Source organism: Cervus canadensis, chromosome 11 (assembly GCF_019320065.1).
Source record: "Cervus canadensis isolate Bull #8, Minnesota chromosome 11, ASM1932006v1, whole genome shotgun sequence".
Taxonomy (NCBI): Eukaryota; Metazoa; Chordata; class Mammalia; order Artiodactyla; family Cervidae; genus Cervus; species Cervus canadensis.
The window spans coordinates 29,473,050-29,545,138 of NC_057396.1; the positions used below are offsets into that span (position 1 = coordinate 29,473,050).

Here is a 72,089-nt window from a genome sequence, read left to right on the forward strand (position 1 = left end):
TGACGCCTGCCCCGCTCAGGTCAGACTTAATTTGCTCCAGTGAAAGTCACTTAGTTGTGTCTGACTCTTTGCGACCCCATGGACTCTACAGTCCATGGAATTCTCCAGGTCACAATACTGGAGTGGGTAGCCTTCCTTGGTGGCTCAGCTAGTAAAGAATCCGCTTGCAATGCAGAAGACCTGGGTTCAATCCCTGGGTTGGGAAGATCCCCTGGAGAAGGGAACAGCTACCCACTCCAGTATTCTGGCCTGGAGAATTCCATGTACTGTATAGTCCATGGGGTCGCAAAGAGTCGGACACGACGGAACGACTTTCACTTCCTGTGGTGCTAGTGGTAAAGAACCTGCCTGTTATACAGGAGACACAAGAAATGCAGGTTCGATTCCTTGGTCAGGAAGATCCACTGGAGGACAGCACAGCAAACCACAGAGGAGCCTGGTGGGCTACAGTCCAAGGGTCACACAGAGTCAGACACAACTGAAGTGACTTAGCACACAAGCACGTTAGTCCATGGACCAAAATCATTTGCTTGGTTCTCAAAAACAACATTCAGTTAGGGATTCTTAACTTGGCATCTGCAAATGGGTTTGAGGAGTCTTTGAACCTAGTAAAATTATGTTCAAAATATCATGTTTCTGTGCTCTTTTCTGGAGGCGATGACCTAAGAGCTTTCTTCATATTCTCTTGGGGGTTTGTGATTATAAAATACTGCGGTCGGCCAAAAATGTTGTTCAGGTTTTTCCATAAGATGTTCCCGAATGAACCTTTTGGCCAACCCAAAATAAAGAACTATCACATTTAAGGCAAACCCTTCAATCACCCCTCCACCCACAGATCTTCCTGTCCTGTCTCTAGGTCTCTCGGCAATGACTTGCTGAGGGAGGCCCCTCCTCTCGATGCTAGAATGTGAGTAGGAGCGGCGCACTGCACAAGTCAGACAAGCCGAAGGGATTTGTCATCAGATGCAGCAGAGTGGGGAGGCCATCCGGATGACTGTGAGGGTCTCTTTCAATTCTAAGATTCTAGGACTCAGTGAACTGTGACCCAGAAACAAGTATCTGTGGCCACACAACAGGCATTTTAGCCCATGGTGGCTCAGACAGCAAAGAATCTGCCTGCAATGTGGGAGACCCAGGTTCAATATCCCTGGGTCAGGAACATCTCCTGGAGAAGGGAATGGTGACCCACTCCAGTATTCTTGCCTGGAGAATTCCTTGGACAGGGGAGCCTGGCAGGCTACAGTCCATGGGGTTGCAGAGTCAGACACATCTGAGCTACTAACACTTACTCATTTAACAGGCAAGTAATACTTACTTACTTACACCGCTTTTCCTTTAAGGGAAACTGTCACCCTCATCGTCTGCTTGCTCTTCAGAGGACTGATTCTGACAAGTAGAATCGGAGATGAAGTGTGCTGGCTACAGGGACAGGCTCAGGGGGAATCTCAGCACCAAGGAATACAAAAAGTGATAGATGACGTACTCAGGGGGCCAAGCAGATGGTCTTAAAAAAGGTGGGTGCTGCTGGTGTGAGGTCTCTGAGCAAGAATATGCCTGGGATCTAACTGGAAAGGGTCTGTGTGAGACCAGAACCACTTTGAAAGAGTTGATAGCCCTGTTGCCTTTCGTCTTCTTTCTCTTAAATAGAACTAAGAATTTGGCTCCAGCCCTGCACCTGCCACTTCTGGTCCCACTCAGCTTTGGTAGGAACAGATGTTCCAGAGCAGTATAAATACCAATAAAGCATCATGGTGTGGTTACTCCATCTGCATCCAAACCTTCCTCACCTTCTGGGCTCTGACCATGGAGGGGGCAGGGCATCCAAGCAGTGACTTAGTCAGTAGCCACAGCCCAGCAACACAAGAAGAGGAGATCAATGGAAAGTTACAACAAATCCCTGATGCTCAGCGGAAGGAACAACAAAAGCCTAGCATGAGAGAAACAGAAGGAGGAGTAGCTTAATTATTAATTTGTTCAAAAAATGTTAATGTTCTTACCATGTAAACAGATCTGTAGCACCGCATGAGCCACTGTGGGAGAATCTGTCCTTGAGGAACTTGCAGGCCCCTTTCATAGAACATAATGCTTTGAAAGCTGAAGTGCAAAGAGCCCAATTAACTACCTGGATCCAGCCAGTAACAGAGAAGGGAAAGATCCCTCTTTGGGGGATGGTCAAGAAAGGCTTTATGGAGGTGGTAAGGGTATAAGTGATGTTAGAAGATGGATAAGATTTGGAGAAGGTAGGTAAGAGGGAAAATGCCAGGATAGGAGGGAAAAGATGAGCATGGTGTAGAGTATGAAAATATCAGGTGTTATTGATCTATAGTGAGTTAGCATGAAGCAGAATGGCAACCCATTCCAGTATTCTTGCCTAGAGAATTCCATGGACAGAGGAGCCTGGCAGGCTACAGTCCATGGGGTCGCAATGAGTTGGACATGACTGAGCAACTCATACACACACATATAATTCTGAAAGACCTTAAATGTCATGCAGAAGGATTTAGATTTGATCTCATAGGCAAGAGCTTCCAAAAGTTTTTAGTGTAAGTAACACTTAACAAGGATTTCTTTTTCGTCCTCCCTTTCCCCCCATTCCTTCCCTTCCTTCTCTTTTATTTTTCTAAACTTAATTTTTAAATTTTACAACGATGACTATGTACATTTCATTTATGGCTGAACCATGTAGTATACTGGGATTACAACATTTCCACCCTGGAATTAACAACTGTACTATTTTATTCTATTTTAAAACTTATTTTCATTATGCTTGAAAACTTACCCTCAGGCTTTACTTAAGGGCTAAGTCTTTTCTCAGAACTTTGTTAAAACATACCAGGAACTCGTTGTTTCATGTTTTTCTGGGACACATTTCTGTAGCCGTCTGGGTCTCTGTGCCAGTCAGGACCTGATGCTTCCTAGATGCTGCTCTCTGACATTTCCCCCTAATCATCTGGGTACACCTTCCAGTCCCCCAATTTCTTGACTGGTTTGAGGAATGGGTACATGGGTCAAAACTTATCTGTTAATATTTATGAGCCTAGTAGGAAAAGGTGCCCAGATATCTCACTGTTCCATGTGTAGGTCTTTATTACATCCCCTCTTTTTACTCACACATTACATAATCAACTTGCCTGCTCTTTTCTGTCCACAGTCATCCTGGTTCATCCTCTCCAAGAGGAGATCTACCTTTAGTAGATCTAATCTTCTACCTTTAGTCTACTTCTTATGTAGACTTTTCATTCTTTTTAATTGTTCAACCCCACCTTCTTCCTCAATTTCAGAAGCATTTGGAATTTCCAATTCCTAAGCCCTAATCAAGTTTTTTGGTGCAAAGCAGCTTCAACACTGCAAATCCCGAGTCAGTTGTTGCTCTCTGTTGGCTATCTATCCAAAATTTTGAGGTTTTACCTCTTTTCAGTCCAGTCTTACAAGAATGTGTGTCCTCAGATGTACAGAACAGACTTTTGGACTCTGTGGGATAAGGCGAGGGTGGGATGTTCTGAGAGAATAGCACTGAAACAAGTATACTATCAAGGGTGAAACAGATCACCAGCCCAGGTTGGGTGCATGAGACAAGTGCTCAGGGCTGGTGCACTGGGAAGACCCAGAGGGATGGGATGGGGAGGGAGGCGGGTGGGGGGATCGGGTTGGGGAACACACATTAATCCACGGCTGATTCATGTCAATGTATGGCAAAAACTACTACAATATTGTAAAGTAATTAGCCTCCAACTAATAGAAATAAATGAAAAAAAAAAAAAAAGAATGTGTGTCCTTTCTAGCCTTCTGCTATTGTTTTTGTGGGACTACAAGAGGGAGCACAATTAAACATGATGTTTTAATCCATCACTATGATACCATGAAATTAAAAGATGCTTCCTCTTTGGAAGAAAAGCTATGACAAACATAGCATATTAAAAAGCAGAAGACATTACTTTGCCAACAAAGGTCCATACAGTCGAAGATATGGTTTTGCCAGTAGTCAAGTACGGATGTGAGAGTTGAGAAAGCTGAGTGCTGAAGAATTGATGCTTTTGAACTGTGGTGCTGGAGGAGACTCTTGAGAATCCCTTGGACTGCAAGGAGATCAAACCAGTCAATCCTAAAGAAAATCAGTCCTGAGTATTCATTGGAAGGACTGATGCTGAAGCTCCAATACTTTGGCCACCTGATGCCACTCATTGGAAAAGACCCTGATGCTGGGAAAGATTGAAGGCAGGAAGAGATGGGGGTGACAGAGAATGAGATGATTGGATGGCATCACTGACCTCAATGGACATGAGTTTGAACAAGCTCCAAGAGATGGTGAAGGACAGGGAAGCCTGGCAAAAAGTTGGACATGACCGAGTGACTGAACAGAACAATAACCCCGACCTCAGGACAATTTCTATAGACAATAGACACTGCACATTTGGAAGACAGTAACACATACACATGCCAGACATATTCTTCTTTCAGTCCAGAGATAAAGTGAAATACGTATATGGGTATGTATCTCTGTGCCATTTTCACAGAAACACAAGCTAAGACAATATCATCACACTGCCATAGGCAACTGAGAGCTACTGGAACCTTTGAAAATGAGACATGCAGGATTTTAAGATAGTTCTTCAGAAAGTAGGGTAAAGGATAAATTGAATGTAGGAAGGGCTAAACAGAAAGGCAAGATTAGAGCTGGGCATGAGATAACAAGGTCTACATGGAGGGGTGGGGGTGGGGCGGGGGGATAAGGGCCATCCATTCAATCAGCTGGTTGTATTTAGAGAGAAAACATTAAGTGCCAGGCATTTTGCCAAGCCCCGGGTTTATAACTGTGGTAGACTGTATTTTCTAAAGATGGCCATATGAATGGACATATCTCATCCTATGTGCTCTTTTTATATTGTGATTTGATCCTCCTCTGTGGGGTTGAGAGATGGATTCTATTCCCTTTCCTCTGCATATGGGTGGTCTAGGACTGTGGCAAAAGTGGCACAGTGAGACGAGGCTAGCTGATAAAAGGTAATAACAGCTTTTGCCTAGATCACTGTCTCTTGGAACAATCCTCTGGGAGTCCTGAGTAGCCAGGTAAGGTGTGTGACTACTCCAAAGCTTCCATGAAGGATCGACCATGAGGATAGACTGGAGAGAGATGGAGACCTGCCCAAAGGGCCCCAGCTGTTGGAGTTTTTCAGCCTTGGCATCAGCCCTGTGTATAACAAAGCCTTGGAGACAATCCCAATCCCAGCCCTGAGTACTACGGATGTCCCTACTCTGATAGTGGTTGTGGAGAGACCCAGTGGCAATGACATAGCTGGGCCCAGTGAAACCCCAGAACTGTGTGAGCGAGAACGATAATAAAAAATTGTTGTTTCAAGCCATTGAGTTTTGAGGTGGCTTGTTACACCACCATTGAGGAAAGTAAATACATAATTACAGCACAATGTGATAAATCTCCTGATAGCTGATCTGATGCAGTGTGGCTGAAACAGTGGGGAGGAAGTGCCTGAGTCTGCTGACACAGGGTGGGAGGGGAGGTGGGAAGGGCAGGGGCGTGTGTGCAAGAGAGGTGATACAGGAGCTGTAACTGTAAGAATGAGGAGGTGAGTGTCACCTACAGTCTGGAAGTGGAGAAAGAGAGAGGCAGGAGAAAACAGGAAACAATGGATAGCCCTTTGAGATCGCCTGGGTGTGAGGCAGGGGATGAGGAAGAGAGGTTATAAATGGCTATAACGGGACTTCCTTGGCTGTCCAGTGCTTGAGACTCTGTGCTTTCAAGGCAGGCGGTGCCGGTTTGGGGAACTAAGATCCCACATGCCACATGGTGTGACCAAAAAATAAAAATAAGAAAATAAGAAAAATGGCTACGAGATCTTACTCTCTTTCTCTTATTCATTTAAAGATGTTCTAGTACCACTGGCCACTGCAGACACAGCCTCTTTGGCCTTACTGAAATTAACTTTACCTGAATTGGATCAAAATGTACAGTGTTCAAAAAAAGAGTCTTTATTGGTAGAAACAAGGCAAGACCTGGAATCCAGAGGTGCCATAAGTGCTACCACTAATAACTAGCGTGTGACCTCCTCTCTCTCTCTGCAAGATTAAAGGATTCGCTGCACTTATCACAAAGCTTGGCTTGAACCTGTCTGTGATTCATGCTCTGAGCACTGTCTCTGCACCTGCCTGGGGTTGGGACCATGTCCTTCCCGGCACACACACCTGCATCAGTGTTGAGATAAAAGGGGCTCTCTCCCTAGTCCCTTGGCTTATTTACCTCCAGGCACTAGCCCATTACTAAGGGAGATGTTGCCAGAGGTGAGGGGTGGAGAAAGGGAGGGAGGTGGCTGTGGAGGAGATGGGAACAGAAATAAGCATTTTCCTAGAAAAGGACTTCTTGGAATTTCTGTCTGATCGGGTATGCGGAAGACAGCTTAATTAAGAGGCAGTGCTTAATGACAAGGAAGGAAAATGTTCCTTATCTGGTAGATTCCTTTGCTAATGGAATCTTCCAGCTCACCCTGGCTAAGTCTAGCATTGACCGTGCTAGAAAGATTTATGACCATGAAAGCTCTAACATCAAGTTGCAGGGCAGCAGATTTGGGCACAGACTGTAGCCATCCCATCATTTTGGATGCTCCTCTAATGTAGAAGCCCACCTTCAAGTATGCATCCAGGGCTTTCCCAGAAGATGGAGGTGTTTCTCACGGTCCCACTTCCTGGCCATACACGTCTCCTCCACCCCATGCAGCCGTCATGTCTATTCTCAAAGCACAGCATCCTCTTTTCATGTCTTTTGTGCTCCTGAATTTCTCTTTCTTCCCTTCCTCACCTAACAAATTCACCCTCATCCTCAGAAGCAGACTTCAAGGGTACTTTCTCTGTAAAAGTGGTGGAATTGATCATTCATACTTGATGCTGCGCATTGGTATTGGGGCCAGACAGACATGATTCCAGAGGTGAATCTTGATTCTGATTCATGATTCTGAATCAGAATCAAATCTAATTCTGGAGGTGACTAATTCTGTGATTTTGGGTACGGCAGTCATACTAGGTTTCTAGGCTTGCTGTAACAGAGGACCATAAACTAGGATGGCCAAAAACCACTGAAATTTATTGTCTCACAGGTCTGGAGGCTTGAAGTCCAAAATCAAGGTGTCAGCAAGGCCAGGCTCCCTCAGAAGAATCTGGGAGGAGACTCCTTCTTGTCTCTCCTAGCTCCGGGTATTTGTAACCCTTGGTATTTCTTGACTTGTAGGGGTACCAGTCCAATCTCTGCCTGCATTGTCACAAGGCCATCTTCTCCCTGTCTCCACATTGTCTCCTTTCTGTGCATGTCTGTCTCTGTGTTTGAATTTATTGTTGTTCAGTCACTAAGTCGTGTCTGGCTCTTTGTGACCCCATGGACTGCAGCACACCAGGCCTCCCTGTCCTTCACCATCTCCTGGAGTTTGCTCAACTCACATCCATTGAGTCGGTGATGCCATCCAACCATCTCATCCCTTGTCGCCCCCTTCACCTGCCTTCAATCTTTCCCAGCATTAGGATCTTTTCTAATAAGTTGGCTCTTCGCATCAGGTGGCCAAAGCATTGGAGCTTCAGCATCAGTCCTTTCAATGAGTATTCAGGGTTGATTTCTTTTAGGATTGACTTGTGTGATCTTAGATTAGGGCCCACCTTAACGACCTCATCTGAACTTGGCTACATCTCCAAAGACCCTAATTCCAAATAAGGTCAGGTACACAGGTATTGTAGGTTAAGACTTCACCATATCTTCTGGGGAGGACACAATCCATCCTATAAGGACAGTTAATCTTGCGAAGCTATAGTTTTCTTAGCTGTAAAGTGAAGGATTAAAGTAGTATCCAAGTCAAAGAGGGACTGTTGGTGGGGTGCGGGGGAGGAGTACAGAACATGAGGCTTCACAGACAGCCTTCAACAAGACATGGTCCTCATTCAGGAATGTATCCACTTGCTGAGGAGCAGGCCAGCTTTGCATTCTCCACCCCGTCATCCAAAGGGTATCTTTACCTTGAGATTTTTCACTAAACCCACTGTGACAGCTATAGTACAGAAATCCATCTGAGGCCTGGGTGATGAGGGCAGTGATAATTAGTAAAAGATAACCAAAGCCTAGGTGTCTTCAAAGAAGAGAAGTTGAAACATGGTCTGACCTTTTCTTTCATCTCAAACTATGGCTGATACAAGTTTGAGCTTATGAATGGAGCTGGCAGTCTCTTTATACTAAAAACACGTATCATCTAAAGGAGAAGCCATTGACTTAACTTTACTTCTTCCTCATATGATTCATGAAAAATGAAAGTGAAAGTCGCTCAGCTGTGTCCAAATCCTTGCAACTCCATGGACTATACAGTCTGTGGAATTCTCTAGGCCATAATACTGGAGTGGGTAGCCTTTCCCTTCTCCAGGGGATCTTCCCAACCCAGGGATCAAACTCAGGTCTCCCACATTGCAGGTGGATTCTTTACCAGCTGAGCCACAAGGGAAGCCCAAGAATACTGGAGTGGGTAGCCTACCCTTCTCCAGGGGATCTTCCCAACCCAGGAATTGAACCAGGGTCTCCTGCATTGCAGGAGGATTCTCTACCAACTGAGCTATCAGGGAAGCCCATGGGAGAGACTATTTTGGAGGCTTTCCAGGAAGCACCTTGATTCTCACCCTGGAGATCCCCGGGATTTCAGCACCTGAAGCCCTAACAGAGGGCTGGCTGGGCTAAGACTTCCCTTTGTGTCTACTGCTTGGGCCCAGACTCAGTGAAATGGCCTGGCTCATGGGAAGACGTGCTGAAGGTGAAGAGAGTCACGACCAGCATGCTTATGCCCAGCCTTCCCAGCCCTAAGGAAATATCTTAGGGTCCTGATGATTCCTTCACAGCAGTGCTCAAATGCAAACCATCAGCAAAAATTTATTTCATCTGAGGATCCCTTCTAGTCAAGTCTCAGCTTACCTTTGCTATACAATCATTCTTTGGCCTTTGAAATCAGTAATGGTCAAAGCAATAAAGGCTAATTTTATGCTCTAGAACTTGACAGTGAAAAATATTTTACGTGATGGTCTGTGACTGGTTGATTTAGGAAACCAGCAAACCTGACAGATGAACGTAACGCAACACTGCAGGAGTGATGGGACGATCATATGCTCTGTTTTACACCATGCAAGGCAACTGAAATGCAATTCAGCAGATCCAGTGTAGCTCTGGTTGCTGTTTGCTTTTTTTCTTTTAGGAAATAAACATTTCAAAATATTTCCAGGTTATCCACTTATATAGGTCAAATTTTTAAAATAATGTAGTTGATTTTTGCACATTTAAGAATACAGGCTTTTGATAACAAATGCCTGAGTTCAGGGGCATACTCAGCTGTTTGCTAACTACACGACTTTGGACAGGTCAGTTATATGGATACCTCAGTTTCTTCAGCTGTAAAATGAAGATAATCATAATCGTCTCATAGTGTTAATGTAAAGATTAATTCAAAAAAGATACTCTGCAGAGCACCTGGCCCAGAATAAATGCTCAAGTGTTAGCACTGTTATTCCTCCCTCCCTCTCCTTCTCTGTATATTGATAACATAGATACAAGGCAGGGAGTAAAAAAGATGAATTTCTGCCACTGAGGCATTAATGGTGTAATATGGGAAGGCAAGCTTTTTAATAAGAGCCATATACATAGAGACCCTGAGACAGAAGTATGTACAATCACCGTGGGGGCACAGAGGAAAGCCTCGTGGCAAACTATGTAGAGGTCACACAGCTTGTCATTCTGATTGAAGGTGTGGGATGAAGTTCTCTATCAGGCAGTTGCTTACTCTGTGGGTATGGAAACCAGGCTGGGACAGCAAGATACCAATATAACTTCCCCATCAACTACTCAGTTCCTTCCTCTCTTCATAGCTATGCTTCCAGAAATGGGCTAATTCTGTCTTCCTACCACCAGATTTCCCCTCACTCTCAAATCTACTGTGTGCTCAGTTGCTTTAGTCACATCTGACTCTTTGTGACCCCGTGGACTGTAGCCCACTAGGCTCCTCTGTCCATGAGATTCTCCAGGCAAGGATACTGGAGTGGGTTGTCAGGCCCTCCTTCAGGGGATGTTACTGACCCAGGGGTCAAATACGCACCTCCTGTATCTCCTGCATTGGCAGGTGCATTCCTTACTGTTGACCCAGTGGGAGAGCCCCAAACCTATTGCAGTTCCATTTCTATTTCCACTCCTCCACCATAACTTCTCTTCTGGAGCCCAACTTCAATGCTTTCTGTTAAATTCTCTTACTCTGTTGTTTTTGATTGACTTTCTGATTTCTTTTTATTGACTCTCTCCTGTGTGACAACTGAAACTCTATTTTTTTTCTGTTTTTCCTCCTTTCTTTCTGCTTTCTCTTCTTTTCCACCTGCCCCATAGTTGTGCATTTCTCCATGGTTCCTTTTTTTAAGATGTGTGTTTTTTCTTGGCCAATGCACACTCCCAGACTGATCTCAGCAATGACATCGATTGTACCTTCAGCTCAGTTCCCTCTCCTAGATGGTAGAGCCACACCTCCTGAATGTTTTCACTTGGATAGACTATAGCACCTCAGACTCAATGTGTGTTCTTGGTTTTAATTCATTACATTACTGTCCTCAGTAATTCAGGCTAGAGACCTGGGATCTCGAGGTTTCCCATTCAGGTCTTCTCAACTCTGTGAACAAAATGTCTCTCAAACTCATCATCCTTTGTTGCCCTGCATAAGCCGTGTTTTCACCCTAACCTTCATTCCCCTACCTCACCTCAATACAACAGCCTTCTGACTGACCTATTAATATCTCCAAATTTTTCCTTTGTCTGGACTATTGACCTTTATTGTCAGTCATCTTAGATGCACATCTGATCGAGGCACACCCTTGCTGAAAACTCTTTTGAATTATTAGTTCAGAAAAATGTCCAAATTCCTTACTTCAAAGTTCTTCACACTTTGACTTCTACTTGCCTTTCTATACTAGTTCCTCCAAAACTCTGAAATATAACAGCCCTTTATGGGATAATTTTGTCTCCCCTGCAAATTCATGTTGAAATCCTAACTCCCAGAATGTGACAATATTTGAAGATCAGGTCCTTAAGAGAAGTAATTAAGTTAAAAATAGAGCCATTAGGGCCTTAACCTAATAGACTGGTGTCTTTATAAAAAGAAGCAGTTATGTATACTAACAACTGACTGTGCAAAAGAAAAATTAAGGAAACAATTCTATTTACAATAGCATCAAAAATAATAGAATACTTAGGAATAAAGTTGACCAAGAAGGTGAAAGAGCCATACACTGAAAATTATAAGACAATGATGAAAGAAATCGAAAAAGATACAAATAGAAAGATAGCCTGTGCTCACGGACTGAAATAATATTATTAAAATGTCTATACTACCTAAAGTGATCTACAGATTCAGTGCAATCCCTATCAAAAATACCATGGCACTTTTCATAGATATAGAAAAAAATAACCCTAAGATTCCCGTGGAACCACATACAAACTGAACAGCCTAAGCAATATTGAGAAAGCTGAACAAAGTTGGAAGCATCACATTTCTTGATTTCAATCTATATTATAAAACAGTAATAATCAAAGCAGTCTGGTACTGGCATAAGAACAGACACATAGACCAATGGAACAGAACAGGGAGTTCAGAAATAAACCCACACATGTATGGTCAACTTATTTTTAATGAGAGTATCAAGAATATATTATGGGGAAAGAAAAGCCTCTTCAATAAAAGGTGTTGGGAAAACTGGACAGCCACATGTAAAACAGTGAAATTGGATCCTACTTTATACCACAAAATTAACTCAAAATGGATTAAGGACTTAAATGGAAGACCTGAAACCATAAGCCTCACAGAACAAAAGATAGGGTAACCTTAACATTAGTCTTGGCAATGATTTTTTAGCTATAACACTAAAAGCACAAGCAACAATAAATAAATGAATGGGACTACATTATACTAAAAAAGATTCTTTTACAGCAAACATTCACCAGAATGAAAAGGCAGTCTATGAAATGGGATAAAATATTTTCAAACCATATACCTGATAAGCGGTTAATATCCAAAATATATAATGAACTCATACAACTCGATAACAAACTAAAATAAAATAAGCTGATGAAAAGTTTGGCAAAGGATTGAATAGACATCTTCCCAAGAAGACATACAAATGGCCAACAGTAATAAGAAAAGGTGTTCAACATGATTAATTATCAGAGAAATGCAAATCAAAACCAAAGTGAGATATCAGTTCACATCTGTTAGGATAGCTATTAGCAAAAAGACAAGAAATAACAAAGGTTGGCAAAGATGTGGAGGAAAGCGAACACTTGTACATTGTTGGTAGAGATGTAAGTTGTTACAACCACTATGGAAAACAGTATGGAGATTTCTCAAAAAATAAAAAACAGAAGTACAGTATGTTTCATCAATCTCACTTCTGGGTATATATCCAAAGAAGATGAAATCAGTATTTCAAAAAGGTATCTACATTCCTACAGTCACTGCAGCATTATTCACAATAGCCAAGATACAGAAACAACCTGTCAATGGATTCATCAACAAGAAAATGTGCTATATACATTTGGTGGAATATTATTCAGCCATAAATAGGAAGGAATAATGTCATTTGCAACAACATGGATAAACCTGGAGGACATCATGCTCAGTGAAATAATCCAGACACAGATAAACAAATATTGCAACATCTCACTTACATGTTGAATCTTAAAAAGTCACATCCATAGAATCAGAGAGTAGAATAGTGGTTTCCAGGGGCTAGGGGTGGGGGGATGTTAGTCAAAGAGTACAAATTTCCAACATGGTGACTGTAGTTCATAACACTCTATTATATACTTAAAACTGCTATGAGGATTGATCTTAAGTGTTCTTATCACACACACAAAGGTAATCATGTGAGCTGATGGATATGTTAATTAACTTGATTGTGGAAATAATTTTACAATGTATATGCATATTAAATCAAGTTGTATACCCTAAAAAGTAAAGAAATGGGCCGTATTCCCCAAGATGGAAAAATAAATTGGCTTCATTGCTTACAAAAAAAAAATAAATAAATAAGGAAGTCATGTGTGTGTCACATATACTTACAGAGAAAGACCATGTGAAGAAATAGAGACAAGACAGCCATCTACAAGCCAAAGAGAAAGGCCTCATAGGAAACCAATACACCTTGATCTTGGACTTTTAGCTACCAGAATTGTAAGAAAATAAACTTCTATTGTTTAAGCCACCCAGTCCCTGTGGTGCTTTGTTATGGTAGTCCTAGAAAACTAACACACAGCCTATAAGACTATTCAGTCTAGACTACTCTGATTTTGGAAAACACCCATACTTTTACTGATGCAATTTCTTTCACCAAGTGTCGTTTTCTAGCCAGTATTTATCTTTGAAAATATTTTATCTCTATCTCAAAGTATTTCTCAAAAGCCTATGCCCATCAAAGCTAGAAGGAATTTTTCCCTCCTCTATGTTCCTTTTGTACTCTGCTCTTACTTCTAATAAAGCAACCATCACATTATCATCCTGTTTTTCCTGAAAATTGTGCCAATGCTAGAAGATAAGAGCAGAAAGACAATGACAGTCAAATTATGCCTGATGGTTGCTTGGAGTGATGTAATGACTGTGTTGGTGGAACTGTGGGGAAGGCGATAGAACAGATGGATCTTAATAGTTAATTAATTTTAGGAAGTCAAGGTCAAAGTCCAGATGAATGATGAAGTCTGGATTTCTGACTTGGACAGCCTGGTGGATGGTGATTCGGTAGCTTTATGTAGGGAGTTCTCAAGGAGAAGGGGCCTTGGGAGACAAGGTAGTTCAGTGTTGCTTGTGAGTAACTATGGACATCTAGGAGGATGGGTCCTATATGCAGATGAATGTGCAAGTCTGCATTTCTGGAGAGAAATGCATCGAAAAGCTGGCCTTGTAATATTTTTTAACTCTTATTTTGATGAGCTCTGGATCCTTAGGCACAGTTTCTGTCAAAAAAACTATCCCGCAGAAACTTGAGGACCAAGATCATGCTAAGGATGTGGAAGAAGGGACAAAAATATCAGAGTAAACCCTACAAATAACCAAGAAGCTCGGGGAAGACTGCCATCCAAAATGTGTTCTCTTGTTTAGTGACCACAAAACTTAAAATTCTACTATCAGTGACATTATTTATTAATTCTTATTGAAGGTGTTTCTGAGTTAAGATGAGAAGCAAGGGACATTAAGAGGAGGTAAAATTCTTGACTCCCAAGTTCTGCTGTTCTCTGAAGCTGGGGAAGGGTTCTGTGATCATGGAGCCCCATCAGAAATTGAAGGACAGGAGTGCTGAAAGGTAAAGGAGACCCAGAATAACACCCTACCTGGAATAACCAGCTGCCCACCACGGCAGCAGGCCTAGGTCAGATAATGAGAAATCAGAAGGCCCCTGCTGCCAACCAAATCTCCCTTTCAACTATTTGTGCAGATAATCTGGCCAGGAATAGAGGGAACTGCCCCAACAGACTGTGATGGAGAGCTGACAGATTAAGGGGAGAACAGCATGCCACCAATATGACAGCATGGAAGCAAAACGTGTTGGCTCTCTAATGAGAATCTGACTTGCCACCACTGCTCTTGCATTTACGTTCCCCAGAGCAGCTCAGCCTCACTTGCCAAAAGTGGCGGGGGGTGGGAAGGCTGTTGGCCTCATGCCCACCTGGGTACCTGCTGGGAGAATTTTGCACATGCTGCTAAGTGCCCAGTGGCACTGAGGGCTTCCATTTACATTCTTAATTACCCTGAAATTCAGCCACATGGTCCTTCTGCCTGTCTGGACCAGTGCTTGATGGCAGCTGGTGCTAGAAACTTACTGTGCTCCAACAACCCTCGAGTTCTATCCTTCCTCTGTCAGGGAGGGACCTCCCAAGTCAATGAGAAGAATGCACATGTATGTGTGCACGTCTGTGGGTGCACATGTGTGCCTGGGCTTATGTGTGTAATTTCTGGTTCCAGATACTTGCATGTATACATATCTGTAGGGGAGGTAGTGGGGTTCATGCTCATTACAGGGAGTTTCCCTTGACTACTGACAACAATGGGGAAGTGTTTTAAGCTTTCTCCAGGAACCAGAAATTTTCCAATCTTAATTTGAGGAAGTGCAGAAATATTTTGTTACATATTCATAATAACTGGTTGCATTTATCTTTCCTGAAAGAGGCAAAGTTTTTGGTATGTTGTTTCTGGACTTTAAAGTAGAGTGGAAGGAAGTGAGGTTGCAGGTGTTTGGGGACATTTTTGATCCTCCCTGCACAAAATTTCTCCACATTCCCCTTCTTTTGATTTTGTCTGGGGAGAAAGGTTTTGAAATGGGTATTTGTGGGGTGTGCAATTCCATATACACATACTCCTAGGCCCATGTATATACACACATGCATTAACATGCTCACTCAATACATAACAATGTGCAAAATGTCTTGCTAGAAACTTTGGTGAATGAAAAAGTAGTTTTCCATTCATCCTCAAAGATCCTCAAACTCTGTTAAACTGGAAAAATATGGTAGAAAGCAGTAAGTGTTAGAAGCCAAGCTTCTAGTAAGGTCATTGTGTGGGTAAGAAGTTCAGAGATGGAGGGAGTTACTCTCAAGCCAGTGGTCAGGGAAGACTGGGGAGGGAGGAGCTGCAGCATGAACCTGTTCAGGTATGCAGAGACCATCCTCTGATGAGTGTTGCTGAAAGCTGCCACTGGGGGAAATAATGGAAGAGGGTAAACTGATAATAGATGCGGGCACTTACAAAGTTCCCAGTCCTCACAATGTCCTACAGCCATTATCGGTACTTCGAAGAGCAACCCCTCTACTAATTCTCTAGGTGAACACCCTCCTGGAGTTCCGCTCTCCTTTCTGAGTTCATGAGGAGGTCCCTTTCTGACTTCACAAAGAAGGTCCCTGCAGACTTTTTCTCTTGGCAACACTAAAACTAAAGAGCCAATCAGAGGAGATGAACAAATAGATAATAGTTACTGTCCATTCAAAATGCTTGCTTATTTGAGTATTCCTTTTATCATGCATGCCTGTTCAGTCACTCAGTTTTGTCCGACTCTTTGTGACCCCTTGGACTGTAGCCCACTAGGCTCCTCTGTCCATGGAATTTTCTAAGCAAGAATATTGAAGTGTGTTGCGGTTTCCTACTCCAGGGGATATTCCCAACCCAGGGGCTGAACTCACACCTCTTCTGTCTCCTGCATTAGCAGGCAGATTCTTTACCACTGTGCCACACTTGGGATGCCCATTTTATTACCTTAAATCATTTAAGAAAACCTTCATCAACCATCTATAAATTCTCAGGCACTGAGCTAGGCACTACCCACAAAATGCCTAGCTGAGAAACAGTCATAGAAAACCAGCAGGACACATGGTGGGATAATTATGTGTATAGAATGCTCTGGGAAGTCCTGAGGGGACTTTCAAGAAAGCTGGAAATTAAGGGTGGCTTTATGGAGAAGGAGAAATTTAGCTGAGTTTATTTTTTTCTGAGTTTTGAAGGAAAGTTGGTTAACTTGATGAAAGGGGAATTGTGTCAAATGTGGTAAAATTGAACTGTATTGGTAAATATGATGCCAATGGAATAGCCACTGCTGCTTTCAATTAGAATCTCTGTAGGACATGGCTTCAAACTTGTTTGCTGGACAGACTAATTCAGTGCTACCAATCTGATGGTTTATCTCACAGCACCAAATAGCACTGAGACAAAGGTTATAAAGAACTACTAATTTTTAAAATACGATGGGATCAAGAATAGTTCAAGTAATACAGTTGTTTACATTTTTAGATAGCAGAACACAGGGATTGATGATATAACTTGTAATATATTTGGTTATAAAATCCAGGGCAGAAATCAAGAATATTGAAAATATTCCTGAAAAATATTTTAAAAGTTCAGGTCATTTTAACAAAGCTGTATGTGTGCTTAGGGAGAAGATGGTTTACAAAAGCAAGTTAAATCATCCTTGAATGAGTATTTCAAGGAAGAAATAAAAATTAAAATTGCAATCCAATAAAACCTGTTTACCAAAACTTATGGGATATGGCCAAAGTTCTAATTAGAAGTAATTCATTGCCTAAAGTGATTTAGTTGTGAAAAATACATGATCATTTTTTCATGTAGCTAGAAAACTGAAATCAATCTAAGGAAAGCAGAAGGAAGAAAACAGTAAAGATAACAGCAGAAATAAGTAAATTAGAAATCAGAAAAATTCAGCAGAGGAAATTTTCACCAGGAAGTAAAGAAAAAAATGCAACACATTTAAAATAAATGAACGAAAAAATATCTAATGCTGCATATATATATATATCTGTCATATTAACATAATTTTAATGAAAATGATGTATGTGAAACTTCACAGTGTTTTGAAAAACACAACACAATGGTAAATATCTAGGGAGCTTACAAATTATCAAAGTCGATTCAAAGAGAATGGAAATTTTGGATAGATGAAATAATATGGCAAACATTTCAAAGAATTATTAAGGAATTATTCTATCAAATAAAAGTTTCAGGGACAGAGATTCCTACTGATGAGTTCTCTAAAATGCTAAAAGTAATGTGAACTGTAAATTCAAGAACAGAGAAAATACTGAACATATTTAATTAATTTACTAAATAAATAAATTAAATAATAACCTAAATAAATTTAATAAATGAACATTTCTAATTTATTTACTATAAGCTGATATCAAAAAATCTTATCTATATTGCATATAATAATACTATGGAATTCCACATTATGTATGTGGATATAAAAAGTGCAAACTAAAACACTGATAATTAAGTACACAGTGGAATATTACTCAGCCATGAAAAAGAACACATTTGAATCAGTTCTAATGAGGTGAATAAGTTAGAAAGAGAAACGCCAGTGCAGCATATTAATGCATATATATGGAATTTAGAAAGACAGTAATGACCATCCTATATGCAAGGTAGCAAAAGAGACACAGATGCAAAGAACAGACTTATGGACTATGTGGGAGAAGGCGAGGGTGGGATGATATGCGAGGATAACACTGAAACATATATATTACCATATGCAAAATAGATGACCAGTGCAGGTTCCATGCATGAAGCAGGGCACTCAAAGCCAGTGCCTGGGTGGGGAGGGAGGGGGATGGGGCTTCAGGATGGGAGGACACATGTGCACCTGTGGCTGATTTATGTCCACGTATGGCAAAACCCACAATATTGTAATTATCCTTCAATTAAAATAAACTAATTAATTAAAAAACAAGTCATAAACAAAATAGACCAATAAATGAAGTTAAATAGTATGGCTAAAAAAAAAAAAACTTTTTTTGACATGTAAGAGTAAATTCCTGAATCAAAGAATCCAAGTCTGTTTAAATACTATGTCTCTCAAAATCAAACCATGAAAGGCTACGTGACCATATCAATCATATCTGATAAAATTTAGTATCCAATATTGAAAAAGAAAACTATAGTGAAGTAGAACAAACAGTATGCTTTCTTAATATGAAAAAGTCTGTATCTTAAACCAATGACAAATATCTAGCTCATTAAAACTGACAGGAGTTTGTAAGAGGGAAGATGCTTATATATGAAACAGAAATAAGTAAAATTATTCAAAAGGAAGAAACTTGATATATCTTCCAAAATATTTTAGAATTAGAATAATGTATAATAATTTAGCACTGGGTCAAGTGGTGGATCTCAAAGTACATATATTATATTCAACTACTTTGTATTATAAATATTTAGAAAATATAAAGAATAAAAGAACTTGCTTAAAGCATTGTATGAATAAAAATATAACAAACTATAATATGTGAAAATTTTATATTAAAAAACAAAAAAAATCAATAAAAACATATTAAAAATTAAACCCAAACTGGTCAAGCACCAAGCACATAAATAGGCTATCCTCCTCAGATAGTAAAGAATTCGCCTACAATGCAGAAGATGCAGGTTTGATCCCTGGGTTGGGAAGAGCCTCTGGAGAAGGGAATGGCAACCCACTCCAGTATTCTTGCCTGGGAAATCACATGGACAGAGGAACCTAGCAGGCTAAAGTCCATGAGACTTTAAAGAGTTGGACATGACTGAGTAACTAACACACTCTAAAAATGAAAACAAATCCTTAACAAGTATAAGAAGGAAAGTATTCCATTTCATCAGAAATCAGAAGAAAAGAATTTAATGAAATACTATTTTCTACCTATCAAACTAATGAAATGTTTAAAAATAGTAATTTATTTTGAAAAGAATGTTGAGAAAGTGCTCTTATGAATCATTGTTAAAATGAAAATGGCTACTGACATTCTAGAAAGTGATTTGAAAATAAAGAACCACACAGAAATTTTTACCATTGGTCCTGATAATTCCACTTATAAGACTATATCCTCAGGAAATTATGAGAAATGTCTGAAAAGATTATATATAAGGCCCTCCATCATGAGTTTATTATAGCAAATTATTAGAAGCAATCAAAATGTCTAATAATAAATAGGAGTCTAGCATAATTATGATATGTCCATATGAGGTAACATTTTTCAGACCATTACAAATCACTTTTGCATAAAATAGTTAATGATGTGGAAGAATGCACATAATGTAATTTATATTTATATATATAGCGGGAGAGAAAGAGAAAAGCTAAGAGTAAGCAGTTCTAAATCTCTTTGTGAGAGGTTTACAAATTATTTAAAATTTTTTACATTTTCTTCATGTTCTAAAATTTTAAAAACATCAGTCAGACCAAAAGCCTGAAGAACATTCCTGATAATAGTTTCTTTTGGCCAGGAACAAAAGTGACTCTGTCTGCCATAGCATATACTTTATGGCTAGCGTATTTGTACTGCCTTTTTTATCATTCTGACTTTTGATTTTATTTCATAAATTTACATTGATAAAGTTTCTCCCTTTTTCTACCTCAGTATCTGATTCAGTACTTTGTGGAATGAAACAAGGGACTAAACAAATAGGCAAATGGGAAGAAATGTGAATCATGTGTCCTAAGTGATTTTCATACTCAATTCTCTTCCCTGAGTCTAGAACATAGCCTTGGAGCCTTTCACTCGGAGGTCAGAGACTTACTCTTCTGTGTCTGATTAAACAGCTCAAGAGAGAATGTTCATGGGCCAGTGACAGTCAAACTCAGGGCTCCTGGGTGCTGCAGTCCTTCTTAACCTTACGTCAGTGCTGGGTAAAAAGAGGTGAAACCTGAGAGAGAAGGCATGGGCAAGTCCTACTACATCTTCTTTCTCCACTTCTGATGCCTAGAACTGTGGTTGGAATCTGATCAGTGTGGAAGTCAGAGGACCTTTCTTGTTAACTGAAATCCTTTTAGCTATGGACCAGATTTCTCCATTAGGGTCAGGTTTTTGTTTTTGTTTTTAATCTTTTTAATGTCAGATTAAAGCTAAATTTTAGCTAAGTTTGAAGGAAGATTCACAAATCACCTTAAATTCTTCCTTTGAGAGAGAGATGGAGAAAGAGAGGGAGAGACGGAGGGAGGGAGAGAGACAGAGGGGGAGAGAGAGAGGAAGGACAGAGGGAAAGAAAGATCATTTTATGAAATACTTGACATAATGTTACTCTGATAAGTCTGAAGAAGTGTGAGTCACTACACAACCATTCTCTCAACTCAGAACAAAAATCTTCATGGAATTACTGTGCTTTTAATCCAAAGAGTTGGGTGTTTGGCATTCCACAGTGCTTTGTGGTATCCTGCCAACCAGGGGAGCCACTCATGAAAACAGCATATTGTTGAATTCTGGGTCTCAGCTCTCTTGGGTTGATAAATGGCAGTCCATCTTTTAAGACCCTTCCTGAATTAAGAAAGGATTATCGGATTAAGGTATGTCCAGAATAGTTTAAACATCTAATGTAATTTACATTTTATACCTGGGATTATTTTGGAAGCTGGGTGACTGTAGAAAAAAAATTTTTTTTTCATTAATAGGAAAAGATGTAATGTCAAATCACTTACACATGAAGGTTAAGTTTATTTGGAAGACAGACTTGAACAGTGTGGCAATTCTTGGAATTAATACTGAAGGAAATTATGACCCGCTGTCTGGAAGTGTGCTTGTGTGGGAGTCTGTGTCTATGTACATGTGAGATTCATTTGCTGTTAGAGGAGCAAGAGTTGACTAAACAGGAAGCAGACAACAGCTCTTTTCGTTAACAGGTGGGGTCACAATCTATCAGCGCTGACTGGTTAGAAAGTCATGGAACCGATGCTAAATGTCACTATGTTTCCTACTTGAGTTTCAACACTGTATCTGCCCTCCTCCCTTCCTTCCTCAAGATTTCCCTCTACCCTTCCCTCTTTTCATAATACACCGTTTTGTTTCATACTTCTTTGCAGCAGTAAAAAGCCCCAAAGCAATGTCAAAGCCAGGTGTAACTAGTTGGTTTAATTCTAATAAATTTTGTATTTATTTGTTTCTACATTGACTTGGCCTCCTTACTATTCTCCACTCTACTCGGAAAAAGATTTTTCATTGTATGGCATTTTTGTTTTGCATTTCCTTTCTCAAAAAAGAAAAAAAAAGGGGGAGATTATGTGAGGAAAAAAACAAAATAGTAACACGATATGGGTCCAGGAAGATTTAGTCCAAAATTCTTTTTTCTTTTTTTCGCTCGGACAAGGAACTTGAATCTCAAACCTAAGGAAGCTATTATTGTTCTTTAAAAACACTCATTTTGGGAGGAAAATATCCTAAAACTGTTAGGAATCTTGAAATATCACTTTCCTTTTTCATTATATTCAGTAGAACACACTGTATCATTGACATTCATGCTTGCTGCTGTAACAAGTAAACCCCAAATTCAATAAAGGTTCAAACACCGAAAGAGTTTACTTTGCTTTCAGATAAAGGATAAAATAGGTTTTCCTAACTGATGCCCAACTTTCTCCCAGATGGTGATTCAAGGACTCTTATTTCTTCCATCTACTATTCCATCGTCAACACTTTGGCTTCCAAAACTGTCATTATTAATCTGTGTCAAGTTACTAGAAGAGGAAAGAACAAGAAGAATGGTATGTGAAAGATTTCTTAGGACCAAGCGTTCAAGCCCATCTTCACTAAGGTTCACTTAGGTTCAGACTCCACTGGCTTGAACTCAGTCACATGGCCACATCAAACAGAAAAGGAAAGAGCGGGTATGATCCGGCTATGTGGCAAGGGAAAAGAGGATACAGGCTTCGTGAACAGCTTGCTATTCTCTATTTTCAATGGAAAATTCTACTTGCTTAGAGCACTTTCAGTGATGTTATGCTTCATGAGCAAATGTATTGGAGCATGGTACAGACATATGATTTGGCTCTTTAAAAAATTGTGAATCAGGCCACAGCCTCTGTACAACACAAGAGTGTCTTAGAAAGTAGAAATCTTCCTTTGCATCCATTTCAAATGAAAAATGGAGGATGGGGTCTCATGATAGGATTAATGGACATCTGAAGACAACTGTTTGGGGACCAAGACTAGAGTAGAGGAGGGAGTAATGAGTAGGCAGCAGAGCATCATTCTGTTGAGAAGTTACGGTCGGTGGGAGCACTAGAAACTTAGACTGTTGTTCCAGCTGTTACACTAGATAAGATCTAGGCATGCTGACAACCATTATCAACAGAATATAGTAATGGCAGCAGACCCAGAGTTAAAAATCAAAAGACTGAGCAAAGTTGTGTTCATCTGTTCCAAAGTCTATATTATTTCCTTCTATCACTTTGCTCCACTCAGGCAAACTGATTTATAAGTTATAGTCACTCAGCCACCATTAATTTCACTAAGGGCATTTCACACTTGTACAATGAATGTTTGAATTAAGACATTTCTTTTCTTCCTAAATTGAATTGCATGTTAACTGGTTATTGGCTGTTGCTGGTGGTCCACACAATTACAGATAAGAGCATTGATCTGGCAAGAAAACAAATTGGCTCTTAAAAGAAGGCAGTTTGGATTTGACAGCTACAGATGATTAGGTGTCTCACTAATGGATGCTGTGTATCACCATCAGAGGTGTGAGAGATCTGCAAACACTTTCTCTCAACTGCCTACTTCTACCCGGAAAGGTTGCTTTAATCTTGAAGGAGTCTTTTGGGCCTAGAAAAGAGAACAACAGTCTCAAAGGCCCCTTGCTGAATCATCTAACTTCGGAGAAAACAAAGCATAATTTTAGTTCCATCCTGATGCTCCAGGCCAGTTGCATCTATCTGGGACTTATCACCCCCTGTCCGGAAACCTACCGCCCCCTACACCCTCCCAGAAGACTTATCACCCCCTGCCCAACTACAAGTGTCATCTCAACAAAAGAATACTCAAAATATCCCGCCTGATTGATGTTTCCCTTATCGCTTCCACAAACCTCCCTATAAGTATGAAGCCTCCCTGATCCCTTTCGGCGCTCAGCCTGGTCGTTAGGCCGACTGCCACCCCTCCTTGCCTGAATAAAGGTAACCTACTTCTGTTGAGGTCGTCTTTCCTTTTCTGCCTCGCTGGAACTATGCCTTACAAATCTGCCTTCTCCTATCCGTGCACATTGAATAGAATCCATTGATAGGTGATAAAGCCCCAAGTTACATGGATGATTTGTGAGTTTTGAGATAGGCAGAAGTTACTGAGAGAAATCTTGGTTCAATCAGGTAGCATCCAAAGTGATGCTGGTTTCAACTACAAATGCCTGACAGACAACAGGTACAAACAAACTCAGCAACACATGACAAAGTGACTTCCCCCAGGAATGGAAGACCAGCAAGGGTATTACCCCAGAGATTCCATTCTATTGTAAAGAACCCAGATTCTGGACACCCTGGCTAGAGGACGTCTAATGTGATGTATGGTTAGGTAGTTTGCTCAGTAATTGGTTTGCTGGCTTTTAGGACTTGATCAAACCTAGACGGCATATTAAAATGCAGAGACATTACTTTGCCAACAAAGGTCTGTATTGTCAAAGCTATGGTTTTTCCACTAGTCATGCATGGATGTGAGAGTTGGACCATAAAACAGCCTGAGCGCCAAAGGGTTGATACTTTTGAACTGTGGTGTTGGAAAAGACTCTTGAGAATTCTTTGAACTGCAAGATCAAACCAGTCAATCCTAAAGGAAAGCAACCCTGAATATTCATTGGAAGGACTGATGCTGAAGCTCCAACACTTTGGCCAACTGATGCAAAGAACTGACTCATTGGAAAAGATCCTGATGATGGGAAAGACTGAAGGCAGGAGGAGAAGGGGATGGGGACGACAGAGGATGAGATGGTTGGATGGCATCACTGACTCAATGGACATGAGTTTAAGCAAACTCTGGGAGATGGTGAAGGACTGGAAGTCTGGTGTGTTGCAGTCCATGAGGTCACAAAGAGACATGACTGAACAACAAGAGACTTGATCTGAGCTCAAACACTTTCAGAAAGAATGACTCAGGTCCTGTTCTATCTAGTGACCTCAAGACAGAGACAGAACCCCCTGCTTCCAGGACATGAGTATCAGCAGCTTGACCTCTTACCTTCTCCTTGATCCTGGGCAAGGTAGGGGGCCTCTGGTGAAGAGCTCAGTACTGCCCATCTGATATCTCAGCCACCCCCAGTAGAAGCCATTTTGGGGTAGATTCCATTGACTTTTAAGAGTCATCTATACGACTCCTCCAGTGTAAGATGATCTCATTGTAAAACTCTCTCTGTCCCTCAGGGGAGTGATAAGCCGCATTCTGTTTAAGAGCTTTGGGTCAAAGTCCAGATCCCCAGCTTTATTCCAGATCTGGATACATCTGAAAGAGGCTATTACTTTCCAGGGGTCAAGCTTTCAGATCTTACCCCATCGAGAAGATAATAAAAAAGCACTTGTAGTTGGATTTTATTCATCATTTATATAATCACTGAAATTGCAGATGAAATAGGCCATTATGTCATCCCGCCTCTCTTGTTAGCCAGTGTGTATGTATTTTTTCTTTTATAACATCCCATAAAAGCATCCTACACAGGGTTAGATCATAATAGTCTCTCAGCCATTTGTGGCAAGTGCAAAATATTCCAAATGAGTTGAATTTCTGCCTGATTTCCATCTGGAAGATTCTGGAGATGGCTCAGTCTGAGCAGCCATGCCTTTTTCCTCATCCCTCCTGACCTCCATCTCTGTGATGGAAGCAGGGCCAACTCTTTCTGGACAGTGGTACAGGACCTGTGTCATTATGGGCTCTGACAGAAGAAATTCAGATGGTTCTCTGGCCATATTTGTCAAGCAGGAATATGTGGAATCTCTGTGGGAGGCTAGAGGCATATTCTTAGAAAGTCAAAAAACATTAAAAAAAAATTTTTGTTGGAGTATAATTGTTTTACAGCATCGTGTTAGTTTCTGCTGTACAATGAAGTGAGTCAGCTCTATGTACACATGTATCCTCTTCCTCTTGGACATCCCTCCCTCCATCCCACCCCTCTCAGTCATCACAGACCCCTGAGCTGAGCTCCCTGTGCTATATAGCAGCTTCCCACTAGCTATCTATTTTACACATGGTACTTGATGAGAAATTTTCTATGTTATATTTTCAGTTTGATGATCTAAAAAAAAAAAAAAAACACATGCATATATCTTGGGGCATCTGAAAGACCTCAGAATTGACAACTGCTACGTGATTCCAGAGCTCCATTGCATTTGTGTCGGAGCCAAGTGGTATGTTTCACCAATGAGAAGGGGGTGAGGTAGAATTCACTTGCACTCTAGTGAAAGCCAGAGAGCTTCAGTGTATACTAAAGAAGTGGTGGCTTCTCAGAATTTTCATAGAAGTACTGTAGGGATGGGGTCATTGCGTAACAGGAGACAACAGAGGCAGACCAAACTTAAAAGCGAGTACATACACCATAGCACTTGGAATCACAGTCACATTCTGAGCAAAAATTAATTTTACCAAGTTGTCATATGTCATATTAAACTAATGCTAATGATTCCAGTATTAGTTTAGCTTTATTTGCAATTAATTTTGACTGTATTGCTTAAGGGTTAATATGCATAAGGGGTTTAAGCTTAGTTTAATGGTTATATATATCTAAGAAACATTAAAATACAATAAATTGGTGTCAACATGGGGCTACACGACAGTTGTTTTCCTCTAAAAAGACATCTAAATGCTGTTCAAGTAGAAGAAGTACTGCTTTATAGGATTATCTTGTGTCTTTCTGAGGACGACTGTTCATTCTGTTTATATCTCCAATAGCTATCCACAGAAAGTATCAGCTCCTATTTTCAGTGAATTTTGAAGACTGGACCATATTTAAGAAGGAGAAAATTATTTTCTTTCATCTTTTTTCTTGCAGGGTGTTCTGGCCACATCACTATGTGATGGACCTCCTATGGACCTCTCTGAACAATTGTTCACAAATATTGAGGACTAAGAAAAATGGATGAATTATATACTGTATGCCCTTCCTTCTGTCCTCTGATGAAGGTACAAAGAGCCTTTTGACAGCAACCTGTCTCATAAAAACTATTCAATAAGCTGAATGAGAGAATGAACCCAGGTCAACAGCAAGAAGCCACTGAGGCATGAAATAGACATCAGCAATCAGTCTGTTGGCCAGAGAATATTCCAGTAGCATGGAAGACATCTTCCAAGGCAGTCTGTGGAAAGTTCCCTGATGCACAGTCTATTAAGTGGGGTTCCCAGGGGCCGGGTGTAGATTAAGCTCCTTATTTCATGTTGTAAATTAAAACAGAAGAAATCTAGTCCACTAGTCCTCCAGGCAAATGCTTGATTGTTCTTTGTAGGAATCCCCTGACAATGTTCGAGTAGGTGGGTTTTAGAGGGAGTGAATCATCTGGAGATTTATCTAGGCAGGTAGAATAAAATAATGAGCAGAAAGGTGCTCAAGGGAGCTGTTGGGAAAGAATTATGCCAAGAATACAGAGAATGTGAGAGGGAGGAGGAAGATGGGATAGGCAAGAAGCTGTGAAAGGTTAGGTTAACTCACCTCTATTGCATGCTCTCTTTTTACATCATTTCTCAATGAAAAGATAAAAAGAATTGATGGAGCCTGAGATGCCAGCCATAGGCACTCACATCCTGGTTTCTCTTTGCTATCACGTGGAATCTGAAAAGACTGGCATAGACGATATTATTTACAAAGCAGAAGAGAGACGCAGATGTAGAGAACAAATGTATGGATACCAAGGGGGAAAGTCTGGGTGATGAGACAAATTGGGAGATTGTACTGACATAAAAACACTATTGATACTACGTATAAGATAGATAGTTAATGAGGATAGCACCGAGAATGCCACTCAGTGCTCTGTGGTGACCTCAATGGGAAGGAAATAAAAAAAAGAGGGAATCTATGTATACACACAGTGGCTTCACTTTGCTGTAGAGTAGAAACTAATGCAACACTGTAAAGCAACCATTCGCCAATAAAGATTTAAAAAAAAAATTTTTTTTAAAGTAACATGGTATGAAGGATAACTTATCTTCCATTGATCACTCAGCTCTGGGTGGGAGAGGACATCTACCTAGTGAGTCACAGTGGGTGACTAGGAGCTGATGGCCCTGACTGCACCTGAGTTGATGCAGTGGGCAGATGGAGCTTTCTCTCCAGCTTAGAAAATACCTTTGGACAATTCACTTTTCTAAATAAAAATAGGGTTGCTCCTTACTTGGGGACTATTATTGGAATATGTCTGTCCTTAGATTACTTTGAACTTTTGAAAGGACAAGTTCTCATGAAGCTCTTCCTTTATTATCCAGGTTAGGGACTGTCTCCACTCCGTGTTCTTCCGCTGGCCCCCCTCTTGTCACATACCTTTGGGAATATTATTATTAAACAAGTGTTTCCTCTGCTATGTCTCTTATACTCTCAGACATTTCCTCAATTTCGAAAAAAAAAATGGATTTGATGTCTGAACAAGTGGGGAGTTCATTTTTCTTTCCTTCCACTTATCATGGGATGTCCTATGTATGACTTGGTCTCATTGAACTGCTTTCCCCTCATCTATAAATTGGGACAGTCTGAACAATCTTGCAGGATTGTTGAGATTAAGATGTATAAATGCAGTCTGTGAACTGTAAAGAGTCACTCACATGCCAAGTACCGGAAACTGGCAGTTAATTAAGCAGAATCACTATTCAGAGTCATCAAACCAGGAAGTCTTTGTTTTTAGGGGCTTTATGACATTATCTTTGCTGGTTCCTTGACTCTGTGCTTCCTGACTCTCCCTGACTCAGACACAAAGTTTTCAGGTGGGATGCTGAATGCACTGGAGATATGCAATTACATGAATCCCTTACCCTTTCTGATGGAGTCTCAATCACTGACACTGTCAAAGTCCTTTTATATTTAAGGCTGAAAATGGAGGCAAGAGTGAGTCTCTCTGGACAGAGTTCATATTTTTTCTCTTTTGTTTCAATAACATCTTAAACCCACATTTATATAATATTTATATGACCCTGACTTATATTTGTTTACCTATTTACCTCTCCCATTGGCCAAAGAACTCTACGGAAATATGGATTATTTGTTTGTAATGGCCTGAACATAGTCAGTGTCCAGTGCAGGGTAAATATTTCCTGGAATTTTCTCTTCCTTCCTTCCTTATTGACCTCAAGCACTGGCAATTTGGCCATGCCTTCTATTATGACTGAACGCCAACTCTAGTTGCCCCCAGCAATCTGATCATCCCCTAAACTTTAATCACAACCTCTTACCTCACATTGCTCAAGACCCCACATGGAGTACACAGCCCGATGCTGAGTTCCAATAGCCTGTATGATCTGCCATTTGCATGTTTCTAAGGAAACTAGTAGAAGTGCTATACATGTGCAAAACGGAGAGAAAAGGAAAGATAAAATAAAAAAATAAAATTAAAAAGATAGGCCCAGAGGACAGAGGGAAAACTGTTGAAGGAATGTTTTGGCATTTGCTTGGCTATAAGGAGACTAAGTGAAATCTATGAAAAACAAAAAACAAACAAACAAAAAAACGCTATTGGTAAAACAGCTCAGCTTAGAGACTAGTGTTTCCCAAAGTACATTTCACAGGGACTTCTCTGCTGGCCCAGTGGCTGGGATTCCACGCTCCCAGTGGAGGGGACCCGGGTTTGATCCCTGGTCAGGGAACTAGATCCCATATGCTACAACTAAGAGTTTGCATTCCGCAATTGAAGATCTTGTATGGCACAACAAAGACTGAATATCCCACGTGCTGCAACTAAGGCCTGATGCAGCCAAATAAATAAATAAAACATTTGAAAACAAACAAAAAGTACATTGCACAGAAACAAGTTCTGTGGATGTTGTTTGGTCACTAAGTTGTGTCTGACTCTTTGCAACCCCATGGACTGTAGCCTGCCAGGCTCCTCTGTCCATGAGATTTCCCAGGCAAGATACTGGAGTGGGTTGCCACTTTCTTTTCCAGGGATCTTTCCAACCCAGCAATCGAACCCGTGTCTTTTGCATTGTGGGCAGATTCTTTACCACTCAGCCACCAAATGCTCCATGTCAAATAAGTTTATAAGTCACTGTGTTATGTAAAGTTAAAAATGTTTCTTTACCCTAGAACACCTAATAGCTTTTTATGTGACAATGTAGCTTAGTCATTTTCAAGAAAGAATAGTCATACTGCTTTGAACTATTTTTTTGATCACTCTTAACTGGAAAATTCCATAAGATCAGGTGTTCCTTGACACACATTTTTGGGAAACACTGACACAGAACTATGTATTTGAATGATAAGGTACTTGACATTTGGTTCCAAGGTAACATGGAGTAACATGGGCCCAATCTGCTGGCCAATGCAGGAGATACAGGAGTCGTGGGTTCAATCCCCGGGTCGGAAAGATTCCCTGGAGCAGGAAGTGGCAACCTACTCTAGTACTCTTGCCTGGAAAATTCCATGGACAGAGGAGCCTAGCAGGCTATAGTCATGGGTTGCAAAGAGTCAGACACAACTGAGTGACTGAGCACACACATACAATGATAATGTAATTAGCTAGACTCTTGCCTGATTAAACCATGTCTTCAAAGGCTTTGATTAATAGAGGGCTGACAAGCTGGATGTATTATTTCTAGTTGTCTGCCTTCAGACTGTTCACATCCTTATCCTTATCAACCCATTCATGAACACAAAATTTTACACTTTGCCTCAAAGAAACAACTACTAAAAACAAAAGGTTATATAACAAACGATAGTTTACAATGTCCAAGAATTTTGGTTGTTTTCAAAGTCACTAAGAGTTATTGTACAAGACAGTTACCAAAACACATAACGCATCAAATGCTATGCCAATAGTTAGTTTCACCAGGTGTAGGGAGACAACAATCCAGTTGCCTGTGTCCTTTTGGACCTGACATTTTAGTGGATATGATAATAAATGAAAGTGTCTCTATGGGAAAATAACAAACACAGTGATAGGTTTGGTGACCATATAGTGGAATAAAAAGTCAAAGTCAAAGAAACTGAGAATGTCAACCCTCAAGAAGCAGCAGCTTAGCTAAAGGATATGGCTTCCAGATGGCTCAGTGGCAAAGGATCCACTTGCCAGTGCAGGAAATACAGGAGATGCGGGTTCAATTTCTGGGTAGGGAAGATCTCCTGGAGTAGGAAATGGTAACCCACTCCAGTATTCTTGTACTGAGCACAGCACATTAATGTATGGAGAGTTATATGAGCAAAGGGGAGTGTTATGGGTTGAATTGTGTGCTCCTTTCCAAATTCATATGAAGATCTAACTCCCATAACCTCAGAACGGGATTGCTTTTGCAGATAAGGTCTTTTTTTAATTGGGGTGTAGCTGCTTTACAATGTTGTGTTGGTTTCTGCTGTATAAGAATGTGAATTAGCTACATGTATACACATATCCTCTCCCTCTTGAACTTCCATCCCACCCCTCTAGGTCATCACAGAGCACTGAGCTGAGCCCCCTGCATATACAGCAGGTCCCCACTAGCTATCTATTTTTTTTTTTTTTAGCTATCTATTTTATCCATGGTGGTGTATCTATGTCAACCCCAATCTCCCAATTCATCCCACCCCACCTCCCCCACATGTCCACTCATCTGTTCTCTATAAGTCTGCATCCTACTACTGGGCATATACCCTGAGAAAACCATAATTCAAAAAGACACATGCACCCCAGTGTTCACTGCAGCACTATTTACAATAGCTAGGACATGCAAGAGACCTGAATGTTCATTGACAGATGAATGGATAAAGAAGATGTGGTATGTATCCACATTGGACTACTACTTAGCCATAAAAAGGATGGAAGTGAGTCATCTGCAGAGATTATGGGTGAAACCAGAGTCTGATACACAGAGTGAAGTAAGTCAGAAAGAGAACAGCAAACATCGTATATGGACACATATATGTGGAATCTAGAAAAACGGTACAGATGAACCTATTGGCAGATAGGGTCTGTAAAGTAGTAGTTACATTAAAATGAGGTCATTAGGGTGCACCCTAATCCAACAAGACTGGTGTCCTCATAAGAATAGGAGATAAGGACACAGACCTACACGAAGAGAAGAAAGATCAGATGAAGACACAGAAAAGACACAATGATATATACAAGCCAATGGAAGAAACCTCAGGAGAAACAACCCTGCTGACATCTTCATTTCAGATTTCTAGTTCCAAGAATTGTGAGAAAATAGATTTCTGTTGTTTAACCCTCCCAACTGGTGGTACTTTATTGTGGTGGTCCAGGCAAAGTAACACAGGGAGTGGACCAAGTCCACTAGATGGTAGAACTTTTGAGGAGGAAACCTTGTTCTACATGTGTCTTTGAATGGAATCATGCCACATAATAGGGAGCCAGGAACACACTCAATAAATCCATTCTGAATGAAGGAACAGAGTTATCTCTGGGTTAGCGGAGAAAGAGCTACGACCAATGCATGGAGCAGCCAGTATGAACTGGCTCAACCATGAAGCAGGTGGTTTGCAAGGCCTTAGTGCTCCAGTCATTGGAAGGGTCCATGCAGAGACTGACTGACTACCTGTTAGGGTGCAGAAGAGACACCTGAACTGGGTAGGAGGGGTCCTAGAAGACCCTTGATCTTTTCCAAAGATCTCTGGTTCTCTGGAAGCAGAAAGTAACTTCCTAACATGGAGATGACTAACCAGTCATGAGTGGCCAAAGCCTACAATGAGCATCTTTCAAAGGCTGTGAGAGTCCTGGACCAAGGGGGAACTTCTGAACCACTTACTAGTGTGTGACTTTCAATGTGTCCTTGTACACGGTATGTGAGCAAATCTATTCTCATCAGGTTTCGTGTGTTAAAACAAAGGCAAAATGAATGGACAAGTATGAATGCTGGATGGCAGGACCTCGATGTGGCGGGAGAGAAGTACATGTGGGCCGGGTACTCCTGTTCTACATTCTGCTGTGGATCTACGTTCTGTAGATGCTTCTCTACAAGATGAGACTTGAGAAGAAGTGGAAGTACTCCTTCTTGTCTCTAAACATCCCCTTTGTCAGTCTACTAGGAGCTTCACTGGAGATGATTTTTTCCAAAAGATATAGTCTCTGTTAGCATGAAATCCCTTCACATCTGCAGAGTATCTTTCTGTTTACTGAGCTCCTTCACATGCATTATCTGTGATCCTTCATCCATCCATGTTTGTTTTTTTTTTTTTCCATCTCCATGAATGCATCATGCTTTAGGTGGCACAGAACCTTCTCATGTTCTTTTTCCTCTTGGCTAATACACCCTTCCAAGCACCTGTACTTCTCCTTTCTAGCCATCATCATACCTGTGATGATCCATTCTTCCTGTAGGCTTTAAGTTTCATGAGGACAGGAACTAAGTCAGCTTTGCCATCTGTTCCATCTCAAGCTTGGTGTCACATCTGGTGCAGAATGAGCACTAACTAAGGCTTATTTGAATAAATGAATGAGTATGAATGGTCTTTACTTCACCCCATGATGTTATTATCCCTCTTCTATTACCTATAAGTTTGGAAAAACTTAATTTGATTGACCCAAAATTTCACAAACTGGAAATACTCAAAATGAAGTCTCCTTGACTCCAAATTAATAACTCATTCCCTTTGTATCACAGTTATCTCTATCAGTAACATGAGCCTGTGTTCTTCAGGACATGAACAATCTTGATGTTGACCCTGGATGTGATTGTCCCATTGGTAACTCAGGGTAGAAATGGGACTGAGAGAAGGAAGTATTCCTAGATAATAAAAAGAGATGAAATATGATCCTTTGGCTTGTGCACACTGCTAAATTTATTTTTTAGGAGATGCCATGATGCAAGGTAGGATGGCTTCCTGAGGGTTCTTAACCCACACTTACTTGCTGTCAAGACTGATGCAAAGTTGTTCATCCACAGGGATGAATGCCGGAGGCACTGCCATCCTGGTGGATTTGGATATTCAGTCTGTATAGACGCTGTCTGACATATAATTAAGCCAATTAGAAATTAAACCCTTGGAACTTAAGGTGCGCTATATACGCAGGGTGTGGGGATTCAGGAATGAGAAGAGAGTTGGAAAAAAGGAGAGAGAAGGTGGCGGCAATCACGGGCAAAGAGGATGACAATCTGCCTGGGCCATGTGGCTGACACCCCGCCTGACGCTTGTTTTGACTCTTCTCTCACTGCACAACCGGTGCATGCAGATGACTTTACATCTCATAGCAAAATGTGCAACAGCAACGTGCTAAGCAAATGCAAACAAAAATATGCTTCCCCCACTCCAAACAAATCTCTCACACATCGCAATGATGCTGTGGCATGGCGAGAGACGGGCAACCCAGGCCCCCAGCAACCGAATCTGCTCATTGTTGAAACTACTCTCCGGGATCCATAAAGATGCTCCGGGAGACCAGCTTCAGCCATATGGGATGACTTGCTATGACTTGAACATGGCCTGCACTGTGATTTCATTCATTCACGCATGCATGAAAACAAGCGCCATCCAACTCACTCAGCATTTATTGTGCATCTACTGTGATCCAAGCAGAGCCAGGCACTGGAGGAGGCGCAATGAAGGACACAGAGATGAGCCCTCTGGATAGCCTGTCTTTTAGGAGCTCATAATTTCTCTGCTTGTGCTCCGTATGACTCTCAGCCTGGGACGGAGTTCACGCTGCTCTCTCCCTATGGTAATTCCTCCCATTCCTAAAGGGCCAATTGTCAAGCAGCACTTGCTTTCACTCCCTCACCAGAACTTCTCATGGTGAGAATGAGTCACCCTTTTACCAGGGCCCCAACAGCATGGTGCTTCTACTCTGAAGTTCCACAGTAGGTTTTTGATCCAAGTGTTGCTATCACCTTATCTCTCCTGTCTTTATTTCCCCCCACTACTTCCCTCAAACTTGTAGGACCAGATCTTCCCTAATTCAGGGAACATTCTAACAGGAGGAAAAAGTCTATTAGTGGCCTAAACCTCATAAAAGGGAGCTTTATAATTAAGTTTGTAACTTTTGCACTGAAAATCTCTTTTGACTCAAACCATAGCTGCAGGGCTCCCATGTGCCTTTCTCAAGAACTCTTTAATGAACTAGAATAATGATGAGGAATTATGCTACATTCTCCTCTAGGGCAGGAGAGCATGGTGACTAGGAGTGTGGAATTTGAAGTCCAGATTAGGTTGGCTTTACTTCGGGGAAGTTATTTGAAATATCTGTGCCTAGGTTTCCTCATCTTTAAAATGGGGATGATAATAGAGCATATTTCACAAGGTTGGTGTGAGGATTAAATGTATTAATACCTGAAATTACATGTGTGGAACACTGCATGGCACTTAAGACACCTATTCAAGAGATGTTAGGTAGTAGTTATAATTCTCCAAATAAAATAATTCTTATCTGGAGTGTACTGTGATATTGCATTATTGATGGTTCTTTACATCATATTTATGTTCTGAATGCTTTGAGGCTCACTTTTACAAAAAGCCACTGTTGAGAATAGATGATTCAAATCCTCCTAGTATTTTTAAGAGTCAGTCATTTGGAGTTAGATCCTAGAACTTTGAGTTTCAATAGTTTTACCATGATTGGGTGTCTTTCCTAGAAAAAGTCACTCGGTCTCCCCAGTCTTCCATTTCCTTAACTTTGAAAGGAGAGGTAAACATACACACCTTGCAGGGTTGCTGTGATGACTGAATAAGTGTTGTGAGAATAAATTAAGTAAATAACACATGGAAGAGTCTAGCATCCTAAGTGACTGACTTAATAAATGTGTCGTTATTTTGTTTTAAAAACTAAATGATACACCTTGGATGAGCCCTGAGTATTTTGATGGTATTAAACACCACTGTGGCTTTCACGGTGCAGGTATAACCTAACATGCACGCACACACATACACATAGTTGTGGATATGATCTCAAAGCACTTAATCCTCACAATTTAATTCAGCCCTATGTGGTAGAACTAGTAGGATGCCTTTTCTAAGATGAAGAAGCAAATGAGGACTGCTTCTCAGGCTAGGGCCACTGCCTTTAGTATGTTTCTTAGTCTCTTCACACATCTATTCTAGTAGTTTTATTTTCCTTAAAGGCTAGGTCTTGTCCTCCGAACCCCAGCGGATGGCAGGCCTCTACTGTTGCTTTACTCATCACAGTATTGTTCTCTCTGGGACAGACTTGGTCTGCCAAACTTTTGTGGGGAATGGGTTGATCTCATAATCTCACCTTCCGCCCTGTCTTCCTACTAAATGCTCACTAGGCCGTGTCTCTGGTGCTAAGAATTTCTAAAACCAGGCTCTTTGACCAGAGTGTCTTGGGCAGTCTGGCTACATTCCACAGAGTCTGCCTCTGTTACCAAATTGGTTTTCCTTTCACATTTCCTGCCCTGAGAGGACATCCAGACCTGGTCCCTCCTAGTCTTTGAGGTGCATGTTGCTTGCTGGGCTCCCAAGGTGTTACAAGTCACGTGGGTTGACTGACAAAGTGTCTGCATTATCTTTTCCAGGGACTGGGGTTCTGTTTTGTGCACTAGTGAACCAGAAGGGACCCAAATTATCTGACAGTCCTTAATTCCATGAATAAAACTTATATTCAGAAGGAGATTAGCATGTCAAGGAAAGGTGCAAGTGACCATGGAAGTACTCAGAGCAGAAAATCATGAAGCTTTGCATCTGGGTCCTTAGGGAGGCTGGCTGTGTCATGGGATTGCCCTGTAGATGGGAAATAAGAGAGCCATGTGCAGTGACTCCACCTCATGGCTAATGAATGTGGGTTGTCAGGCAATGATGGAATCCCTGGTCAATGACACTGGCTATCACTACAGAACCACTGTGGGGACAAACCGGGACAGATGCAAATGACCAGTGTGAAGTTTTTTCTGTATTTAGTGACCCCACACTCTTATTGCCTTTGGAGAATGAAATCCACATTCAATTTTTACAGTAGTTATTTTGAGTGATAATCCACACGACGAAGAGGTGGGTAGCTTTCTCAAGGGAGTATGAGATGAGCAAGGGTGAGCAACTTGGACAAAATGGCAACAGGTATATAGAAACCAGCAGTGCGTGTCTCCAGCAGTCGCCTAAGCGGTCTTTTTCAAGACCCTCACCTTTGGCCTGTACAGAAGCCCTCTCACTGGGTCAGAGCAAAGAGCAGAACACTGACCATTCATCCTGTAGTGTTTCTGCTGACCAAGGGGGGCCAGTTAGGTCCAATTGTGATGGAAGTGGGAGGGGAGGTTGCCTCTCTTCCTCTGACCCTCAGAGTGACTCCAGCTGTGTCAGACGCCAGAGGGGTGGGGAGCGGGGGTTACGCTCTGCCTCACGTCCGTCCACAGCGAGCCCTGCGCAGTGACTGTACTTTTCCTTCAGCTGACACCCTAAGGTCCTTCAGAACTACAGGACTGACAATGCCCTCAGACCTCCCACAGATATAGAACTGTACTCCATTTGTCACTTCATAAGGTGGATGTTTGGTGGTAGGAGGAAGAAAGATAAAATATAGACGCTAGTTATTGGTCCAGTGTCTCTTTTGCCTTTAAAAGTTAGTATCTGTATCGATTCAGTTCAGTTCAGTCCTTCAGTCGTGTCTGTGCAACCCCATGGACTGCTCTACGTAGGCTTCCCTGTCCATCACCAACTCCAGGAGCTTACTCAAACTCATGTCCATTGAGTCGGTGATGCCATCCAACCATCTCATCCTCTGTTGTTCCCTTCTCCTCCTGCCTTCAATCATTCCCAGCATCAGGGTCTTTTCCAGTGAGTCAGTTCTTCGCATCAGGTGGCCAAAATATTGGAGTTTCAGCTTCAGCGTCAGTCCTTCTAATGAATATTCAGGACTGATCTCCTTTAGGATGGACTGGTTTGATCTCCTTGCAGTCCAAGGGACTCTCAAGAGTCTTCTCCAACACCACAGTTCAAAAACATCAATTTTTCAGTGCTCAGCCTTCTTTATAGTCCAACTCTAACATCCATACATGACTACTGGAAAAACCATGGCTGTGACTAGACGAACCTTTGTTGGCAAAGTAATATCTCTGTATCGGTAAAGGGTGGCAAATGCCAGCTCCACCACCCACCTCCAAGGCCTGCCTTTTTCTCACTGTGGGATACAATGAATTAATTCATAAGAGGAACTGCAGAGAAATGCTGAAATCTCATTTATCAGAGTCCTTCCAGGACTCCCAGCTAGTTTCAAATCTAACAAGCTAGCTAAATGTTAGGGCCCCCAAAGTACCCTAAAATATATTCATCAACTTCCAGAGATTAAAATCAATGCGCTTTAGAAAGGGGAGAAAAAAAAAAAACACAGAAAATGCCAGCTGCCTTTGCAAACAGGGGATTGGGAAAGGAACATAATTGCGTCCTTTCCCTCTATGTCCAGGAACTTCGACCGCTACTGTGCTACATCAGGTATGTAATGAAAGACAAATGACAAGGAATCTAAACAGAAGAGGGGAGCTGAAGTAACTGTAGTTTTTATGTTCGGGAGAGCCTGAGAGAGAAAAGGAGCATTGTATCTCGGATTAACAGAACTGCAGGATTTCATTAATGACGGCCCAGCTTTTTAGCAAAAGGAAGATAGTTAGGGCCGTAAAAGAGAACATGACTACAATGTGCTCTGCTAATTGGAAATGTATATTATCTTCAGGCGATGTGTGTGTGGGGAGGGGGGCTGGGGAGGTTGAGAAGAGACTCGTATTGAGAGGCTGGCAGGGGAGAAGTGGACAGAGGGCGCCCCAGGTTGGGTTGTACCAATGGGGCAGTTAAGGGGCCCTTTCTTGCCGAGATGAATGCCAGGGCCCAGAGCCCCTCCCCCATTCCCTTTTAATTCAGTGGCTACGTGGGGGCTTCTTTGATGGCAGCTTTGAAGTTGGTGGCTTTGAGATTACTCTTCCTCTGTGACCTTGACCACCAGCCATGAGGTTAGGAGGGGGAAGGGGAGGGAAGGAGGAAGGCGCTGGAGTTGGAAAAAAGGAGAGGAAGGGAAGGGGAGGGGAGGGGAGGGGAGGCTGCCCTAAGACATTTCTGCCGCATTCCACGACTTTTCTGATCACTCTGCAAAGTTGAAATATGATTGCAGCCTTTGCACCGGGAAGGAAAGAAACCATTTAAATGAAAAATTAGCTGCCTTAGCAGGTCAAGCACATAGTTACATTAATGTCGTGTAGAACAATAAATCAACTTCGATCTCCAATTGAAAAAATGCTAATTTAGCTCAGCGATTCACTGATTGTACTTTCCTCTGATAGAAATCTTTTCTTTTATTTAATGCGAAGCCTTGATTTGACAGCCTCCTCTAATGGTGCTTGCAGACTCTCAGCATTTCAGTGGAATTCTGATCATGGTTTTAATATTCCGTGCAGCTCTGCCCTCTCTGATTTCACGCGCACACATTAACGAGAGCTGACACTGGAGATTAGACTCAGACAGCTGGAATGCCAGGTCTTTGTTGCGGCATGGACAGGAGCCAACGTCGTTCAACCACAGCCAAGAGGGACCTGGGAAAGTCTTCTTAAGAAGGAGGGGAAGGAGGGGTGGGGGGCTTGAGGGAGGGTGGGAGCGGGGGATGGGGGCCTGAAAGAAAGACAAGGTAGTTTCTGAAGGGCATAGGGAAAGAGATATTTGCAGAAAGCCCTTTTGTCTCTGAAAGGAGCATTTGAATCCGTTCTGATTTATTTCGAGGAAGTGGATCATTACAGGGAAATCCCAAATTGGTTGCAGTATTTTTCTGTAAACTCTGAAAATACAAGTGTGATGCACGGACTGGAAATGGCTCCTTACTTCAGCCTGCTCGCCAGCTTGTCTAAGAAACAATGGTGATTACGAGCCGGAGGAAGAGTGCTTACATAAGGAAATGTGTTCTCCCCTTTGCCTTCAAAAAAATCACTTAGTTCCAGGTGAATAGATGGGGAAATAAAACTAGATTTATGAGCCAAGGCTGCCTGTTCAACTAGTGACTACCCAGGCAAGAAAGGAAGTCTCGTAGCCTAACTGCCTTGATCCTAATAAATTGTTTCCTGATACCAGAAATCAAATAAAGATCCCTGGTTTCATCTAGACCATGAAGCAACTTGTGCTTGGATAGTGTCCACTTTGCAGAGGAAAAGGCAGGGTGCTGCCTGAAACAAGGGCACAACTATCCCCCCAAAGCAAATGACAGATGACCAAAGTTGCAAAGACGGCACATTAATACTATGTCCAAAAAAAAAAAAATTGTTTCTGCTCCCAGGGGAAACCAATTGAGTAGAAATAACAAATGTCCTTCTTGCTAACTGTATCATTAATAATAATCGTACTTTGCATTTTTATAGGATACCAGGATTCTAGACCTTTTATAAATATGCAGAGGGCAAGGCTGAAGAAGAGCGAGGAATATACCCATTCCAGGCACATGGATGGGGGTACTGAGGCCCCAGGGCCCTGCAGGGGTTTACTGGGAATTAAGTACCAAAAACACCACAATGCCGCATGCTGCAGCCAGGGCAGGGAGCCATCCAAACACTTTCTCTAACACCCACTGCTCTTTGCTATGAGTGTGGCTTTAGTTTGGTGGTGAGATAAGCTGAACCAGCTTGTATCACATGGGCCTGTTGTTCTTTTTGCCTTTCTGCCTGGTCTTGGTTGGATCACAGCCACTGACATAGCTATATTCATTCAACTAGTATTTATCGAGCCATACATATCGAAATATGAGTTAGGAGCATTGATTGAGTGTTTAGTTGTGTCTGACTGTTTGCAACCTTATGGACTGTAGCCTGCCAGGCTCCTCTGTCCATGGGATTTCCCAAGCAAGAATACTGGAGTGGGTTGCCATTTCCTGCCCCAGGGGATCTTCCCAACCCAGGGATTGAACTCACATCTCTTGTGTCTCCTGCATTAGCAGGTGGATTCTTTACCACTAGCATCACCTGGAAAGCCAGAAGATATAGATCACATACATCCCTGATATTTTAATAAAAATGCAGAGGTCAGATCACAGTGTTTAAGAGCAGAGCTTATAACACAGCATGTATCATAGTAATCAAGAACAAGTCAGACAAATCTGTACATGAATCTCAGTTTTTCTCTATGGACTTTGTGCCATTAGGAAAGTACTTCACTTCTCTCTGTAGCTCAGTTTACTTGTCTGTAAAATGGGGATTAAAATGAAAAATCCCTTAGTTCACGCCTGACCCATAGTAAGCACTCAATAAATGCTAACTATTGCTATTGTTGTTGCTAGTTTCATATAGTTGTTGGGAGGATTCAATAAGAATACACATATGTACATATATATATATATATTCACACACACACATGCATTGCTTGGTCATAGTAAACACTCAAAGCAAATCAGAGTAAGCACAAATAAATTCTGGTGATTTTTAAGGAGAACATTAGATTAGAAAATCCTAAAGCTGTTCTATAGACTTCAAATTAATCTCCTTGATAGATGTACGCTTATTTCCAAGAAAATGAAAAATTGCTCAAGGCGTTTTTGGACCTCTAATTTAGAATCCTATGTGGACACTCTTGGCACTCTGTCTTAAACATCTTCAAATGTGGCACATCTTCATCTTCAGAGGGTGGATTTCTTGTGGGACAGTATTAAAAGTTTCCCTGAAGCTATATCCCATGTACATGGTGGGCAATGAAGCTGGGGGAACATTGTTTTGGAAATAATGTGCATACAAAGGAATTACACTGGTTTTCTTATGTGGTTTATAAACTGAATCTGACCACAGTTCCAAGAGGCTTCTGGAGCAAATGCAGCCATTTAAAAGTACACACATGGGACAACCTCTAGGGGTGGGATGAGGTGGGAGGGAGGATCAAGAGGGAGAAGACATGCATATACCTTTGGCCAATTCATGTTGATATATGGCAGAAACCAACACAATATTGTAAAGCAATTATCTTCCAATTAAAAATAAATAAATTTAAATTAAAAAAATAAAAATACACCCATAGTCTGCTGAGGAGAATACTCAGAAGGGATCACAGATCGTGGTACCTTTGTGGGGAAGAGAATACAGCATTATTTCATGGTCACATTTTATAATCACCTTCCCTGAAATAGCTGAGAGTGCCTGGCAGAGGAGAAGGACACACCCATGAGTTGTTCAGACAGTGCAAAACCTGAGGTTCACATCTCTTGACTTGGACCCTTTAGCTTCTGTGCAGCTTTAGCTTACAGTCATTTCCCTAATTTTTTCAGAATTGATTAAGCACCTATTGGGCTTCTGGCACTAAGGTACTAAGGATTAAAATTCAGTAAGCTAAGATCCCTCCCTGCAGGACCTCACACTCTTAAGAGGGAAGACAGACAAACAGTCACAATACACACCCACACACATGCACACAGGTGAGGACTGCTGTAGTCAGATATATCAGGTGCGGCTAGAGCTGGCAGGGTCCTGTGTAATCACAGCATGCTCAGCATGTGGACTTATCTTAGGGGTGATAGAGAGCCCCTGAGAGTTAAAGCTGGGAAGTAACAGACTCCCATTTCCATTTCCCTTCTGTTCTACCTAGCCCTATCTAGCCTCCTTGTCTTAAGGACTGGCCAAATCTTAGACTCCCTATCCTAGCCTTGAGCACAGCTGAAACACCATTGTGCTTTTTCTTCATCTTTCCCTTATTAAGAGGCTCTTTGGCAGAGAGAGAGAAGGGAAATCTTTCCTGAGTCCTGCCTCCAGGAAGATTTAGGAGGTGTGATTTATTAGAATTTAAATTATAAAAGGTTTGGGATTGGCTTAAAGAGGTTTTTTTTTTGTTTTTTTGTTTTTTTTTAACTTACAATGTCTGAGTCTGTTCCAAGGGCTGTAAACCATGGCAGGCTTCCAGTGGCCCCAGGTAGCACCCTCCATGGTTGCATTACTTACAACTGGTAATAAATGGCTTTGACCAAATTTAGCTGAACAGAATGCTTAAGTGCATAAAGATGGGGCAGACTGCTTCTGGTGGTTGGGTATCATTGATCCTATCAGTAGCAATATTACATATATGGAATGTCCTGAAAGACAAGGAGCCTGGGGTGGCTTTATTTCTACCTTACCACTTTGCCTCTGTGGCACAGAGGCAGGAGTACCACTTGTGCCAATACGCTGTCATTGAAATAGATCCGTTTATTTGCTGTGCGCATACAATTATCCTGACTCTTCATGTTCACTCTGGGTCAGAGCACCTAGAAGTATTTACATGAGACGTAGGGAACTGCAATTGTCTCCTCAGAGCTGAATTGTCTAGTGGCTTTGGCATGTTTGAACCATTCTGAGTGGTCATTATAACAGCATCTCTTAGAAGACTGACTCTCAACCTCAGACTTGTACCACATACATTTCAGGTGGGTTACAAGTGTAGCACTTGTGGATAATTTGCTCAAGCTGGTAGAAAATTTAATTGGAAAAAATCTAGAGAGGTTATCTCTAGAATGCAACCCTCATCATATCCTTTCCAGTATGCTTTAGAAAAGTGTAGTTATAGGGAATTTGATAATTTCTGAATAGTCCCTGAAGAATGTGCCATATATGCTAATTTACATTGATGTCATGAGCATCCCCTTGGAAAGAAAAAGGTTGAGAACTACTATGCTAGAAAATGACACTTAGTATAAACACAGGTGTATCATGTATGCAATTCAAATGGAATTTAGCCATTGTGAGATGAAAAAAAGACTGCATAATGATGGTGTCTTTTAGGAAATGGGTTTCAAGGTATATTTTTTTGAGGTTGGTGTCTGTTATTGGATCCAGAAGAATAGGGTACACGCCAAGTAGTCCATTTGTCCCATTATCATGTAATCTTTAGTTACCTGGCTTAGGCCTGCAGGTTTTCCCATTGGCTCTGTTGATCTCTGAGCAGTTCCTGGGATTATGAGGGATTACAAGTAGAGGTGATGGCGGTCATTAGTATAGGGAATCAAAATTTGTTGGACATCTACTACGTGCTGGTGAAAATGTTAGTCACTCAGTCATGTCAGACTCTTTGCAACCCCATGGACTGTAGCCTGCCAGGCTCCCCTGGCCATGGAATTCTCCAGGCAAGAATACTGGAATGGGTAGCCATTCCTTTCTCCATTGGATCTTCCCCACTCAGGAATCGAACCCAGGTGTCCCTCAATGCAGGCAGATTCTTATTGCAGGGAATTCCCCAAATGCTGGAAGTACATAAATTAAACACATAAATAATTTAATCCTCACACTAAGCCTATAAAATGGGACTTCCCTGGTAATCCAGTGGTTAAGTATCTGCTTTCCAGTGCATGGGACACAGATTCGATCCCTGATCAGGGAACTAAGATTCCACATGCCACAGGGCAACTAAGCCCATACACCACAATCAGAGAAAAGCCCACATGTTTCAACAAAAGATCCCACTTGCTGCAACCAAGATTTGATGCAGCCAAATATTTTTTAAAAATTCTACAAGGATTTACCCACATTTTACAAATAAGGATTCTGAGACATAACTGGCCCTCTAAAGTCAAATCTTAGAAATATAGAGGAGTAATTTGAATCCAGATATTTCTGAATCCCCAAATCCTTGCTTCTTTTCTGCTTTGTTGTTGTGTTCAGTTGCTCAGTCATGTCCGAATCTTTGTGACCTGAAGCACACCAGGCTTCCCTGTCCTTCACTGTCTCCCAAACTCATGTCCGTTGAGTCAATGATGCCATCCAACCATTTCATTCTGAGTGCGTACCTTTTATAGGGTGACTGCACATAGTGTGGCACATATGTTCTCAGTGGTACCCTTGGAGGGGGAGGATTGGACCCAGTATAAAATTCAAAGTCTTGGGACCAGTTTCAATAATCAGGGCCAAGTAGCGCATATTCTCGACAGCATCTAATGGAATACAAAGGTCAAATCATGTGACAATGCCAATACTTCACCATTTTTCATCTCTAAAAATGGAAACTTCATTCAACCTAATAAAAGTAGGATCATCAGTGCTAACCACACTTAATATTTCTCACACATAGGACTGAAATAAAAACTTGGCTATTAAAATGGAAAGAGAAAAGGTCATTCACTTTGGTTCCCAGAGTTGTGTATCTATGGCTCTAGGCCACCCGGATGGGGTCACCCAGCTCTAGACTTGCAACATCTGCAGAATCAAGCCTCCTACAGTGAGAGAGAAGGGGAGAAGTGACCTCCAGCCCACTCATAACATCACCGGCTCTGAGATACGTGGCACAGTTCCTCTGCAACTAAAGTCCCCGGGCTGGCTTTCCAGCCCTGTGTCCCTCTAGGCTTCACAGAAGGCTAGTGACCCAATGTTACAGGCTGAATTGTGTCCTTCAAAGAGATGTGTCCTGATACTGTGGAACATGATTTTATTTGGAAAGAGGCTTGTTGCAGCTTTAATGATTTAAGATGAAGTCAGACTGGAATAAAGTGGGCCTTTCATCCAGTATGGCTGGTGTCCTTCAGAAGAGAGGAGACACGCAGGGACTAGGTGGCCATGTGACAATAGTGAAGCATCTGTAAGTCCAGGAATGCCAAACATGGCAGAAAAACACCAGGAACCAGGAGAGGCAAGGAAGGAGCATCCCCTACAAATTTCAAAGGAAGTATGGTCCTGCTGAGACCTTGACTTCAAAAGTCTAGAACTGTGAGGTCAAAAATCTGTTTTAAGCCCTCCAGTTTGTAGTTCTTTATTGTGGAAGTGCTAGCAAACTGTGATGCTCACCTGTTAGGCTCCCTATCTACCCCCTTCTCCTGTTGTCAGTGAAGAAGATGAAGTAAATGAAGTGTTAGTTCCTTGCTCGTGTCCGAAGCTTTGTGACCCCATGGACTGTAGCCCGCCAGGCTCCTCTGTCCATGGGATTCTCCATGCAAGAAGACTAGAGTGGGTTGCCACTCCCTTCTCCAGAGACTCTTCCTGACCCAGGGATCGAACCTGGGTCTCCTGCATTGCAGGTAGATTCTTTACCATCTGAGGCACCAAGGAAACCTGAAGTAAATAAAACTACTGTATAAAAAGGCAAACCTTAGATTTCAGAAAACAAGGCTCACTAGACTTATTTCCAGACTGTTCTAAAGAGTTTTTTTTTTGTTTGTTTTGTTTTTAACCCCAAACCTTAAGTTTGAGGACTACATATGCAGACTGGTGTCTTCTTAGCAGGAGGGTTTTATTCAATTTATGACAATCTACAAATTAGATTTACTCTGAACCTAAGTCATGGCCAAATGAATTCTGAACAAATGGGCTGCTTTCCCACTGAATGACAAGTCAAGGGAAGTCAGCAAGGTCTTTTCTGGTGAACTAGGATTGGCTTTCACACCATCGGCAATTAATCTGAGTTATGTTGAGTTGAAAATGTTTGGGGGGAAGCACACTATTTTTATGCTCTTATCATCACTAGCAACCAATCCAGGATTCCTTCATCAGGTGAGTCAATCATTAGCTGGATCCAGACACAAGATGGTCACACACAGATTCACCCACTGTTTATTGAGTATCTGCCATAAATATCAGATACTGGTCCAAAGACTTTGACTGCATGATTCCGTTGCCTCTGCACCACAATTTCAATACACAGTACTTCCATTAAAACATGACAAAAATAAAACTCAAAGAGATGACATGACTTGCCAAGAGTTACACCTCTAGTAAGAGGATAATGGTGAGCTTTGGGTGAAAAGATCAGATATGGGGCTAGAAGAGGGGGATTGCTCCCAAGATGTGCCTCACTTGGAGCATTTGAGAAAATCAAGGAGCATGGAGAATACTGGGGACCAAGAACTGGTACTCATGAACTGGATATGAGAGAAGAGGTCTGGAGTAGATCACACCCTCCATAACTGTGATCATCAGAGGTCTGAACGTGGAGGCAGAAGATCTGCTATTCAGCTCTACTATCTACTGGTCTTGTGTCCATGGGCTAGAAACTAAATTTCCCTGGCCTCATTGTTCTAAACTGCAAGATGGGAACAACTGTACTCACAATGATGCACATACAAACATAGCAGACATTAGGTAATCAGTAAAGTTTAGCTTTCTGTCTTCTTTCCTAATGACAGACATCTTGGGCCAGCCCAGAGCTAAAGTCATGTCTTTCTGAGAAACTCTGTGAGGCAATGTGCTGTTACAAACTTAATTTTTAAAAAACAGCCATTTTGTTTTACTTTTTAAAATTATGAATAAAATAGTCTCAAAAAATGACTCATTCAGTCACCAGATACTGTTTATGTATATACCGAAATTCTATATATGCCAAGTATGGCTGGATCAGACACAAGGAATGAGAAGATACTGCCTGTCATTGAGAAACAGTCTTTAGCCCTTCATTGAAGCAACAAGGATATATATCTTTTCAGGAGTCTTTTCTGATATATATTTCCTGGTGACTCAGATGTAAAGTATCTGCCTGTAATGAAGGAGACCAGGGTTCAATCCCCGGGTTGGGGAGATCCTCTGGAGAAGGCAATGGCAACCGACTCCAGAATTCTTGCCTGGAAAATCCCATGGACAGAGAAGCCTGCTGGGCTACAGTCCATGGAGTCACAAAGAGTCGGACACAACTGAGCAACTAACACACATACACACACAGTCTTTTCTGATATAGATTTCTAGGCATACATAATCATAGGGAAGGTAAGTTTTTATTTCAATTACTTCTCATCATTATTTTCTGAACACTATTCCTTGATCTGTGTGGGGAAAGTCATGCTTCAGCCTCAAGGCCTTTGCATTTCCCTCTATACCTTCATGGCATGCTTTTTAACTTTCTCGGGCCTCTCATCAAATGTCACATTATCAGACCCCTTAACAGAGAGGCCTCCCTGACCACTTGTCTAAAATACTTTCTTGGGATGTCTCTGGTTGTCCAGTGGTTAATAATTATCCTGCCAATGCAGGGGACATGGGTTCAATCCCTGGTTTAGTAACTAAGATCCTATACGCTGTGGGGCAACTCCACAACTACTGAAGCCAGAGTGCCTAGAGCCCATGCTCCACAATGGAAGCCCACGCCCTGTAGCTACAGAATAGCCCCTGCTCACCACAACTAGACAAAGCCCGTGCACAGCACCAAAGATCTAGCGCTGCCAAAAGTAAAGTTTAAAAAAAAAATGTTTTAAATAAATAAAATACTCTCTCACTACTTGTCTTTCTCTTCCCTTACCATTGCAAATTGACCCATGGACTGTTCCTTCTTCCCAACCCAGGGATCAAGCCTGGGTCTCCTGCATTGCAGGCAGGTTCTTTCCCGTCTGAGCCACCAGAGAAGCCCTAGATTGTACATTACCTAACGTTATCTCATAGGTGCCTTTATTTGTGTACTGTGCTGCGCTCAGTCCCTTAGTCATGTCTGACTCTTTAAGGCCCCAGAGACTGCAGCCCCCCAGGCTCCTCTGTCCATGGGATTTTCCAGGCAAGAGTACTGGAGTGGGTTGCCATTTCTTACTGCAGGGGATCTTCCTGACCCACAGATTGAACCCGCGTCTCCTGCATTGGGAGGCAGATTCTTTATATTGCACCACCTGGGAAGCCCCACCACTTATTTAGTGTATCATCTGTATTTCCAGCCCCCTGCCATGGCCACTAAAATGCAATCAGCATAAGGGGTAAGGCTGCGTTTGTTCTGACATATCCCCCCAAACCTAGAAAAGTACCAGATCCATTGTAAGTACTGAGCAGATGTGCCGTGTTCAACATTTCTGTTGACTGTAAAATAAATCATGTACCTTCCCTTGTGTTTCCAGAGTCACAAACATTTGCCAGTGAATACCTCCCCCAAACAGCTTTACTCACTTTACACTTCCCTCAATATGCAGTAAACCTATGGGCATACTTTATAACTTTTGGTAAGGACTGTCTTCCCTGCCCACCCTTGAGCCCCTGCCCTGCTCCTGGAGTGTGCACCCCTAAATCCCTGAGAGCAGTGGTGTCGCAGAGCATCTCCCAGAAGATGGCATCTGTCTCTCTCAATCTATATCTCCAAGTTGTATCACAGGGCTCTGTAGCCAGTTTTGCCAACAGGCTTGTATTTCCTCCCCAAATTCCACTAATAGCTGTGAATGTGCAAAGGAAGGAAAAGGGAAAAGTTTGATGTGCAATGGATCAAAATTGACTTGGCCTACATTCTGGCATCCTTCCCCAAATCCACCTGAGACCTCCCACTTGCTATCATTATCTCTCATTAGAAATGACCCAGGAAGCACAAGGTAAGCAGTTCCAGGATGCTGATTGTATTGGTGGGACCGTGTGGATAACAAGCCGTATTTCTCTCTTTCTCCTCCTCTCTGACTGGCTGTGTAGCAGGACCATTAGAGCAAAATGTTTAGCAGTTAGCGAGAAAGTAATTAGGTCCAGAATTGCACATCAGCAACATTTCTCTACTTTCAAATGGCCAGCACTGAGGATTTTACAATTTATACCTTGGTGCTAAATTAGATCAGATGTCTTTAGCATCTTAAGTTTTAGAATTTGTTTTTTGTTGTTGTTTTTCATATAATCAAGGTTCTTCCATACTACCAGAATACTACTGGAGGCAGTCACAGCTCTTAGTTCTATTCCTCTCTTTTCAGGAATCTGCTATGTATAAATAAGCATATATGTGTTATACACTAGTCTTATCTCCCCCTCTGTAAATGGAAGCATACACACTATTCCACACATCATGTTTTGCTCTATGATTTGTCTTGTGGCTCTTCAATATACAAAAAGAGATGACCTCACTTTAAAACCACTACCTGGTATTCAATTCTATGAATGTATCATATTTTATTTTATCAAGCCCCTATCAAGGGATATTAATTTGTTGCCATTTTTTGCAATTACAAACAATGTAATAAATCATTTCACACATGTGTGAGTGTATCACCAGGAAAAAATTTATAGAGGTGAAATATCTAGGTCAGAGGATGTGGACTGTTTACATTTTGATAGATCATTACATATGCTCCTCTGTAGACAATCTGACAACAAACCCTCCCATACAATTTGGGCAAACACACATGAGACTGACTTCCCTTTCTGCATCATCATCAACCTTTTCATCTTTGACAGTCTGATTGGCAAACATATTATTCCATGGTTCCCACTTGCATTTCTCATCTATTTAAACACTATTTATATTTCTGTGGATTTGTCAGTTCATGACTTTAGTCTATTACTGTTCTGGGTTATTGGTCATAGGACTTTTAACAAGAAGGTCTGTATGTATTAAAGAGATTAGCCCTTTGGAATATGGGAATATTTTTCCCAGTTTTTGTTCATCTTTAAGTTTTATTTATATTTCATTTTGTGCTGTGCTTAGTCACTCAGTCATGTCCAACTCCTTGAGACTCACTGGACCATAGCCCACCAGGCTCTTCTGTCCATGGGATTTCCCAGGAAAGAATACTGGAGTGATTGTCATTTTCTCTTCCAGGGGATCTTCCCAAGCCCAATGTTTGGGCTTCGCAGATAGCCCAGCAGGTAAAGAATCTGCCTGCAATACAGAAGACACAGGAGATGAGAGTCTGATTCCAGGGTGAGGAAGATCCCCTGGAGGAGGAAATGGCAACCCACTCCAGTATTCCTGCCTGGGAAATCCCATGGACAGAGGAGCCTGGTGGGCTATGGTACAAAACACTCAAGACACAACTGAATGACTAAGTACACTGCATTAATACCATATTTCATTTACATGCGAAAAAATGTAGCTCTATGTATCACTTCTCCATCCTGAAATTTTTAAGGAAACTTTTATTTTATATTGGAGCCTAGTTGATTAACAATGTTGTCTTAGTTTCAGGTTTACAGTAAAGTGATTGCACATACATGTATCAATTCTTTTTCAAATTCTTTTCCCATTTAGTTTATTACAAAATATTGAGCAGAGTTCCCTGTGCTATACAGTAGGTCCTTGCTGGTTCTCTATCTTAAATATACCAGAGTATACATGCTAGTCCCCAACTCCCAAACTATCCCTCCCTCGCTGTAAGTTCATTCTCTAAGTCTGTGAATCTGTTTCTGTTTTGTAAATAAGTTCATTAGTATCATTTTTCAAAAAGAATCTGTATATAAGTGATATCATATGATATCTGTCTTTGCTTAGTATGATGATCTCCAGGCCCATCCTTGTTGCTGCAATGACATTATTTCATTCTTCCATTCTGAGACTATCTGAAATTCTTAGGTATTTTAACTTCTTCCTGTGTTGTCATTTAAAAAGGGATATTTTCTTCTATTACATTTTCTTTAAACTTTTTATTATGAAATATATTATGAAAAGATGATTTTTTAAGGCATAAGAAATAAGACAGTTGCCAAGTGTCTACTATTTAGTTTAATAAGTAGAACATTACTTATAAAGTTGAACTCCCCATCTATATGTCCACATCACATTCTTCTCATTCTTTTTTAGAAGTAATCATTGTCTGCATTTGGTGTGTATCACTGCTATACATTTTTAAAGTATTTTTGCTACATTAGGATGTATTCTTAACACATGGAATTGTTTTGCATATTTTTAATCTTTGCATACATGTATTCTTCTGCATCTTGCTTTGGTTGCCCAATATGTGTGAGAATTAATATATACTGATACGTATAATTCTAGTTCATTCATGTACATCCTCCTGGAAATGTACCTTTAGGGTATCCCTTTTCTCTTTTTCCTACTTGAAACAATGATGCTAGGAACATTCTTGTACAGATCTCCTTGTACACAGAGAGAGAGGTTCTTTGGGAGTGGAATTGAATGCTGGTGGGGCAATTCACCAAACTTACCAGATAGTGTCAAATTGTGTTGAAAGTGCTATGCTTCTACCAGCTATGTTCGGGAGTTTCCTATGTCCCACATCCTGGCTTTCACTTGGTATTGTAAAATGGTAACTTTTTTCTGATTTGAGGGGTATCAAAAGTATCACACATAACTGAATTTCTGTTAGTGAGTTGCAGCATCTTTCATATGCTCACAATATGTCTGACTTACATGCTTAGTCAGGTCTGACTCTGCAATCCCATGGACTGGAGCCCGCCAGGCTCCTCTGTCCATGGAATTCTTCAGGCAAGAATACTGGAGTGGGTAGCCATTCCCTTCTCAGGGGATCTTCCAGACCCAGGCATCACAGGTAGATTGTTTACATCTGAGTGACCAGGGAAGCCCCATTAACAATACAGGTTTCTTTTTTTAAAAATTAATTGCTTGTTCATATCTTTTGCACACTTTTTGATTTGTTTTATGTCCATTATATTATAAAAGTGCCTTGTTAGGAAGGTTGTGTGTCAATTTTGTATATGAATTATATATCATGTGCATGCATGCTAAGTCACTTGAGTCATGTCCAACTCTGTGCAACCCCATGGACTATAGCCCACCAGGCTCCTCTGTCCATGGGATTCTCCAGGCAAGAACACAGGAGTGGTACCATAGTGGTATATGACATGGCGCCATGATGGTATCCCATCTTTTAATATGTCCTTATAAGAGGTGGACTTTGATTACTCTTTCACTGAGTGTATACAATTAGTGTCTCACTTCCAGTGCAGAAGGGATGGTGTGTCTCTTCATAAACTAGATCACAAGAGGCACCAGGGCTTCCTGCTCTCCTGCATTTTCTCTGGAAACCAGCTACTATGTTCAGGTAACTCTGTAGAGAGGCCACGTGGGAAAGAGCAGGGACCAACGTTCAGTGAGAAACTGAGGCCTCCTGCCCACAGCCATGTGAGTGATGGAAATCCTCTAGGCCCTGACAAGCGTTCAGATGCTTGTAACCCTGGCCAACAACATGACCATAACCTCTTGTGGGACCCTGAACCAGAACTTCCTGGATGAGCTGCTCCTGGATTCCAACCCCCAGAAACTGTATGAGACAATAAATGCATATGGTTTGAAGCTACTAAATTTTGGGATAATTTGTCAAGCAGCAAGGGATAACTAATACATGTATCTTCCTGAACTGCTTTACTGTTTGTCATGGTGTTTTTTCAGTTGATCTTGTGTTACTTAAGAATCATAATATTGTCTACATACAATGATAATGGTCTTGACTTTAAAAATCACTTTACTGTTTCCCCATCAAGCCTGTTGCCCCATTTAGGATGAAATTCATGAATTTTGTTATGCTAAGGACATCTATTCATTTATTCTCATCATATTAACAGTATTTTTAAAATCAATAATGATATTGAACTTTGTCAATTTCCCTTAAAATATCTGAGTATTATGATTTTTCTGCTGAATTATTTTAACAGGACTGTGCTTTTACATTGATATTCATAGGCAAGAGTGATCTTATTTTGCTATCTATTGCTCGTTAAATATTGGCTAAGTCTGAGGTTTTTGTGATCTAGCTGATGTTTTTGTAATCAATAGAAGTGGAAGATTTTCTCATTTTTTTCTATGTCCTGCAAGTGGTATAAATCAAAGTAGGAAAACTTTTTCAACAAAGGGTCAGAGAGTAAATATATTATGCCTTGTTGGCTGAATGGTCTCAGTCCCCTGATATTCAACTTAGCAGTGTAGTGGGAAAGCATAAACAAATGAGTGTGACTGTATTCCAATAAAACTTTATTTATGAAAAGAAGAGGTGAACTGAATTTGGCCCATGGCCCATTCCTTGGTATAAATCTGTTTTCTCCAAATTTAATGGGTGTGCAATCTCCAAGGAATCTTGTTAAAACCAGATTTTCCTTCAGCAGGTTTGCAATGGAACCTGAGAGGGCATTACACATTAGCTCCCAGGTGACACCCATCTGCTGGTCCTCAATCACTCTGAATAACAAGGCTTTAAATAACACTGAAACCAGCTGTTTTTAAAGTTTGGTTGAATTCATTTGTGAAAATATCCAGGTCTAGTTCTTTCAAATTTGTATTTTACGACTATTGGTAGTTTTAAACTTTTGATCTCTTCAGGAATTAGTTTTGGCAGTTTATAGTTTCCCAGAAAAATATCCATTTTCAACTAGATTCTCATATTTTTCTGCAAACAGCTGAGCAAAGCAGTTATTAATTATTTCCTTCTCTATTTGTGGTTATTTATTCTTACTTCTTAATTTATACACTTGTGCTTTGATTTGTTGTTGTTTTTTAGTCACAGTCATGACCAGCTCTTTGCGACCCCATGGACTGTATGGGATTCTCCAGGAGTGGGTTGCCGTTTCCTTCTCCAGAGGATCTTCCTGACCCAGGGATCAAACCTATGTCTCCTGCACCAGCAGGAGGATTGTTTACCATTGACCCACCAGGGAAGCCCTATATTACGTAACATTTTATTTATTTTATTTTACTTTTCTACAGATTTATTTTTTTTAAAACTTAAAGCATAGTTCCTTTACAATATTAATAGTGGTGTACAACATAGTGTGCAACATAGTGATTCACTATTTTATAAATTATATTCCATTTATAAAATCTTAGCTATATGTCCTGTGCTGTGTAATATAGCCTTGTATCTTTTTTATTTCATACATAGTAGTTTATACCTCTTAGCCTCCTACCCCTATCTTGCACTTCCTCCCTAATGATACAAGCACTTCAGTGTTCATAGCTAGCATTATTTATAATAGCCAAAATACGGAAGCAGCCTAAATGTCCATGAACAGATAAGTAGATAAAGAAGATGTGAAATATTACTCAGCCATCAACAAGAATGAAATTTTACCTTTTGCAACAACATAGATGGTTCTGGAGGGTAATATGCTTAGTGAAATAAGTCAGACAGAAAAAGACAAATACTGTATGTTACTGATCTATTTCTTGAGTATATTTATTTATTCTACTCTTTCTGGTTTTCCTTTTAAATTTCTGCTTTTGTTTTAATTTTGGTTCTTCTGGATTACTTTTTTCCCTGACTTCTTGAGTTTCATACTAAAGTCAATCTTTCAGAATCTTTATTTTATTAATATAAACAATATTAAGTCAGGAATATTCCACCGAGTTTTGCTCTAATTTTATCACACACTATAGAGCTTGGTATTATTTTTTATATAGGTATCAATTCTTACCTTGATTGTTTCCTTAACTCAAGAATTATTTAAAGTTTCTAAATTTCCTAGATGGTAGGTTTCTTTATTCCCAGTTTTAATTTTATTACATTTTGACCAAAGAATGTTGTCTGTAATGAAATTTCTTGGTCTATCATTAACTCAGAGAGGCCCAATAAATCTCTCTCTACTGATGAGTTTCTTGTAATTTCTGTAGACTTTGTTTCTGGATCTTGAAGCTGTGTTATTTAGTGCATACAGAGTCATGGGAATTTGTCATTGTGGATCACAGCTTTTGTCATTTTGGTGTGTCCTCTTAACTTGTTCAGAGCTTTTCAGTTGTAACTATTAGTCTGTGACCATTTCCCTGGTCCTAGGCTACCTTATTTCTCCACTCTTCTCCAGCAGTATATTGGGCACCTACTGACCTGGGGAGTTCATCTTTCAGTGTCATACTTTTTGCCTTTTCATTTGGAAGAAGGTTCATGACATTGTAAAGGAGGCAGTGGTCAAGACCATCCCCAAGAAAAAGAAATGCAAAACGGCAAAATGGTTGTCTGAGGAGGCCTTACAAATAGCTGAGAAAAGAAGAAAAGCTAAAGGCAAAGGAGAAAAGAAAGGATATACCCATTTGAATGCAGAGTTTCTAAGAATAGCAAGGAGAGATAAGAAAACTTTCCTCAGTGATCAATGAAAAGAAATAGAGGGAAACAATAGAATGGGAAAGACTAGAGATCTCTTCAAGAAAATTAGAGATACCAAGGGAACATTTCATGCAATGATGGGCACAATAAAGGACAGAAATGGTATGGACCTAGCAGAAACAGAAGATATTAAGAAGTGGCAAGAATACACGCCACATGAAAAAAGATCTTCATGACCCAGATAATCATGATGGTGTGATCATTCACCTAGAGCCAGACATCCTGGGATGCAAAGCCACATGGACCTTAGGAAGCATCACTACAAACAAAGCTAGTGGGGATGATGGAATTCCAGTTGAGCTATTTCAAATCCTAAAAGATGAAGCTGTGAAAGTGCTGCACTCAATATGCCAGCAAATTTGGAAATCTCAGCAGTGGCCACAAGACTGGAAAAGGTCAGTTTTCATTCCAATCCCAAAGAAAGGCAATGCCAAAGAGTGTTCAAACTACCGCACAATTGCACTCATCTCATACACTAGCAAAGTAATGCTCAAAATTCTCCAAGCCAGGCTTCCACAGTGTGTGAACCATGAACCTCCAGATGTTCAACCTGGATTTAGAAAAGGGAGAGGAACCAGAGATCAAATTGCCAACATCCACTGGATCATCAAAAAAGCAAGAGAGTTCCAGAAAAACATCTATTTCTGCTTTCTTTACTACACCAAAGCCTTTGACTGTTTGGATCACAACAAGCTATGGAAAATTCTTCAAGAGATGGGAATACCAGACCACCTAATCTGCCTCCTGAGAAATCTGTATGCAGGTCAAGAAACAGTAGTTAGAACCAGACATGAAACAATGGACTGGTTCCAAATTATGAAAGGAGTACATCAAGGCTGTATATTGTCACCCTGCTTATTTAACTTACATGCAGAGTACATCATGTAAAATGCTGGGCTGGATGAAGCACAAGCTGGAATCAAGATTGCAGGGAGAAATATCAATAACCTCAGTTATGCAGATGACACTACCCTTATGGCAGAAGGCAAAGAAGAACTAAAGAGCCTCTAGATGAAGGTGAAAGAGGAGAATGAAAAAGTTGGCTTAAAACTCAACATTCAGAAAACTAAGATCATGGCATTTGGTCCCATCACTTCATGGCAAATAGATGGGGAAACAATGGAAACAGGGAGAGACTTTATTTTTGGGGGCTCCAAAATCAGATGGTGTCTATAGCCATGAAATTAAAAGCAGCTTGCTCCTTGGAAGGAAAAATATAACCAACCTAGACAGCATATTAAAAAGCAGAGACATTACTTTGCCAACAAAGGTCCATCTAGTCAAAGCCATAGTTTTTCCAGTAGTCATGTATGGATGTGAGAGTTGGACTATAAAGAAAGCTGAGCACTGAAGAACTGTTGCTTTTGAACTGTGGTTTTGGAGAAGACTCTTGAGAGCCCCTTGGACTGCAAGGAGATCAAACCAGTCCATCCTAAAGGAAATCAGTCCTGAATATTCATTGGAAGGACTGATGCTGAAGCTGAAACTCCAATACTTCGGCCACCTGATGTGAAGAACTGACTCACTGGAAAAGACTCCGACGCTGGGAAAGATTGAAGGCGGGAGGAGAAGGGAATGACAGAGGATGAGATGGTTGGATGGCATCACTGACTCGATGGACATGAGTTTGAATAAGCTCTGGGAGTTGGTGAAGGACAGGGAAGCCTGGCGTGCTGCACTCCATGGGGTCGCAAAGAGTCAGACACGACTGAGTGACTGAACTGACTCTGAATGAGGCTTCTTTAGCTTTCCTTAGCTATATCTATTTTTTAAAATTTATTTTTAATTGGAGTGTAATTGCTTTACACTGTTGTGTTCGTTTCTGTTGTACAGTGAAGTGAATTACCTATATATCCCCTCCCTTCCACCTTACCCTCGTCACACCTCTCTAAGGCATCACAGAACAGTGAGCTGAGCTCCCTGTGCTACTCAGCAGCTTTCCACTAGCTATCTATTTCACTTGTGCTAGTGCATATATGTCAGTGGTACTCTCTGAATTTATCCCACCCTCCCTGCCTCCCCTATGTGTCTACATGTCTGTTCTCTACATCTGTGTCTCTATTCCTGCCCTGGAAAGAGGTTCATCTATACCATTTTTCTAGATTCTATATATACACAATACAATGCGATATTTGTTTTTCTCTGACTTGCTTCACTGTGAACCTAAATGTCCAACAATAGATGAATGGATAAAGAAGATGTGGTACATATATACAATGGAATATTAGCCATAAAAAGGAACAAAACTGGGTCATTTGTAGAGATGTAGATGGACCTAGAGACTGTTATACAGAATGAAGTAAAGTCTGTTTTTGATGAGACTTCCCTACAGGCCCTGGGCATTTCTGGCTTCTGAAAAAAGTGAATCAAGACCCCTAGGTCCGACAGATGTTTGCCAACTTGATCTGGCTCCTAGCATGGCAAGGCAGTCACAGTATTGCTTCACATCTGTTCCCTACTCCCCAAACTCAATCATCCCTATTGGCCCAGACCACACAACTGTCTTTCTGCTTCAATTTCCCTTCCAACCTCAGCTCCAAGTCTGCCTTGCCTCAGACTACATCTGCTTGGCCAGAGCTTGGGGTCTTCACAGCTTGCTGCATTGACCTGGCCTGGTGGACTGAACTCCCGCAATAATACTGTCAACAAAACTTTGAAAATTATCTCAAGTTCTTGCCGAGCTTGTATTGTCTGTTAGCATGGACCACTCTCTCTCTTCATTGTGATACCTGCATGATACATACCTGAGCTGTCCATTCCCTCTGAATATAATGGACCCACCACTTGCTCTTTCAGGGTACAGCCGTGGCAACCAAGCCACCTCGTCAGGTTCTCGTCACCATTCCTTGTAACCAGAGGACTATCTAAGTAATAGGGATATCTAAGTGATTTATCCCTTGCCTAGGTTTTGACTAAAAACTCTTCTATCCAGCAAATAAGTTTTGGGGATATTACATCGTCTATTTTCCTGCAAAATTCATTTGTCACAGTAAGTAAAATTTTCTCATATGGCCTGCCGGAGACTGTTGCCATTAGCCTTAGTAAGTTAGGTCTTTTTGACTCCTTAATTAATTATAATCTTTACTTCTATCTTATTTGTAACGTTTATTTCTCCTCAAAAAGCAAGAGACTAGCAAAGTATTACTGTCCCTGCCCAAAAATAACATAAACGCAACAATAATATAATAATGGCTTACACTTTTTGAACACTGTGCAGTTTCTGTACTTTACAGAGATCTCAGTTAATTATCACTGGATTCTTATCAGGTAAATTATACAATTGTTATCATCATCATCCTCATTTTATAGATCAGGAAACTGACTCAAATAAATTGAGGAAGAAATTTAAGTTTATATAAGTTAAAAGTGGTGGAACAGAAAGGATACCAGGTCTGTGTAATTCCAAAGACTATAATTTTATCCACTATACTATGTTGCTTACTAGCTGATTTTCACCAAAGCCAAGTAGATTAAATATGTTCTATTGGTTAATAATTTTATGTCCTAGGATAAACTCCATATTAGAAACAGCAAAAGTTTTTGAAGCAAAAGTTACTGGTCTTTCCCCCAGATTATATTCTAAGAATCAAAGTAATAATGGCAATTTATCAGTTATGGAGCACACAGATGTTTTAAATAACAATTTTATATGTTTACTCTTGGATTTTTTAAAAAGCCTTTACATGAATATAATTGTATTAATTCATGTTTAGAAGATCTTATAGACTCAACATTATTTCATCTATTACCTTTGAACTAGTTCCCTTATAAGACAGTGAAATAGAATAAGTTATTCTAGCTGCTGTCAGAAACAACTTTCCAAGCTCCAAAGGTTTAAAAAAGAGAAATTTAGTTTTGCTCATATAGATTCAAATCAAATGTGCTTATCAGGCAAACTTCCAGCAGCTTGTTTAGGGACTTGGGCTCCTTTCTCTTCGGCTTCCCAGGTGGCGCTAGAGGTAAAGAATCTGCCTATCAATACAGGACACTCAGAGAGACATGGGTTTGATCCCTGGGTTGGGAAGATCTCCTGGAGTAGGAAATTGGCAACCCACTCCAGTTGGACAGGGGATCCTGGCAGACTACAGTCCATCAGGTCACAAAGATTTGGACACAACTGAGCACTCATGCAATCAAGGTTCCTTTCTCTGTGGCTCCATCCTCTACTAAGTCCTTGAGTCATATCCAGTCAATATCTCCATTCAGTAGAGACAAAAAGAGGATGTCCAAGAAGTTTTTTTGTTTTTGTTGTTTTTATGGAGAAGCCTAGAAAGGGTGGAAATCTCTTTTGTATATTTCATTGGCCAGAACTCAAGACTCACCATCCCATATACCTATAAAGGAGGTTAGAAAAACTAGTCTGCAGCTCTGATCCCAGAGGGAAGAGAAAGTGTATTCTATGCACACAGCAGGCTCACCCAGATAGTTTGAGAACCTCATCAACTTTTTATTTGGAATGAAGAGAGTCCATTCAGATTTCACTGTCTCCCATTCGAGATCTTTGCATGACTACCAATTCAATTTCTTAATTGAATTCTTCCTTTAAGTACATGTGGTGGTTTTAAAGATTTGTTGACTTTCTTCGATTCTCTTTTACTTAAGAGATGGACTGTCCTTCTTCTTCACCTGCATATAGGTTACACTTAGTGACCTCACTTCTGGTGAGTCGAATAGAGTAGAAATCATTAGATGTCACTTCTAATACTAGGTAACAAGAAGATTGTGCATTCTGTCTTGGGTACACTTCCCAAACCTCTGAGTCACTTGTTCTGAGACAGATCAGCTGTCCTCTCAAGAGCAGCGATGGTAATAGGGCACTCGGGCAGCCTACAGAGAACTGTGGGGGATGCCATCAAGCATGTGAGTGATCTCAGAAGGGTATCCTTCCCCATCAAGCTTGGAGTTAACTGTGACCCCAGCCAATGCCAGGACTTCAACTCACAAGAGACTCACAGCTAAACTGCTCCTGGATTTCTGGACCACATACATAAGCTGAGATAAAGTCTACTGTTTTAAGCCTCTGAGTTTGGAATAAAAGGTGACACGCAATAGATGACTAATATAATGCATTTTTAAAACCTGTTGTATTTTAGCTCCTATGCTATCATGTGGGTCCAGGCATTCTTCCAGAGACAGTAGAATGGTTCTTAAACTTTACTATTATTTATGTGCAAATCTCTCAGAGTTGATGCTAAGTATTGGCTGTTGGCTCCAGGACTGTGTAATCTGTCGCTGGACCCCCGTATTAGTGCAGCTGCTGGAGGTATGTGAGAATTCTCCATTGCCTCCTGTGTGCAAAGTTTCCTCTTAGAGAGGTGTGCCATGCTGGAGAAGAGTGGTGCTGATTTTTAGTTTCGAGTATGTTATTCTCTGGGGTTTCATCACATGCTTAAGGAACTCCATTCTCTTCCATTGAGTTGGCCAAAAAGTTTGTCACATTTATCTGTAATATCTTATGGAAAAACCCCAACAGATTTTTTTGGCCAACCCAGTATTTTGGTTTTACCAGTGTCTCCCATGACCCCATAAAGCCCAGTTCATTCATCTTCCTAAATTAAGGAGCATCACAGAGATGAGAGAATCCATTCTGATTCTGGCCTTGGGTATGGGGGAAACTGCCATTTTTCTATCAGATTCTATTAGCAAGCAATTTGTTTCAGGTCTCACATTTAGGTTTCATATCAGTCATGCGAGGCCCATAGTCACTGCATCAGTTTTATAGATGCAGCAAGGTAGAGAGCTATGAGGCAGGACAGGCAGAATTTGATTGCAATTCTGTGACTCCAAGTTTCATGCTTTATCAATGAAATCTTCTAGAGCTCCCTTTTCTTATAGGGGCAGAGCTATTACATAGTCTATACCAAGAAAATAAAAGAATTTTCCAGTTGAAACTCAAATGGTTACATCTGAATGTGGAACTTAAACTTCTATATAAACCCACTGATGGAAGCCTGGCAGGGGCTGAACAACTTAGACTTGGTCTTTTTTTTTTTTTTTAATATAATTACCTTCTGAATTTTTACTTACAAGTCTCTTAGGGCTTTTGCCTTAAAAGAGATCTCAAAGATGATAGAATATATCTCCTTTGCTTTATAGATACACTTATTACTTGGCCTTGCTTCTGGAGTTAAAAAGTCATCTCTTTCTTCCTCAGCCCAAGTAGACCCAACCACTATGTAAAGGGAGCTGGAGTGCAAACACAGGCTGTAGGGAGAACCAGACGGGGCTGTCTGTAGAAGTGCTCTATGCATTTCACTTCCGGTCTCCAAATGCCAGCATCCAAATACTACTCTTGCTTATAGGGTACCATAGCTCTTACCCAGTGTTCATTCTCAATTTCCACTGGCACTGGGAGGGCACGTGACTGGTCAACAGGAGAGAATTCCATGATGAGGTGTGCAACAGCCATATGACGACAACTCAGTACAGCTCTGGAGAAGGCAATGGCACCCCACTCCAGTACTCTTGCCTGGAAAATTCCATGGACGGCAGAGCCTGGTGGGCTTCAGTCCATGGGGTCTCTGAGAGTTGGACATGACTGAGTGACTTCAGTTTCACTTTTCACTTTCCTGCATTGGAGAAGGAAATGGCAACCCACTCCAGTGCTCTTGCCTTGAGAAGCCCAGGGACGGGGGAGCCTGGTGGGCTGCCGTCTATGGGGTCGCACAGAGTCGGACACGACTAAAGTGACTTAGCAGCAGCAGCAGCAGCAGTACAGGTCATTGACTCCTCATTCTATCCATGAACTTGAGATTGGACATACCCCCGGTGCTTGGAGACAGCATTAATGCACCAGCTCTAAATACTCATTTGCATGCAGAATACATTTAGAACATTCTGAGCTGAGAATAAAAAGAACCGATACCTATTTAATGATGCTCAATGGCACTAAATATATTAGTATTGATTTCTGAAGAGAACACCTATTGACTCAGATTTCTGGTCCTGTGAAGTGTATTGTTTGCTGGTTCCAGCAGGTTTCCTTGCCCTATGTAATGACCAGCTCTGTGATCTTCAGCTCAGAGGAAGATCCCCAAATCTTTCTTCTTAAATGAACATTCTGTTGAAGTTAGAAACTGGTAGAAAAGCTCCACGTGGGGAGAGGGACTAAGATGGCCTTCTGCATTGAGTGGAGCTATCAGACCTGGGAAGCAATGATTTCCAGCCTTTGTACTAAAACATGGACTGTGCCTGCAGGGGGCCTGCTGTGCGCAGGGCATTGGAATTCCACAAGCAGCATTTTCAAGTTAAGGACTGAAAGGGAGAACTGTGGAGTGATTGCCCCAGCTGACTGCAGGGAACTGAGTGGATGACTCAATGATTTTTCTTTTCTGGGTATGGTGGGATGAACTGGAGACAATTCCCAATGCCTTAGGAACTCTGCCTGGCACCCACAAAGCCACCAGCCAGAGAGATAACACGGTGAGTCTCCTCTGAGGTCTTCAGAGATTGTCTTATAATTTTAATATATGTTCCCATTCACTTGTTTCTAATTTTCCTGATTCTAATACATTCTGGCTAGATTCAACAAGCCTTCTCTGACAAAGTCTGACTATTGTGGCATCCTGAGTGGTCTAAGGCACCACATTCAGGTCACAGTCTCCCCTGGAGGCATGGGTTCGTATCCCACTCCAGACAAGCCAGCCCTTGGGGTTTCCCAGTAGCTCAGCCGGTAAAGAATTGGCCTGCAATGCAGGAGAGCCTGGTTTTATTCCTGGGTTGGGAAGTTCCCCTGGAGAAGGGATAAGCTACCCACTCCAGTGTTCTTGGGCTTCTCTGATGGCTCAGATGGTAAAGAATCGGCCTGCAATGCTGGAGACCTGGGTTTGACTCCTGGGTGGGGAAGATCCCCTGGAGGAGGGCATGGCAACCCACTCCAGGATTCTGGCCTGGAGAATCCCCATGGACAGAGGAGGCTGGCGGGCTATAGACATGACCAAGCACAGCACAGAAAGATTCGCTGCTCAGACCTGCCTTTAAAAGAACCACCACAAGGAGAGCACCTGCCTGACAGCCTCCGGATGCTGCCCCTTTGGGTCCTCCCCAGTGATGGTGCCAAGGCCACAGTCCCTACGGGGTGCTCCCAGCCAATGACTGATCACAGGAGGTGACAGGACAGGGCTGCTTCTGCCCAGGGCAGTCCTCCCCTGGTGAAGCTGTGGTTGGGGCTCCCATCAGCCAGCCTGTGACATTCTCTGTGCTCTGGGGCCACTTGAGTCTTCCTACCCCACCCTCATTTCTTCTCATTCTCCTTTCACAGGTGTCAGCCCAGAATTGTGATCTCAAGTCTGCCCCTGCTTACTTGTGCTGCTTTATTATGTACATGTGTTACCTCCACTAAATCTCTTGCAGGTTTCATTCTGTTTGGCATCTGCTTCTCAGAGGGCCTGCACTGGTACAGCTCCCTTTTATGGGCCCTGCACTCAGCATCCTTGCTCACTTTCTCAGGCATTCAAGCCTTACCTCTCTCCAACCCACCTTGGTCTAACCATCGCTGTGGCTAACGATTTCAGCTTATTTCCTCCATTCCAGCACCAGGCCTTTGGAACTCCACACCCACTGGCAAGAGAGCCCAACCCCCAGAGGTACAAGAAGCAAATACCAAAGGATCAGGAATAAGAGAAATACTAGTAGCCTTTCCTAATGCTAGTATCACCAGTGTGGAAGAGTGGACTCACAGTCATTTGCCAATACCTTCATGGACAGTTACACTTCAGAATGCAGAATATTTTGAATTTTAGAAAGAAGGTGATATGTTGAATATTATGTAATATATCATTAGGGTCTGTGGCAACAAAAACAGTAATATTTCTACAGCAAGCATAAGTTTTTTCATTAAGGTGAAAAAAATCGAGTAAAAAACATTTTTTAAAAGATTAAAAACACAAGTTTAGTTCAAAGTCTACTTAAGATAAGTTTTGCGGTGAAATAAGTTATTTTTTAAAAAATTTTCCTTTCAGAGATTTTATATCTCTCAATAGAAAGAAGGTACATGGTGGACATCTTGAAAGAAAAAAAAAAGCCTCCCACTTATTAAACACTTGCTTTGTGTTGAGCCAGAGTACTCTATAGCATTATTTTATTTAACCTTCACCTCAGTATTGTGAATAGTCATTTTAGCTCCATTTTATACATGAGGAAACTAAATCTCAAGTAACTAGTCCAAGACCACACAAATGGCAAGCACCAAAGATAAGATTTGAATCCCAAGGAATCAGCCTCCAAAATTATTGGTCATTCCCACTTTGTCACATTGCTCACCCATGTAAGTATCATTTAACCCTGACTACTCAGTAAGGCATGATATAATAAGACTGGCCTAGAAGTCAGGAGGCCTGGGAATTAGCACAGATTTCATTCTCTGTAGTCTGTCCTCCTTGAGGCTCCATTTCCTTATATGAAATTGGGGTCAGCAATACCTAATTCACACAGTGGTTTTAATAAGGATCAAAGGATAAATTAGGTGTGGAAACATTTTGTGATCACACTGTAAAGTGCCAAAGAAGATGAGACCGTGATGGTAGTGATGATGATATAAGCCATTATTATTGCTTGCACTTCAGAAAACTCTCAGGGCTATAAATAATTGTTTAATTGGCAAAGAACTGGGTGGATGCTTCATCTTCCTTGAGCAGCTCTGCACTTGAGCACCAAGAAGAGTTGGAACCTTGAGATGATCTAAGGAAGTGGGTTTATTTGCAATTGTTGCCCTACACCATTTGACATGGGAAGGAAGAGCTGTTTCTTTTGCACTCTCTGAAGATTCCATATTCAAATAAATAATCACACACACACACACACACACACACACAGAGCAAGGAAAGAAACTTCCAATTTGATTAGCTATGATGCTGACAGGTGAAGTCACTGCTTCTGGAACAAAATTACTGACAGCTCTTTGCCATTAGGACTTTTCTTCAAAATGTCTGGTTTTTGCTTTCTCATTAACATTGCCACATTGTCTATTTCATTAGTCTCTTTGTATGGGTCAGTTATGGGTGGCTGCTGAATAAGGCAGGGAAATAAGAAATGGTTCCAAGGTGGGCATGGTGGGTGGCACAGAATACAACACAGAGTCCTTGCTGGGGAGTGTGGAACTTTGTGTAGAAAGAGACTGTGTGATTTCGTGTGTTCAGAATGTAAGGCTGGAGTCAACATCTTTAATTTCAGGTTGAACTGGAAAGATAAACAAGAAGCAGAGGATAATTGATATAGAGGTGGTAATAAGTTGCGGTCAGTGTGAGAGATTCTAAATCACCTGAGAAGGTATAGACAGAGTCTAAATCTATGACACAGTGGGTGGTGGGGTGGGCCTGACCACAAAGAGGAGAAGACATAACATAGGTGTACTGATGGAAAACAGCATCCCTAGGTTTTAGACATCAAGGGAGGTCCAGGTATCCCTGCATACTGACTTGCTGATGTGAAGCATGAAAGGTAGTCTGACCTAGTTTTGAAATTCAGCTCTGCCTCTTAAATATATGGGGCTTCCCTTGTGGTTCAGCTGGTAAGAAAAATCTGCCTGCAATGCGGGAGACCTGGGTTCAATCCCTGGGTTGGGAAGATCCCCTGGAGCAGGGAAAGGCTACCCACTCCAGTATTCTGGCTTGGAGAATTCCATGGACTGTATAGTCCATGGGGTCACAAAAAGCTGGACACGACTGAATGACTTTGACTCTTAGAAATGTGACATTGAGTCAGTTACTGAACTACCAAAATTTCAATGTATTCATCTCAGAAATGGGGATGGTATACAGAGTGAAGTAAGTCAGAAAGAGAAAAACAAATATCATATATTAACACATACATATATGGAATCTAGAAAAATGGTACTGATGAACCGATTTGCAGGGCAGGAAGAGAGACACAGAGATAGAGAATGGACTTGTGGACAAAGCGGGGAAGGAGAGAGTGGGTCGAATTGCGACAGTAGCATTGACATAAATACAGTACCATGTGTGAAACAGGTGGCTAGTAGGAAGTATAACACAGGGAGCTCAGCTCGGGGTTCTGTGACAACTTTGAAGGGTGGGATAGTGGGGATGGGAGAGAGGCTCAAGAGGGAGGGGATATATGTAGACTTTTTTCCAGTAGTCATGTATGGAGAGTGGGACCATGAAAAAGGCTGAGCACCAAAGAATTGATGTTTTCGAACTGTGGTGCTGCTGAAGATTATTGAGAGTCCTTTGGATAGAAAGGAGATCAAACCAGTCAATCCTAAAGGAAATCAATCCTGAATATTATTGCAAGGACTGATGCTGAAGCTCCAATACTTTGGCCACCTGGTGAGAAGGGCTGACTCACTGGAAAAGACCCTGATGCTGGGAAAGATTGAGGCAAGAGGAGGCGACAGAGGACAAGATGGTCAGATTGAATCACTGACTCAATGGACGTGAGTCTGAGCAAACTTCAGGAGATAGTGAAGGACAGGGAAGCCTGGTGTGCTGCAGTTCATGGGGTCGCAAAGAGCTGGACATGACTTGGCATTTGCACAACGATAGCTGATTCTCGCTGTTCTACAGCAGAAACCAATACAACATTGTAAAGCAATTAGCCTTCAATTAAAAAACTAAAAATTGAAAAAAGAAATGATAGTAATTCCTATATTGTAGGGTGATTGCGAAGTGTATAAAACATTTGCAGATGTGCCTAGAACATGACATATGCTCTTATATATGTTAATGATGAATCATCACCAGAATCTTCATGTTCTCAGGAAAGGGAAGTCTGCCTTCAGCTCTAGTTCCAAGCCCCCTGAAAGTAGGTCCTGGAGATAGTCAGTGGCTTCTGAGTATCCCTAGCATTGACAGTGTTATACTAAATCCAGAACTGATTTGTTGATTTTATTTAACATCTGATGCTAATTTGGTTGGTTCAATGATTGGAAATAAGTAAAACAAAAAACCTCAACAATGCATGAAGAATCCTCTCAGAACCACACAAGGAAAGGTTGCAGTTATCTGTTTACTATTTCCCTCTACCCCATAAGCCCTTCATCCAAGGGAATGACAAGAAGTGAAACACATTTGAATCCCATCTATTAATTTTTTCTTTGGGCCACATATAAGTGACCACCTGTCAGATCAACACCTCTCCCATCCATTCTTCCCCATCAAATGCTCATACAAGAGAATGACAAGTCTTAGCCTGGGGACTTGCTTTGACGAGAGCAGTTACTCTACCATCCCAGTAAAGTACTCTATTGGGCGAAGGAGTTAAACAGAAGACACCGACAGAAAGGACAAGAGCCTGGGTGTATCCAGCAATTATTTAGCATGAGCTATGGTACACCCTGGCATGAATGACTGTGGTTGCCAAGGATGACAGTAAAACCCTTTGAACCTGCTGGTACTAGCTGATGGGGACCATTTGTTCTATCACTTACTTGATGTGGGCTTGGAGATGCCCCTATACTTCCATCTGAGTTTTAGTTTCCTTATGTATAAAATGGAATATTGATAAATGTTTCATCCATTTTATTTTTGATGGGGATTAAAGGAGATGTTTTCAATAAAGCAACAGCATAGTGACTGACATAAGATATATACTTAGTATATGTGAGCTGCTAAAATGTCAACATGTGTGATGGTGATGGGAGCAGTAGTCATGGTGGCAGAGGTAGAAGTAATAACACTGGTGGTAAGAGTAGTATGAACAATAGAGAGAGATCTGCCAGGACATGGAAGCAACCTAAATGTCTGTCAACGGAAGACTGGATAAAGAATATGTGGTACATATACACGATGGAATATTACTCAGCCATAAAGAGGAACAAAATAGGGTCATTTGTGTAGACATGGATGGACCTAGAGTCTGTTACACAGAGTGAAGTGAGTCAGGAAGCAAAAAACAAATACTGTATATTAATGTACATATGTGGGATCCAGAAAAAAGGTACAGATGAACCTGTACCAGGAATAGAGACACAGATGTAGACAATGGACATGTGGACACAGTGGTGGAGGAGTAAAGAATGGGATGAATTGGGACGGTAGCATTGACGTGCACACACTACCATGTGTAAAATAGATAGCTAGTGGGAATTGCTGATTAGCACACAGAGCTCAGCTCAGGGCTCTGTGATGACCTAGATGGGCTGGGATGAGGGATGGGGGTGGGAGGAGGTTTTAAAGGGAGGGGATATATGGATACATACAGCTGATTCACTCTACTGTAGAGCAGAGACTAATGCAACATTATAATGCAATTATATTCCAATAATAGAAAATCCAAAAGAGAGAGAGATTAGGAAACCACATGAATTCTTTGCTCTTTCTAGCAGAATGGTTGACTCACACATCTGTACTTCGGAAACTAGACTATTGTTTTACAGATGACATTTCTGCAACAATTTCCTTTTATTTCCCTTTAGCTCTCAGTAAAGTTCAATTTGAAAACTAGAAACTATTGCAGCTATTCCAAGAGTTGGGAGGAGCAGAAGCAAGAGGGGGAGGCTGTTCTCTCCTCGGTCAGAGACTAAAGCCAGAACAATAAATACTAAAATTGGGCAGGACTGTGGCAGCAGGAGCCCAAGGTATAGAAGCTGTACCTTCCCGGCTGCCAAACCCCAAACCCTTCAGTGATTCCCCGAGGACTTCAGGATAAAACTCTCACGCCTATGCATGGTGAACACCAGCATCTTCACCATTTGGCCTCGCCTACCTCTTAAATTCCAACTTTCAGTGTCTTCCACCCTCTGCCTCTTGTGGACACAAGGCCATTTCAGATCCTGGCATCTGTTATGCAGCAGTTGGGGCCTGTGTAACACATGACGAACATCAACTCCTCTTTTATTAATAAGATGTGCCTCATGCCCCCTATTTTTGCAGACTTCCTGAACTTCTCTCTCCTCAATGACTGACCATCTCATACTTGGTGTCCCAACTTTCAAATATTTCTATCAGCATCTGGAAAATGTAATGCCATTTTTATCTTCCTATGAAATTCCTCAAAGTCAGGGACGTGTCTTACTTGTGTTTGTATGTCTGACAAATAAAAGGAATGTAATGAATGCTTTCTAAATGAATGATGAGAGCAAGGGAGGAATGGATGGATGGGTGAATAAGTTAATAAATAAATGGGTGAGTAAATGGAGAATGAGTAAAACCACAAGTGAAGAGACAATCCTGAAATACTCTGTAAGGGGACTGGCACAGTTTTTAGTAATACCTTCTGCCTCCCAATTCCATCTCTTCACTGCTCAGAACTTGGCAGTTTCTGAATTCTATTTCCTATGTGTCTTGCTCTTTCTTTATGGGGAAGTCAAGATAAGATACAGGCTTGAGGAACTAATGATGATTTGGGTTTTAATTTTACTGATGTGAGATGCTAGGAAAGCATCCATGTGGAACTGTCAAGAGGTTAAATAAAAATATGGGATGCATACTCAGATAAGAGGTCAAATAGCAATATAGATTTGGGGGGTACTTCCCGGGTGGTCCAGTGGCTAAAACTCAGTGCTCCCAATGCACAGGGCCTGGGTTTGGCCCCTGGTCAGAGAGCTAGGTCCCATGCCCCAACAAAGATCCTGCATGTTGCTGCTGCAACTAATAGTTCACATGCCCCAACAAAGATCCTGCATGTTGCAACTAAGACCTAGAGCAGCCAAATAAATAAATATCTAAAAAAGAGAAAGTATAGATTTGGGAGTCATATAAAGCGGTGATGACTAAACACGGAAGAAAGAATGAGACTGCCAAGGGGATAAAGAAGATGGTGGCAGTGGAATAAGATAAGGGCTACTTGGGTAACATGGAGGAAAACAGCAAATAGGACCAAGGAGTCAACCAAACAGGAGGAGGAACCTTTATCCTGAAGCCAGAAAGGAGATACTCAAGAAGAAGATAATGGTTAATAGTGGTCAATTCCAAGAGACAGCAGGTAGATAGAGGGTTAAGAAGAAGCTCATTGGATTTGCCAGTTTACTCAAGTAATTATAATTTACCAATTAGTGGGAGAACTCAGATACAATCTTCAGAACCAGGAAGCTTCCTTGCACAGTCCCAAATTCAGATCAATTCTCATGGAAAGGAAAGAGTTACAAAACTATTCAAACCATTGTTCAAAAATATCAAACCGGCATTTTTGTTCATCAATTCAGATTTAAAATTTAATTTCATGGTACAATGAATTCATACACAGTTATATCTATTAAGGTCACCCACTCTCAACTCATCAGCTTATTCTGGGCATTGATGACAGTAAAACTCTTTAGGAGATAAGAATCAGTGTTTCATACTTCCTGGTGCTCACAGTTTTAATGTGAGCCAAGATTTTCTGACTGTGAAATACTCCATGAAGTTTATCCCCCTACCTTTCCCCTGACTGCTCCTCAATTCATGGTTTTAACAAAACAAATTCTGCAAGAGATTCTCAAAGGTTTGAGGCAAGGGGAGGTAGGGAAGGAAGTTTTTGATTGAGTCTTTTCATTGTTTCAAGTAAAGACACCCATATTTTCCTTGAATTATTTGCTTAGCTCCTCGTAAAAAAATTAATCTATTTCTTCTTTCTGCTGCTCAAGATACTAAGGCCAGAATCCAACCAGCTTTTACTGTGCTTATTACTGCAACAATGGGTGCTTAATTCATGAAATTCTTTTTGTCTTCTACACAATGTAAATCTAGAATTCTCCTTTAAGGCAACACTGTAATTAGGCAGTTTGGATTTAAATTGACCTGTAAATATATGCGCACCCAAGGTCAAATGAACAGGGACACACAAGCACCTACATATTACATTTTTCTCTTTCTCTCTCTTTATATACGTATTGTGTGGATGCTCAGTTGCTCAATCATGTCCAAATCTTTGTGACCCCATGGGCTGTATAGCCACATATATTATATATATATTTATGTGTTTACATATACATGTAAGATATCTATAGTCATATGATGTATACATATATATACATGTGAAATAGATACAAGTATACTAGATATAAATATATCTCACATGTACATATATATCTCACACGTATGAGGATAAGATTGTTGGATAGAATCACTGACTCAATGGACATGAGTTTGAACAAATTCCGGGAGATGGTGAATGATGAGAAAGCAGTCCATGGGGTCACAAAGAGTCAGACACGACTTGGTGACTGAACAACAACGACATATTTATATAGATATAGATATAATTTAATGTGAAAGGTCATGGAAAGGTCTGCCATGTGCGCAACAGATCTCTAATGGGGGCATATTGTATAGCACAGGGAGCTCAGCACAGTACTCCGTCCTAGGTGGGTGAGGAGGTGGGAGGAGGTCCGAGAGGGCGGGGACATATGCACATGTATAGCAGATTCAGAAACTAACAACATTGTAAAGGAACCAAGCCCCGGTAAAAAAAATCTACCTGCCCTTCCCCTTAGTTTCTCCCAGAAAATATGCCTTCAATTGTTGAAAATTCAGCACTTTCTGAAACTTAAACTGGGTTAGCAGCAAGGCCTGGAGAAGTAGGGGGTAGAAAAACAAAACAAAATCAAGCCTCAGAAATATTATAAAAGCACAATTAATGTGGAATATTGCAGACCTAGAGAGCTACATTGGGCTCACCACCCACCCTATCCAGGCTACACTGTCAAATTTTCTGGATAATTAGCCGGCTCTCCTCCTCCTACTTTTTCAGCAGAAGTATTTTTTTATATAATAATTTGAAAAAATACTAAATGCTGATTTTTTTAGTATGTGTGAAATTCTGAATCCCACTTCTCCAAACCAGAATATATCTTTATAATCTCTTAGAGCAGTGAAAATATAACCATGACTATTAAACATCATTTAGCCATGTAAGTACTTAACCCCATAGTCAACAGGTGAACTATGATTAAGGCCTCTTATTCTGGCAGTGCCATGGAAACAAAAATAAATAAGACCTGTCCCCTGCCCTCAAATAGAACACAATCTATTGGAGGAGATTACTCTGCATATAAATAATTATAACACCATGAGATAAATGTTAATGGAAGTATGTGCATGGCCATGTGAGGACACTAGAAATGAAGCACAGAACTGCATGGAGATCACAGGGCAAGGCACTTCTCAGCAGAGCCTGGAAGAAGAGCAAGA

At 41.2% G+C, this 72,089-nt stretch overlaps 1 long non-coding RNA gene across 1 annotated transcript; it reads left to right on the forward strand.

The window, feature by feature from the left end:
- Positions 1 to 3,535: 3,535 nt before the first annotated feature.
- LOC122450269 lies at positions 3,536 to 26,295 on the forward strand. Its single transcript, XR_006272092.1, has 3 exons — positions 3,536 to 3,767; positions 20,974 to 20,981; positions 26,284 to 26,295. It is a non-coding gene; the product is annotated as an uncharacterized LOC122450269 (long non-coding RNA).
- The last annotated feature ends 45,794 nt before the right edge of the window (positions 26,296 to 72,089 follow it).